General features: G+C 40.3%; 2 protein-coding genes and 1 pseudogene across 4 annotated transcripts; 1 reads left to right on the plus strand and 2 right to left on the minus strand.

Moving 5' to 3' along the window:
• Positions 1–2,638: 2,638 nt before the first annotated feature.
• MLH1 (MUTL-homolog 1) lies at positions 2,639–12,544 on the minus strand. Of its 2 annotated transcripts, none has more exons than XM_087322583.1 (16): positions 12,266–12,544; positions 9,697–9,869; positions 9,487–9,559; positions 7,867–8,001; positions 7,577–7,787; positions 7,243–7,391; positions 7,036–7,134; positions 6,899–6,965; positions 6,385–6,529; positions 4,715–4,809; positions 4,528–4,636; positions 4,285–4,450; positions 3,954–4,115; positions 3,707–3,869; positions 2,943–3,097; positions 2,639–2,853 (listed from the first exon to the last, which is right to left on the minus strand). In XM_087322583.1, the coding sequence occupies exons 1-16, from the start codon at positions 12,506–12,508 to the stop codon at positions 2,809–2,811; spliced, it is 2,190 nt and encodes a 729-aa protein (XP_087178709.1). In that variant the 5' UTR covers positions 12,509–12,544; the 3' UTR covers positions 2,639–2,808. The 2 variants fall into 2 exon arrangements, with proteins under 2 accessions (XP_087178709.1, XP_087178708.1); XM_087322582.1 differs by having other exon boundaries at positions 2,943–3,100.
• A 7,101-nt stretch (positions 12,545–19,645) lies between these two features.
• LOC147862127 (protein WALLS ARE THIN 1-like) lies at positions 19,646–23,299 on the minus strand. The gene is made up of 7 exons (XM_087323135.1): positions 22,438–23,299; positions 21,690–21,752; positions 21,465–21,581; positions 20,775–21,012; positions 20,505–20,663; positions 20,233–20,384; positions 19,646–20,145 (listed from the first exon to the last, which is right to left on the minus strand). Exons 1-7 carry the CDS (start codon positions 22,785–22,787, stop codon positions 19,980–19,982), a joined length of 1,245 nt encoding a protein of 414 aa, XP_087179261.1. The 5' UTR covers positions 22,788–23,299; the 3' UTR covers positions 19,646–19,979.
• Positions 23,300–26,038: 2,739 nt separating this feature from the next.
• On the plus strand, positions 26,039–40,095 carry LOC147862128 (uncharacterized; annotated as a pseudogene). Its single transcript, XR_015529998.1, has 7 exons — positions 26,039–26,259; positions 36,738–36,839; positions 36,955–37,066; positions 37,905–38,020; positions 38,529–38,719; positions 39,289–39,446; positions 39,808–40,095. The product of XR_015529998.1 is annotated as an uncharacterized LOC147862128 (transcript).
• The last annotated feature ends 31,994 nt before the right edge of the window (positions 40,096–72,089 follow it).

Consider the following 72,089-nt stretch of genomic DNA (forward strand, 5'->3'; position numbering starts at 1 on the left):
ATGTTCATGTACATGTCCAGTTCTTGTTCATGCCCCTCAATCTCTTGTTTCTCGCAAGGGGGAAATGTGGTGTGCATGTGTTCCTTTGTGCCACCCTTTTAGCTCACCCTTTTTAGGATGCGTGTGCTCTAAGTTGACCCACCCTTTTAGCACACCCTGTTTAGCCAAGCCAACCCAAATGGGTTCCGTTGTATCAACTATAAATTGATTAAGAAGTAAGAAGCTAAGTAGACTGGTTTTGATCTCTTATGTGCATTTCACATTATAAAGCTTGAGAAATTTCATTTAATACATATGGACCTTGAAAGATGTGGCCAACATCTTTATGTGATTTCCAACTTGGATATCAGATGTGCTAATAAAGATTATCAAATATGCATATTAAATATTAATCTAGCATATTGTATACCAAAATTCATAAAGGAATTATCAAAGTTGTTTGCCAAGAGAACAAATACTAAGACATGCACTCTAAACAATGAAAAGGGCAAGTTGCAACCTTGAATTGAGTTGATTATCCCACCAATTTGAACTAGAAAACACATTGAATGATGCATAATTAAGATTAAAAAAGATCATCTAGGGAGATGATTTTGGTAGAATAGTTTTGTCCATAAAAATTGATAGCCATCCCTTGGAGAGACATGCAATCCTAGATAAATAGGATATGTTAGTTCAAGAATGTAATCCTTAGAACTAACTATAAAAGCTAAAGTAGGGATGTAGGATCTAGTAAGAAAGATATTTTTAGGAATTAGAACTTAGCCTCAATATAACCTTCAATCACTTTTGAAGTAAGACGTCAATTAGTGTAAGGTCATTCATGGGCCACTTTGCAAGAGTAATGTAAATTTGAGAAAAGCTATTTTCTTTATGTGGCGTAACCATTGATGTAAACTTTCCTACATCATAATTTACCATTATTTTAGTTGTGTTAGAGACAACCCTAAGCACTAGCTTAGTTCTTATTTCTACTTTCACATACATATGTATCACTCCTTTCCATTAACCCAAACTTGAGCTACTTGTGTTCGTCTCAAAATACTTTTAATCTCTACTTGATGACGTGTTAGTTAAGTATTAGTCCTTATTATCGTTATCATGAGCACGGCATGGGTGTTTGAGAGTTTCTCAACATTGGCGCTACATGCAAAACCTTAATATATTATTTAAAGGTACAATTTTGCATGGTTTTAAGGTTATATAAAAAATTTATGCAAACCACATAAAGTCATTAAACATGGCAATATATGAATGTGCGTGATGTTTTGACCAACATCATCATTAGGTTTCTTGTATTTTCCATTGAAAAATTATGGGTTTAGTCCTATTGACTCAATTTTATCATAATCATTCTTTGAAAAATGTTCATATAGCGAAGTATAATCTCTAACATCTTGAAAGCTTTTCGGATCCTTATCATGCACTATTCAATGGTATTTCAAATTTTGAATGTCATTAAGGACAAGTGAAAACTATTTTTTTCCATCAAGTATCGATTTTTGAGTTTGCATTCATGTATGAATAATGTAATCCTCAAGTGGTTGTAAATACTATAGTTTAAATATGTCAATAAAGTTAGCCAATGTATTGGAATACCATGCCACCAAATGATAGCTTTCCCACCTAACTAATGTAGCATGGGCTACTTCCGTGAAGCTTAGGTTCTACCATTGAAATAGCTTTACAAGTTACAACAAAGGAAGGTTCACTGTGTTTGCTATTCTTTGTCTTGACATCCACTTGCAATGCAACATGGGATTTGAGAATATCATGAGTTTTTTGAAAGTTTAAGCCTAATTTTAAAATTTTAAGAAACATCTTTGAACCGTTTTAAGCTCATGTATGATGATCATCCTTTTTCAAATATTATTATTATTATTATTTTGTCCTTTTTAAGCCTAATTTTGATATTTTAATAAACATCTTTAAATACTAAAAAACTTAAAATTTTTAAAATTTAAATGTGAAATTTTGAATTTTGAACTAACTTGAAAATCAAAACCAAACCATAAAACATGTGCATTTGTGTTGAAGAAAGCATATGACCAAGTGTGCTCATATGCCATTTGTCCTCATGGGTTTGTCTCCCTTGATAGATACCAAGTTCCCCAACTATCCTACTATTAACCCACTAAAATTATTGTGTTTTGTTGTCATGAATTGAGTGTTGCTACTTCAGCAAGTCCAATTGCACCCCTCATTATTCTCTTGCAAAGGAGGCATAAACTACAATGGTGTGAGTTTGATGCGTTTTGTCTATCAATTGAGCATATCTAGAATCAAATAATATAAAGAGACCATATCAATCAACGCACCGATAGCCAGCCTTGGGCCAAGCCAAAAATAGTGCACTCTATTCAAGAGAACTAATAATTGGGTACATACAACTAAACAAATTTCCAAAACCATGTCATACAAGAAGCAAGAAAAACAGCACTCTTATGTGTGACTCACAAGCGGCTAATTATGAAAGTCAAAACATCATGTACAATCTCCAAACTTCTGCACTCTAGGTTGTCAACCTCCTGCATCGTCATCACCTTAATTCAATGCACAACATTTCATGTACATACATTTGTGATTCCTAAAGCCTTACCTAAGCCATTTTATTTTCTTAAACATGAAAATGCAAGTGTAATGGAACTTTCTCTAATTAAAAACCCTTATCAAAAAAATAGAGGCAGCAATTTCGAACCTTTCAACTTAATTCTCATCTCTGTCATCATATCAAAATTACTCGGTGTGTCAATGGTCAAAGAAGCATGGAGAAGTACATCTTTTTACCTTAAACTAGGCTAAAGAACTTCAACATCTTTCAAATATCTTATACAGATTCTCAAGACAAGACACCTGCCAATGAAGAGAGTGATTATTAGCCTACCAAAACATAGAACAAATACACACTACATATATGTGTAATCTTCCAACTCTGCTTTTACCTGGATAACAGTTCCATCTGTGGCCATCTGCCTTGAAGGCTTCAAAAACAGCTTCAATGCAGGAAATAGGACATGTTCTATGGTCCATGAACGTTGTTCCCATGCCTTCTGTGCTTCAGCAATCAGATCCTCATCAATCTCCACATCCTCGATGGCTTCTTGTGAATCATTTAAACAAAAAAGAAAACGTATTGAGTATTACGACTTGTGTGGTTCACATAAGAAAAATGCTCAGAACTGACAAATATATTTAAAAAAGCTCTAAAACAGTTTTCTTGGATCCGAGCATTTTACGAATGGAAATACGGTAGCACATTTTACACAAGGAAAAATTTTCAATCAGATTACATGTACAGTGACACAATTGAGCAATTAGTGCCATTTATTATCTATAATGTCCTATGAACCTTGACATATTATGTACTGCCCGAATACAGATTTACACAGAAAGAATGACATACAAAATAGAGCTATTACGGCCATTTATCATCTGTAATGTCCTAAAAACTCTGACATACTCTAATGCTGCTCGAATATAGATGTGTCATCAATTACCACTTGGCTTCACAAAGGGGCTATATCGACTTTCTGACTACATCTTCCACTGCCAAATGCCACATTATGTCTAGCTCTTATTGAAGGGGATGTTAAAAGCTGTCGATACATGCATACAACCACAGTATCTAACTAATCATCTGCGTATATATGAGATACATGTACACTCTTATATCAAAATAGAAGTTCAATGGAATTTTTTTAATAACCTTTATCATGTGCTTCTGGATTTGCGGATTTATTTTTTCCAACATGATAAAACTCTAGCCCATTTTCAGATGGGTTTGGCAGCATTGGGGGATGCATGGCATAGAAGTCTGCCAGGGCAGCAGAAAATGTTTCAAAGCATTCTTTTTCTGTATCCCAATCAACCTGTAACCCAAAGTATCAAATTCACAAATTTAAAACAGCACAACGAAGAAAAGGGGAAAAAATCCATCACTCATCATCACTTACACAATTCCCCAAACTCAGCAGAAATTTAGGAAGACGATCCATGTCAGGGGTATATTGGTCCAGAATTATAGGAATAGTGCATACATTTCCATCTACATCAATGTCGAAAGAGAAGTACTCTCTCAGCATCTCAGCCTTTGCCAGTAATATTCTAGTATTCAACTGTAACATGTTCATATATTCAGTGTATTTAACCGCAAAGCTTCCATCCTTAAAAAACAATATGAATCACATGACACAACTTTCAAATTTCAATGCAATTGCCATGATAAGATAATTAGGTGCAATGTTTCTCATCAATTAGATTAATCAATACATGCTATGAGGATACCTTAGCTATCTCATCTTTCGGTCCATCATTCTCAGTCCAGTTTCCTAAGCACTCCTCTTCATCAAGAGCTAATAGCATCAACTCTTGTATTGGTGCAGGATTTGTCAAACGCATGGCATTAAAATGGGAAAATCTTCGGATGGCTTGTTGGTAGAGAAGTTCCTTACTGTACGGCACACAATAGAGCTTTGAAAAAAAAGGCAAGGAGAGTACTCTATTTGGATAGAATTTCTAGACTCGCACCTCAATTTGACCACATCAAATAAGTATAAGCCAGTCTTGTATTGAGATAATGCCAAGGAATTATCGGCCATCCCAATGTATGAACAATTTTTCATCATATCCAGAAGACCTATAATTCCATATGTTCCAAATGATTGTCGGTATATGCATATTAATAAACCATTGACTCGAATAAAACATAACAGACCTGCATGTGTATCCTGATCAATTGCAGCCAACAGTTCTTGTACACTTGTTAGATCTGCACCTTCTTTCAGAATTCGTCTTTGTCGTACAGCACGCCTGATGGGGAGAAACATAAAAACTTAACACAATCAAATTTGTTGGAATCAATTGAAAGGATATTGTCAGTTTCCCATATTGAATCTGGACAAAAAACTACAACAAATGGATAAACAGGAATATGAACAAAGACAACAGAATTAGCTTGAATAATATTATTTAATTACAAGCAAGCGAAAAGGACATAATTAAAAGAAAACAAATGAGATGACAACAAAATACACAAATCTATTGTAAGAACTATATAAAAACACAATGTAACTACCTACATTTTTTAAAACCAAACCAGATCTACCCTACATATAAAGTCCATCCTAGAATGAGTTCATTATAACCAACAATTTGACCACATGGAATAGATTCTATAGCATCCTCGTCTCAATTGGATTGTGTTTAGAGGCATCTCCCTCATTAAGATGTAGGAAGAATTTCTTACAAAAGCCTATATGAAATTGGACGATAGATTGCGACTTGTAAAGTTGGAGGGCTATTTTAGCTTTCATTCATGTGAAACAGAGATAGTGAGAATATAGCTTCTCCCTACCATAGTTCATCCAGTCCCATTATGTTTGTGTACTGAATATGTATATCTTGATCCCTAACCTAGATGACAGATCCCAAACTTCCCTATACATATTTTATAGCATATCCTAATCAACAATGTCTATGGACTGCATTGCAATAGGCCCAATGAGCTTGTATAATTCAGTAAAAATCAAAATGGAGGGTGGAGTAATGCACTCTTTTTCAGAACAGATTTTGTCTTCAGGTGAATAAGTAAATGCTGCTCATTATTACCCTCTGTGTTTTTCAACTACTACGTTTAGGCAACTGTTGAAGGTTGTAAGTTGTCGGTGAATTGGATCAAATTAAGGGTTTATTCACAACCACAGTAAATTGATAGATAGGATCAAATTAACGGTCTATAAAGCAATTCTCAACCACAGGTTGACAGACATTGTATTCCAGAGGGAAATTCTCAAGTGACCTCAAGTACCTGCAAGTAAATTTTGTCGCCCATAGGGAAATTCTCATAATGTCTCAAGTCCACAAACATTGTATTCCAATAAACTTTTTAAACTTAATTAGAGGCATTGGATTTATGCATCTGATATTTTACCTTCCAAGAACACTTAAGCGGGGTCAGACTCCATGAATAAAGGACAGGCTTGTCCATCATTTGACATGATCACGTGTCATGTAGACGGGGAAAGCATGCTTTGATGGTACCAAGTATTTAAGCCCTAGGCTTAGTTGTCTCGTAGAATCAACTCAGTAAATGATGACAAGTCCAGTAAATGAGGTTGGAAGAGCTTTCCATCATAGTTCGTAACATGATATTACTTTTCCGTGAAACATTTTCAGAGATTTTTCACATTATCTATGTCTAAATCAAATGCTTTAAAAATACTTGATTTTCAAGAAACAATAGTCTGATGAGGTATTGCCATATCATTCAACTTAAATACTTTTCAAAGAGTAGAATTGGTTATAAACTAGTGCTAAGAGTGATAATTTGATATCAGCTCATTAATTCTCAATAGGTAGAGTACTGAAACTAACATCAATGTTTACCTTATAGCAGTCAGTTCTTTGTCATCGTCCACAGGATTTGCATCCTTTTTCTGCAGAAAAGCATGTAATCTTCCAGCTGGATTTGATGAATCTACACGAATTAACTTATTCACAGGAGTCTTCTGAATTTGCAGAGTTGCATTTCCTGCATATTGTTTATTTCTGCACTCATCAGAATTTACAAGGCCATTTGTGATGCTTCCTAGAACTGCACAGTCGCATAGTTAAAAAATCCACATGCATCACAGAAACAAGATTTTTAAATCTGGCAGCATTCCATCAATATGTTCTTATTATCTTAGCATGTAAGAAGGTGATGTATTGGTGATGATATTGAAACTAGATTTTCTATGTGTTTTGCCTTCAGAGTATAGATAAGCCTCACGTAAAGATACCAAGGGTTCATAACTCCAGCAAATCATAACAGGCTGTGAGGGTATGATATTTGATATGCTGGCATTAATGTGAAAAAAAAAGTAGAATCTAATCCCACATCCCTTTATTAATGTATTACCTGAATTCAGTGTGGGGCTTGCCTCGCATTCACCATGAGAAACTTGTGACGCTCCAGGGAGAGTAGTCTTCATAAATATGAAAATATTTTAATATCAAACCTAGGATCATTCCATGTTTGCAAGGTCAGTGATGCACCTGTGTGTAAAATGTCCGTGTAGCATTCGAGTTCATAAGTTTTGCCTCAACTGCCTTTTGGATACTATCTATCAAGATTTCTTGATTCAAGAAGCTCACCTGAATGATGTTAGTAACAGATAATGATGAATGTACATGTAAGCAATAAACACTGGCTGGCAAATACCAGATGTTCATACAAACAAATGATGGAAATTAATAAGCTACCTCTTTCTTGGTCGGATGAACATTTACATCAACATGCTCAGTCGGCAAGCAAATAGACATGTACACAAATGGCTTTGATGCTTTTGGAAGAATTGCTGCATAAACAACCTCAATAGCTTTTCTCAACGCTGAGCATTCCACTAGCCTGTCTGCCTCAAGGTTCACCATGCCAGAGAATGTTCAATGTCTGACTAAGATTTTAGAGACCATGAATTTTTAAGGTTTTCAAAAACCATAGTTCAATAACAAATAATAAGAAAAATGTGATTTCAAGAATTAGCAACCCAAAGAGACAAAACATGATATGATTGTTTAAGTTATAGAACATTGTTACCATTTATGAAAAGCACGAACGAGGTCTTTTTGGCACTATAATTGGCACTTGAAATAAACCCCTCCATCTCAAATTGAGCTCGCAATGGATCATCATCAGAAACTGAGACTTCAATCAATTCACGTGCAACACCTGGTCCATACACAGCCCGGATAGCATCTACCCTTGTCAACAATGCTGTTGTATGAATATCCGCACGATTTTCACCATGCTGGTAAAGAGGAGTTTAATTCAATATTTCGTATTGAATGTACATCAATTCAAAAAGCAAATGGCCCCATGCTATCCACCTTTTTGCACAGGAAACTGACTCCAATCTTGTGAATGGCAAACTTGCTGACTACATCTAGAATTCGACCATATTCCTCGGCTGGGTTTTTAAAAGCCTTTCTCCGAGCAGCTACATTGTAGAACAAATTCTCTACCTGTAATATGTTAACAGTTTGCTTCAAGAAATAAGTTAATTCGCCCTGTTCAAGAGCATAGTAAATCAAACATTCACATGCACAATTGTACCCTTCAATGAGAGAAACTACATTTTAGCTTAATCATAATACTTTTTTCTAAGAAGACTTAATCATAAAACATAATGTTTGTTTATAAATGAAGTAAACAAAATATTCCCAACAAAAATAAACATTTGCATATTGTCAACCATCAAGAGAGGGACTTGAAGTTTGAAGACATAGGATCCAGACTCCATAATGAGTACTTTAGGTGAATTATATAGTGGCCTAGCTGCCAAGTATTGGCTTTAAATGAAGATCCTTTGAAACACCACAGTATAGCAATCACTGAGTGTCCAGAAATATGAGTCACATTGTTGAGAAATAATGCGCCTGCATGTGAATCGTAGGCCCACTGGGCTCTTGAACCAGAGAGGACAATGAACTCCAGTTGTTGACTTTGGTACTCCGAGGTTCTTTTACTAATGTAAAGGTTAAAGTTTTCCATTGTACATGTTCAAGCTCAGAAAAAGCTACATTGAAAGATAGAGTTAAAAATATCTTAATATCTTTTAGGAGGCCAAAATGGACAGAGATAAAGTGCCACCTACCAATCCATCATGATCTTGAGCTTTTCCAAATTGTGACTAATCAACATCAATTATCATATTTGGAGTAAAACAGGTGGATTTACATGGGCATGAACTATATGAATGGGGTAGGGAGGCTGCTTGGGAATGTCAAAGAGTGCCTTTGCATATCCATGCCAAGTCTAAGGTGAATTTAGTCAGTGTTCTAGGTTGCCTCTCATTAAACATTTTCCCAGCATGCTTGTCATAGGAACAACCTATGCATGTCTACTTCAAATTTAGCCAATGATCTCTTCTTCTTCCGCACAAGGCGTTGGAAGGTTGATCTTGCTTGTCTCTGTGTACAAATCCCCTGAGTCACTTCTTGTTACAAGTGTCTCCTTATATCACAATATATTTCATCATAATAACTATTTTGAGTGGCTCTACTATACAACGGTGTGTTTCCAACTACTGTGTGGGGAAAGGTATTTGTAATTGTTTTCAAAGGTAGGCCAAAATACAGATGTAACTTATACAGTAGGATGCATAGAGGTCTTCTTCGTCTTAGTGCTTTTCTGTGTAGAAGTATTATTTTATTCTATTTGTGGCGAAGGATGAAGGGGTATTTGTGGTCCAGCTATTTGTGATTGGAGCCCAGTTTCACATGGTATGAGGATTGAAAATCAAAGCAGATAATGCACATAGCATTAAGAATGCTTCAGTTATCAATCATTGAGGCGTATTCTTATATAAAGGTCTATCATTTCATATGACCATGAACAAATAATATAACATGAATAGACATTTGCATCAAACAGTAAATGTATTTGAAATGAATAGCACAAAGGCAAGCAATACAGGGAAGTTGCAAATGATGCATGTTTACACTTACCGTTATTTGGGTTCCCTTGACTGCTGCACATGGACGCATCTCTCCTTCCACAGCACCTTCCTTGTATGAAACTCTGTAAAATACAGAAAGTTTATACATAGAAACATTACATTATGCATTCAAATCACATATATTAAGCAATGGGAGTTGTGTGCATAACACATTTTTCCATAAAAATTGGAACTAACTAACCAAAATCTTCGTACTTACTTATATCCATGTGTTTGATTAGTTGTCATTGTTGTCACTGTGAGATGAGCAACAAAACTGATGCTTGCAAGCGCTTCCCCCCTGAAGCCCAAAGTATTTATTTTCTGTAGATCTTCGAATGTACTCAGTTTTGAAGTAGTATGTCGTTCACATAATATTGGAAGATCCTCATACTGTATGCATGCACAATCACATAAAGTTTATAATGAAGATGAGAATGTACAAACATCCAAGGAGAAACAAACATTTTTCTCCTTGTACAGTAAAAGTGGAAAGAAAGAAACTACCAGCAATAATATGGGTGTGAGCAATGTGTATAGAACTTTTATCTATAATATATATGAATACGCACAAGCCACCAAACAAGTAATAAAGCATTTCATTGCAGATCCAAGTCTTTGGAAATCTTGCTGCATGCATTCGTATGGAAAAGACACAATGAGACTGAACCATAAAAAAAGAAGGGGATTTCCTATTTCATCAAACCAACGGACCAGATCTGTTATGGAAATATTTAATTGCCCAAAGGCCACAATAACCATGAGACCCAAATTATCAATAATAATGTTTGTGATATTTCATTGATACAAAACAATTCGTTGATCTTACTATAACCTAAACCTAAAATGTGTAAAACAATTGCCAGCAATGTGCCTGTAACTGCTCTATAGCGTACACAACTCAACAAGCCATTCAACTAGCCATGTTGATATCACATAGTAGGACATAGCAGGCTATGTTTGCCATCTACTCAGAATGTTGATATGGGTTTTTTCTTATTGCAGACAACTGCATTATTGACTTTCCAAACTGTCTGAAGATACCATATCATAATTCCTCATGATATCACACCTACTTCGTCCTGACAATACCATCACAATCTCTGACAGGTTTAGTTATCTCTTGTTTCAATATAATCTCTGTTCTAAATGGCAAGTCCAATGAACAACTTATGTTTACATGGAATAATCTCCTCTGAGATGATTCATAATAGCATATGTTCAGAAACGTTCAGTAAAGGTCATCTTCTAGAGACCTTGCTGCTTTCAAATAAATGATCAAATCTTTTTAAAGTTTGCGGCGAATCCTACCATGATAAGCATACAACCAACATAAACATTATACAATCTTAAAATGTACCATCATAAGAACTGGTAAGAGTCTTGACTTACCATATACAATGGGAATAAACAAAACCCCAAAGAGACCACAGCATCCCTACCATATCATAATATCCAAAAAGAATCAATATACAACTTTTCATCATATTTCAACAAGTAAACAAAAAGCAAAAACAGAAAGAGAAGAAGTGAAGGTATAAACAAATGAAAAGATGTATAGAAACTCTGGAGATGGAGAGATTGACAATGAGTCCAAGAATTTCAGGTACTGATAAGCTTAAAATATTTTTCTTGTGTGAGTCACATTAAGTATTTCAGATAATACAGCCTTCACATAAATTGTCAAAAACTTACACATGTCCACACAATGCTTAAGAAAGATCTAACTAATAATACAGCCTTCACATAAATTGACAATGAGTCCAAGAATTTCAGGTACTGATAAGCTTTAAATATTTTTCTTGTGTGAGTCACGTTAAGTATTTCAGATAATACAGCCTTCGCATAAATTGTCAAAAACTTACACATGTCAACACAATGCTTAAGAAAGAACTAACTGACAAGAGATCATTGACCTTCATCAGAATTTTGTTGAAAGACATTTATCAACAAATATGCCATCTGTTTGAAGGTTATTTATCAACAAACATTTCATATTTTGACAGGCATATTATATCTTTATGGTTTTATATGCCAAACTAAGGTTCAGCCTTCTCATAAATTGTCAAAAGCTTAGGCATGTCAATGCAATGCCTGAGAAAGCGCTAATAACCATGAGTTCATTGACCTTCATCTGAATTTTGTTGAAAGCCATTTATCAACAAATACACCAAATATTTGAAGGTTTTTTTTAATTCTAAAACATTTCGTATTTTGATAGTTATATTCAGGATTTAGGTTTTATAGACTAAACTAAGGTTTTTTTTTCCAAACACTGCAAGTTTAAAGGTACAGGGACATATTGATAATCAATTTTAACATTATGCATTATGCATTTCGAATATTTAGGCCTTCTCATTAGCTGGCCATGTTTAATGTTCAAAGTTGCAATGAAATGTAATAAATGTGGTTCATGAAGACCAAATTAGTGTATATATATAGACAGATGTAAGCATAGACATACATGCATGCCTGAGTGGACCGATGACCGATAATAGTATTCACAAATCACTTTCAAAAGCAAAATCAAAACATCAGAAAGAGGAAGAAAGAAATAAAGCATACAATTACATACATCCTGACTGAGGGACAAAGCCCCCTACATACCTATTTACAGACATACATAAAATCCTTCATGCATAGCATTCATAAATAGCATCGCATAACATACGTTAGTTTTCTTCATACATAGCTGAACGTTGTGGAGGCCAATCAATAATAACTCGAAACTGGACACTTCCAAAGAAACAAAAGAGATAATATCCGAGAGAGAGAGAGAGAGAGCGTACTCTGATACCATGTCCGTTGTCGGCGATCTGAATGAGCTTGAGACCCCCGTCCTTGATAAGGATGGAGATGGAAGAGGATCCAGCATCAAGGCTGTTCTCCAGGAGCTCCTTGAGGGCGGAGGCCGGGCGCTGGATGACCTCGCCAGCTGCAATGCGGTTCACAACAGACGGATCCAGGCGGCGGATGGGAGGAGGAAGGAGAGGAGAGGCAGCGCCATCTGCGTCCTCTTCTGGAGCAGCCATTCTCTCTGTGTGTGGTCTCTGTGTGGTCTGCGTGTGCGTAGAAGGAACTAGGTATGGCTATGGCGAGAGACAGACAGACAGACAGACAGACAGACAGACAGAGGCTTCAAAACTAAAACTAAATTATTAGATCGGCAACGGTTCGGTTTCGCCTTAACCGGTTTGACCTTGTCCAAACCAAACCGGTTACGCCTAACCCGGTTTGGGGAGGTTTCCAAACCTGAACCAAACCGGTTTATTCAAGCCGATTAAGTCTTAAAAGGAGCCCAGCCGATTCCTACTAATAATGTAATGTAATGGCCATCTCTTCTCGTCTCTTTCTCTTCTCTTTACATAAAAGACTGTGTGTCATCAAACCAGAACCAAACCGGTACCTAAACCGGTTTAGCCAAACCTTAACGGAGCTGAGCCGATTCCTACTAATAATGAATGTAATGCAATGCAATCTCTTCTCTTCTCTTTACATAAAAGACTGTGTGTCATCCCTCTCCCTTGAAAAATGTGCTTATATGTTTGGGATTCCAACATCAATGATGACCAACACTACACGAGAAACCAATGTCTTTTAGAGTACGGTAGGATGACTAACGATTGCGAAAATCAAGGGCATCGGTTTCAACCTGAAAGGATGGGCCTGGCTGGGTTTGGACGCAGAGGTATGGGGGTAGTGATGAATGCTTGCTTTAGCAACTTGAATGCATTTCGAGCATCCATAGTATTGTGAAAACGAGCATCTTTGTGCATAAGAGCTATCAAGGGTTGCACAATTGTCGAGAATCCCTTGATAAATCATTGATAGAATTTCACAAACTCGAGAGTCGAGTCGGAATGGCCCGCTCTTGAATAGTCTTGACCTTTCATGTATCCATCGTAATTCTCTAGTTATAGTAAATAGTTCTCTTATATTATACAACGGTTCAGTTTGGGGGTGAACGGTTCGGTTCGGGTAAAACTGTTTGATGGTTTACAATTGCCAATCGATTGTTTTTAGTTTTTTTTTTAAACAATCTTTCCATTTTTAAGCCTAATTCTCACATTTTGGGAAAATCTTTAAAATTTTAAAAGTTTAAATAATGAAAAAATTTTAAATTGAAAATTTGAATTTTGACCTAACTTGAAAACTGAAACCACAGTTTTAACGGTTCCGATTTTTTGTAACAGGTTTGAACGGTTCTCGTTTAACGGTTTCGATTTTTCATGGTTCGGTTTGGTTTGTTTCAAGTTTTAATTTTTTTAATTGTTCGGTTTTGACACGCTCAAATTGAACTGAACCGTTGTTGATTGTTAGGTGGAAGGGGCGGGATCCAAAGCATCTAGCTTGTGTTTGTTGGTTGTAGAGTGTAGAGTGTAGAGTGTAGCTATGAAGGTAGGAGAGGAGGGATAGTAGGATGGGCATGGGTTCAACACAGATTTTGTGGGAATGAAGGAGCAAAAAGTTTCGAATATGTATGTGCATGCATACTATATTAGCCATGAAAGAAAAAATGCATATCCTATCCTTTATAGATTCGAATGTTTGATGATGATTTGCTCGGAGGCACCAATATTTGTAGGGTGGGGTAGGGTAAGGTTCAAAGAGGGAGTGGGTATATACATACATACATACATACATCATTACATGTATATTCATTCCAGTTTAGAACCGAGCAGTTCCATCCCCCCCCCCCCTTTTCTTTTAGAGTTTGAAAACAAGTATAAAACCATGATTTCTCTCTCTCTCTCTCTCTCTCTCTCTCTCTCTCTCTCTCTCTCTCTCTCTCTCTCTCTCTCTCTCTCTCTCTCTCTCTCTCTCACGCGCACATCTCCTTGTCTTTATCATATACTGAGTTTCTATGGGAGATTAATGACTAATAACCGCAATGTGGACACTTACCTAAGCCGCCATTTTGCTCTCTAATCGGTATCTTCAAGGATAAATTTATCGGTACATCCATATGATACTTGACATTATGAACAAAGAGATCCACTATGATATTCTATCTAATTTAACCATAGTAACATTCGTACATAATTGAGCTTCACCATTGTTGTCTACTGTCTAATTTACCCATGCCTTTCGAGGGACATGGAGCCCCATTTAATGTCGAGTTTTAGATGATTTGTTAAATAAATTGTGTAGGTTTGTACATATGATAAACCCTAAACCCTAAGCATTCACTTTTTCCACTTGGCAAGATGCTTACCTATGACTCCGAAAATTGTCATACGATCATGGCCAATGGATGGCCATCATGCTACATAGTCAAAAATACAATCTTGCTTGTGGGATGATGGTTATGGAGAGAAACAACTCTCTTATGAAACAATTTTGGTCTATGAAGCTTCCATACAAAAAACAATGTCATCAAAATACTCATTGGTTCTAACATGTTTCCCTTACTAACATACATCCTATTCATAATTTATCGAGCACTTAAAGATAGAAAAAAAAATCATCGACGTGCACTTCCATTCAAGCAATCGCTTCACATGTCATTTTTTTATTATATGCTATAGGTTCCCAATAGCTTTTGTATGTTTTGTCAAGGAAGAAAATAGAATTAATCAACAATAATCTTCAAGAACTTGTTAATCATACATAGTTATGTCTTAAAGGCACATGATTGATGTCTATATGATAGTTCTACTAACATAAGTCACGCATGTCTTACATACGATTAGACTTTCTTGCACTTTCACTATTGCAAAGCCAATCTTGGTCATGAAGACAATTAGACACGACTTTGGTGGAGAAGACGGTTTCAATATTTGTGGGTGGTGGCATGCAATGAACCTCATCTTCTAACCATAAAAGTGCTAACTCAAACACATGAGAGATGACACTTCATCCACTTCTCATAATTGTGGCCTTTTGAATTTTGGAATATTATTTCTTTTAATACACATTCCTATTGAATGCAAAATCTTAATATTTGTAAGGTCATTGAAACATTGTATAAAGGTATTGCTTCTAATCCCCATTGTAAAAGTATAATATAATTCATCCTCCACGATGCCTCACCCCCCATGTTGGTTCACCTAGATTTGATGCAAGAACTCATCCTCAAGGATGCCCAATTCCCATGTTTCTTGCCAACCTAGATCTAAATACAAGTGCAACACAAGAAAATTCAAATGTTTTGCACCTATGAAATGTATACCGATAAATAGTTCTATGCATAACAACACAACCTTTTGCGCTACTTCTCTTCTATTACACTTAAAAGGCAATGACTCACTAGAGTTCATATCTAACCTAATTGATTGAGGCATGTGACAAGTATAATAAAAAAAAATCAACACTATAAGGCATAAAAGTAATACATTTGAGATAAGTACATATAATATTCGAAAGCGAACAATCATAAAAGACTATTTCATGTTAAGAAGTTTATATTTCACAAGTCTAATAATAGATTGTAATCATCTAAAAGTTCACATAGGGAAACATTGACCCATGGTCGAGAAATCTATGCATTGAAGTGTGAGATGTTTATCATGCTTGATCTTGTGATTCAAGCATTGTGAGCCTCTTAGCAAGCAAAGCCGAGCTGAGCCATGCAATTCAAGTGGGGTATTAAAATGTCCTTGCCATTGCAATAAAAAAGATAGCAAGACAACTCTTCATGTACAATCAAATTGCATGCATTGTCCTCCGACCTTCCAATACAATGGAGTAAATTTTGTTGCGACACATCATTTGGCCTATGTTGCATCCAAATACATGCCAAGTCTATGTCTAACATAAAATTGCAATATGTACATTGAGAGGGAAAGGCATCACAATCAATTCAATGCTAGGCAGAAACTGCCATACTTTTTGCCCACAAAGATTCTAAGTTAATGTCTGGCATCAAAAGCGGCAAAAACTTGCTAGGTAATGCTTAACATCAACATCCAGTCACTTCCTTTCCACCTATTTTGTAGGTTGTAGCTGATATGCCTTTTTTGTAAACTAATGGAAGGATATTTTGTTCAAAAAAAAAAACTTCAACATCCAGTCAGTGCCTCACTCCAAATTTTGGTTTCCAAATGAAAACAAAGTTTTGGCTACAAATGCACAACTCTAACCTACTGTTGATTCTTTATATTTGAATCCTTAGGTATTTTCCTATATGCACAGTTGTTTCCATACAATAATTTTGAATAACTGGATCAAATATTTTCACGAGAGTTTTGCTTTTAAGGCTTCTAAATGAGGATTTGATTTATAATTATTTGTATATTAAATCTTTTACAAAATATTTGTATAGGAGCAATATAGTTCTCCAACATTGTTGGTAAAACATCAAATCATGAAATTCACACATTATGAAAAAGTAGCTACAATTTTTATAATATGAATATTTGACAAATTTGATATTCTTCAATCTATATGTTACTTGTAAGGGCTCTCAAATTTGATATTTCTCAAAGTATAGAGATTGCAATGGAACTTTGTTATGGGGATGATAATTGTGATGGGGTGTATCATATCATTTCTTGTAGGTGTCCCTATGATAATTGAGAATGAAAGAGTGATGCATTGTTACCATTCCAAGTCAAGTTGAGTCATGTGATTTGATCGGATCTTAAAATGTGTTTACCATCATCCTACATACAAGATGGGAAGATGGCAACACCTCCAAGCAGAAAAAATTATGGTCTTGTCCTTTTTCAAATGAGTGTGATTGACAAGTCTTAGGATCCTTAGCCACAAGAATACCAAATGTTGTGATGTGGTGATATGATCAAATTAGGTCGAATGTGGTCTAATAAATCATGGTTCTAATGTTTTCCTATTTTGTGTCATTGCTATTGTAGATAATCCAAATTCTTCCCCATCTCAAGAATCCCAACCTATTGGACTTGGGTTCCCATAAATCACAACCCCTTTTTCTTGGGGTGGGCTTGAATAATGCAATGTAACAAGATTGATCAAAGGCATTCGTAGGTCAAAATTCTCTTGAATATCACTGATTACCACATCTTGCTTGAAATGTTGGATGCAAGCTACAAAATAATCATAAGAGTAAAATTCTCTCATCCGGTTGGGTTGTGACATAAGAAAATGGTTCAAAAGATGGGGTGTGGATGATCTTTTAGAGCTTTCAAGTGATGCTATGATTACGGAAAGGTTGGTGGAATCATTAAGGATGAAGTGGAAAGATGCTAATAGGACAAAGCTACAATACTACATGGCAAATGTCAACCCTGAATGTTGGTCTCATATAAGGCAAAAAGCCCATTGATCGTATCCAACCTTATCGCATCACCAAAATGAGTAATAATGCTCATAGAGCCCTCACACTACGCACTCGATCTCACAAGTTAGGTATTGAAGTTGCATCATGGTATCAAAATGTAACGAATTTGAAGGCATGTGAAGTATGCAATGAAGGCATGGCAGAGGATGAATGCCACTTGCTCTTCACATGCTCGGCATATAGTGAAATTTGCTCAAGATATGACGACATATTAAGAGGGAGTGATAACTTAAGTGACATACTTAAGACACCACCTAGAAGGTTGAGCTCATATGTGTATGCCTTATTCACACACAGAGACTTTGTGCTTCAATGTATGAATACCCCTTTTTAGGAAGGAGACACATATTGAGAACACAAAACTGGCCTCTCTATGGACAATAAAAAAATCTAAAATCTAAAAAATTAAAGAAATTTGACCAATGGGATAAAAAAAAAGAAAAAAGACTTTAATTAATTAAATAAACGTGACCAAGATTTATTGGGCAAGCTCCCCATATTGGATGGGACGTTTGCATTTACTATCAAAGGGCAAGGTGGCCAAGGAGTCCTTTAGGCTTGTTGTGAAGTGGTTAATATTAATCCTTTAGGAGAGAAAGAGAGGGAAATGGTTAAGAAAGGGATGAAAGTCTAGAGAATTAGCAATCGACTTAGAAGAAACGTTGAGAGAAGTTGATTCATTTGCTTTTACACCTCTTTTTGCTTTAACTTAAAAAAACAATTTTCTTTATACTAGTGGGGACACATGACCCTTCTCTTAGGTCTGCCAAAGTCTCTTCCTCTTAATACATGTTAATGCCAATGCAACATATGACTGCCAAGTACTCAGGGAAACTTAGGGAAAACTAATAAAGAAGTGAGGTTCACAACAAATATGACCTATCTTGACAGATTTCTAGTCCTACAATGAGGAATTCTAGTTACCAAGGATTCAACCGGCATGCATACATACAAGGAGAGGTCTTGGGATGTCAAAAACATGCTAGTGACATGTGATTTCGGCACCTAGATACATACGTGTAACACGTAAAAAACACTGAGGAGTGGATGATTAACAATTTGTAATGTAAGAGCACACTATAGTCCAAACTCTTTTCCCTTGGATGGAATGGGGCCGTCATGAAGCTTCCTAGCAACCGAAGGTATAACTAGTTTTATCTCGACCTCTAAACATGTTTTGATTCTATGCTATATATTGAATGCTAAAAGATTTAAAGATTGATTGACCATTAGGAGATGCTTAAATCTGCATTGCAATGCTCCTACAATTGTGATTGTAACAGGGGGTGGGGAATTGACATGTTTAGTAATGCATGGGCAGGAGGTGGATCAAAGGAGCTCCAACCCAAGTGGTCTAGTTTCCACATATGTTGAAAAGCAAGGCATTCCAAGAGAGATCTGTATTTCAATCTGCAAGGCAATGGCAATCCGAAACATACTGGGCCCTTTATTAGACACCACATCTAGCATACATACATATCTATCAAGTGTTTCAATCTAGCATACATTTATCTTGTCTCTTGTCTCTAGTTGGTTCATGACGTCGTAATGCTAATGTTTCTAGTGTCATTTCATGCTCAAGAATAGACATGCCAATGTTTCTAATCTCTAGTTATTCTCAAGAATGGGCACAAACTTCACAACATGCAACCAAACCACATAAACGGTACAATATATTTGTCAAGAGTGACTCAAGAAAGTGTTGGGAGAGAAAACATTGTTGTGCCATCATAAACATATGATATCAACAAATGATAGATAATTGTGTATGTATGTAAGTAAGAGTTTCACATAAATAGAATTTTTATTTGAAAAAAATCAAGTCATTTGCCAATCCATTTTTATTTTACATGATGAAGCTACATAATTGTTTTCTTATAGGTTTTCCATACTATTGAGGTGATTTAATAAACTCTTCCGTGTGAGGTAGTCGTTTTTTCATGGTCAACACATGCAAGGGTAATGCATTATGTACGTAGCCTCTTCCACTATTATCGAGATCATGTTGTGCAATGTTACGAATATATATTTGTTGATCTCCATGTCTTCCAATGCATGAGTGAATAGGAAGGTGTGGTATTTAGGGTTTAACCAACTCTTAGAAGGCTTTGGAAATCCATGAATGGGGTAGTTTTACTTCTTCACGCAACAAACATACTCTACTTGTACGCATGTTCTTGTAATTGAATGCATGGGATTGCATACTAAGGATTGCTACATTTCATCGAGAAGGTAAAAGTGGGTGTTCAATGGAGTAATGGTTGTCTAAGCTCCTCTCGTGGCTCTGTGTTGATGATCAACGTAGATTTATCATCCAGCTTATCCTCCACCACTATATACCCCCTTGTCTCTCTTGATTTCCCCCATAAAACAAGATAAAGGCCGACGACAATAAACAATCCACCGGTCAAACTGTAGATACATAACAAATTGTTATATGTACATGTCTCACCAAAATAACATCCAAAGGAAAAAGAAGAAAAGGCCCATTTCGCTAACCTTCCCACGGAAAGAGTTTCTTCTAGGAATACATAAGATAGTATTGCTACCAATATTGTTTGGAGAGGTTGATATGCCGCAACGAGTATTGGTCCCCCTTCATAAGCACACCATGCTTGGAGAGTCATAGCCACGCTAGATGCGAATAGCCCCTACATGCACAACATCATCAATTCATCATCATCGCTACTCCAACATTAATGTTTGTTTATGTTAACGAAATATGGAAAAGCCATATGAAAACTCCAAAGCAAAAGAAAAAAAAAACAAACCCCGTATAAAATGGCCGAGAAGTCCAAAAAAAACGTTGAAGCCCATACGCTAGGTGTTCTTTCCACACATATTGCTATCGATGCAAGCTGGATACTTCCAAATACATACGTAAATGCTGTCACCGATAGTTGTGCGGGATAATCTTTCAGAACTGGCTTCTATCGAGGGTGGAAGTCACAAGGAAAAAGAAAAAACATTAGATCTTTTTGATGAATTTGGCCATAGTTCCATGACATTACACAAACCGAGCTTTTCTTCGAGTACTATACCTGTATGATGAACCATATGGCCCATGTTAAACAATTTCCAAGAAGACAGAGAACCCCCCATTTCGATGATGCATTCGAAGAAGACCCCAACATTACTAACCTTTGAACAAACGATCCTCCAACTGTGAGTAGTGACGGATCTTTGTATAATCCGATCACCATAGCTCCACTAACAGCTATGATCATCCCCAATACCTTTGCTTTCCCTTCTCTTGTTTTAAGCCTTATTTTCTCTATCCTAAAGACACAAAGGTAAAAAGGTCAAGAAAACAATGCTTTTTACTGACAATATGAAGGCCTCTTTCCAAGAAACAGTTCAAACCCATGTAAAGATAAAAACAAGCTTGAAGAATGAATCTACATGCAAGCATTTTGTCTCTATCCTAAACACACAAATTTTTACCCAAAAAACAGCAAACACAGGGTTCATGGTGGTATTAAGTTGCTTTAGCGATCAAAAGGTCAACTTTCGACAGCGATTGCTTAAAATCTTCACTATTTTAAGAGGTTATATTGAAATAGTACGGCAACTCTATTGTTCGCTTCTATCTTCATTCATGATTATCTTAGTCAAAGTTCGAGGAAGCCATATCACATCGATTTTGCACTCCCATCAAGTTTTGTGTAGACTTTTTAACACATATTTTCTTGTATCAATTACAGAGCATTTTTGACATTATCAATATGCACCTGAGTAATGAAGCTAATGCAAATGTCAATGCAGGCGTCAGGTTTTGCATGGTAGCCGTGAATGTTGCCGAGGTATAGGTTAGTCCTGTAACAAAAAGCATCTGGTTGCTGCAGATTCTGAAAAGAAGAAATTCCACACAGCAACGAATACAATCAAATCTTCATACAAGGTCCAATTGTGTACAAAATGTTCACAAAAGAAGCTAGTTAGGCTGGAGGAGTTACCCAATTAAGCCGGTAACAAAAAACTGCGAGAGTTTAGTAAAGGTCAACGTAGGACGGGCGTTCCTGGCGAGGAAAAATGATAAAGAAGAATCTTAGATCATTTTTTATTCAGAATTCAGTGTTCTGTACTTAGATCTTACAACATCAGTAAAACATTGAATAGATGAAGCTGAAACATACTCTGATCTCATAGATCCTGCCATTATAGTTTTACATTAGTAGGAGAAACTTACGTACATCAAGCAAATACATATCCCCAATTCCATGAATTCTGTAATTTTTTGTTAAAACCACCACTAAAAACTCTTATAAGACCTTAACCACCAAAACCCTTATATACGATCCTAAACCTGAAGCCGTTCTATGTTTATGCAGTTAATCATACATTCCCAGCACATTATGTGGAATTAACACAAGGTCTTCTGATGAGGACCTTACACCTTCGAGAATGATGGTGACACAATAAAGAAAACATTACTGAAACCCTAGAAACCTAGAATTTTAAATCCTAAACCTCTAAAACCATTACCCCTCAAAACTCAAAAAATCCAACCACTTAAACTATTAAAGGACTTACATAGAAGTTGCTTTTCAAGAAAGAAAGAATGAATGAATGAATGAAAGAGGCATGACCAAGGCAGCCCCATAAAAGCCCTAAATTACTAATGTCTGGCTCTTTTAGCCAAGCAAACCATACATTACTAACTGACATCATGCATAATCATCAGAAATCAGGTAGAACCCTCACCTTTCTAGGATGAAGGCCAAAGGTGCGACAAAGACAGCCGCGATGACATTCCGGTACACGAGGAAGATAGCTCGACTACTTGCAGAGCCATTCGAGAGGGCAGCACGTGCCAAGATCCCAAAAACTGCATAGAGAATCTGAACCAAAGCGGACGCCGCATGAACCCTACCATACAAGAAAAGAACCCGGGATTCCGTCGAGATATAACTGAGAAGGGGTTTCAGCATTGGGGAAGTCACTCTTCTCATGCTCATTTCAGAGCGACTATGGATGGAGTTAAGGTCTTTTGTCATATGTTGGCCATGGAAATCAAAGGTTTTTTCATTGGTAGAGTTGTTTTTGGCGTCCATCAAAATATAAGAGTTTCTTAAGATTGCAATTTGAAGATCAATGAGTTCGGAGCAAAGTAGGCTTTCAATGGAATGAATCAATCAATCGAGTCCAAAATCTCAAAGCTATGAAGAACTGATTTAAGACCCACTTACAAAACTTTGGTTCGATGTTAAATTTAGGGTTTAGAAAAATTAAATAATTAGAGTTTAGTTTAGAATCCCTACCCTTTGATAAATTTCGGATTTCAATCAAATCTAAAACCTTTGATGAATTACGGATTCCCTAAAATTTGGTAGAGTTAGGACTCATAAAAAATGCACACTTACTAAAATATAATTCTCTGAGATGAACCTAGGGTTTCTGCATTCTCTCACTAGGGTTTTGTACCCACTATAAATTTGGATATCTGAAATAACTTTAGAGCATTGGGATTGAGGTCTTACTAGAATATTTACTTTGATTAGGGTTTTGACAAGAAAATAATATCCTCGATAGGGGTTTACCAGAATATAATACGCTTAATCAGGGTCCCCCCAGAATATGATACTCTTGCTTAGAATTATACAAGAAAATAATACTGTTGATCAGGGTTTTAGTAGAATACAATACTGTTGGTTAAGGTTTTACAATAGTATAACAGCTTTGATTAGGGTTCTACCAGAATGTAATGTACTTTATTGGAATTTTAGAGCCCTTTACCTTATTTGGGTCTATCTTTGATATCCTTCTTTTAGGGTTTCTTCTTCTTCTTCTTCTTCTAGTCTACGTCTTGATTAGGGTTTTAGGGTCACTTACCGAAATTGGGTCTCTCTCTGATATCCTTTTATACGGTTCCTTCTTATTCTTCTTCTTCTTCACTCTCTCTGTCTCTGCCATTGCTATAGAGCGTAAGCTCAAAGCTATGGGCAGTCGTCATCTTCAGACTATTATTAGTTCCTGAGAGTATGTATGTATGTATGTATGTAATGTATGCATGTAAGGCCTCTCTCTAAAGAGGAATAATTCAGAAAACAAAATGACTTACAAGTCAATGTGATGTGATAGCATGTGATGGATGTGCTTGGTCTTTGGTCTTGGTCTCTGCCTCCTGCGCCAGGTCGGATTAGAGCTCATGACCACCATCAGACTCGAGCTCGTGACCATCATTAGACAATGGCATGTGATGCCTTTTTGTGATGTGCTTGGTCCGCGCCAGGCCGGATTCGAGCCTGTGACCCCATCATCGGATTCAAGCTCATGACCATCAAGACAGTGGCATGTGATTGCTTTCGTGATGTGATTGGTCCGCACCAGGCCGGATTTGAGCTCGTGACCATCACTAGAATTCGAAGCTCATGACCATCAAGACAATGGCATGTCATGTGCTTGGTCCGCCGCACTAGGCCGGATTCGAGCTCTTGACCATCATCAGATTCGAGCTCATGACCATCAATCATTGGGTATCAATTATCATCATCACATGAACTGTTGTTGTTGTTGGTGGTGGTGCGGTGGTGTGAGTGTGTTTGATTCAATGTGGGTTTATTGTTTAGGGTTTAGGGTTTGACCATTGTGTATCAAAGCTTCCAATCCGAACCAACGATGAGGCTAAGCCGAGTGTTTCTGTTTTTGCAAAAGTCCAGCAAACTAAGGTTCTAACCACGACCGGTCAATCAGTCAACTCAATCAATAGATAGCCCCCCCATAGCTTAACCTTTCACATGCGGGCATCACCTGGTTTCCTTGAGTTTAATCCCGAGAGTGCTTATCCTTTGCAGCCTCGCTCAATTTGATAGGATTCGAATCTTGTTGCGCTCGGCCCCCAATCTTGTTTAACTTTTACTAAACCTTTTGAATGAAAATAAATAAATGAAGCAAGCATTTGTGTGCATTGAAAGCATTTGTGTGCATTGAAATTTGTCTTTCGTTCGACAATATTTCGATACCATTTCCATTTATTTTTTATAGTTATCACCTCTTGTGTGTATGCCATCTAGTACGCAAATGATCTTGTGCATATGCCATGTTTGACAAGGCATGGCTTGGCCTTTGACTTTTTGAGCCAAAGAAGTGGAAACAGTCTTGTCCCTAGGGATACAATCCGATGCTTGACATCGCGTAACAACCTTAGTTCTAGTTTTGTACTTGGTGTTGGATTGCTCAAAGCAAATCACGTTTTTTCTTGATGAATTGCAACTTTTGTAACTTTAGGTTGTCACAATTATTATTTGCTCTTGGCTTTTGGCAGGAATAAAAACAACATGCAAATTGTTATACTAGCAAAATGACGGATCTGCAGAAATATACTCTAAGTTCTTGAAAATTTCGCGAGGATGAGGTTGTGTTTAACTTGGAACCATTCCTCCGAATGATCACTTAAACTAACTAGTGGACTATAATCAATCAAATACATGTTCATTTCCTAAAATATATATATTTGAAGATTTTTCAAAGAGTGTCAATTGTCAAGTAGGTCTTTGTCCCATGAACATGCATCAAACAAAAACACAACAATGAGTGAAAATGGATTCACATGTGCGTGCTCGCACACATGGGTACATCTTGAACGAGGTGGTGAATTGTTTAGGTTTTCTTTTTGAATATGATTTGACGATACTAAAGGACTCAATAAAACCACAAAGCACTTGAAAAACTGTCCAATGCCTAGATCATGACTCAGGAGGAGGATCATATTGAAGCACTCTGATCGATGTCAACCCGATCGAAGCACTCAGATCGACCTGAGTCTCCCTAATCCTCATGCAACAAGTCATCAATCATCAATCATCAACCATCAATAATCAATCAGCAACCATCATCATCATCATCAATGCACAAAGTTACAAGCAAGTCACACCAAGCATGATGATTGAGTTCATAGGACACATTCGGGATTGAATCTCTCTTGTTCTCTTCCTTGCTCTGATCGGATTGACGATCGAAGGACCTGGATTGGGGGAAGGCAGGATGCGCATGCGCATGCGTGCGTGTGCGTGTGTACGTAACGGAACACAACCTCTACCAAAGGCAAGGAAAAACACATTCTCTTCTCTTATGTGTTTCTCTGGTCTCCTCCTCCTCTGTTTCAAGTGTGAAAGGAATCTTGAATATGCCCAAATCAAAATGTATGAAAAAACAGAGGAACAAGAGAGAGAGAGAGAGAGAGAGAGAGAGAGGTTTACAAGAAAAAAGAAAGAGAGACAGAAGGACATATCTGTAGGGCTCTCTCTCTCTTTCTCTGTGAGTCCATATACATATATGATATATATATGTGCAGCTTTCTGAAAATCTGTTTTGATCTATGGGGGAATCAACAAGAGTGTGGAATCATAGCTATATGGCTTCTCTGCTTGGTCTTGCTGCTGCCTCTTCTGCTTACGCTCTTCTTAGATGTGATTTCTTCTCCAACTGTTTCATCAATCCCTCATCTGAAGTAGGAATATCACGCCATGATGATGATGATCCACGACATTATGAAGATCTCATGGCCAAAATTCACATGTTGGATAAGTAAGTTAATTCTTATTTCTTTCAATTTGTTCCTCTTTTTAGTGCTTTTTTTTTTACTCTGTTTCCTAATTCAAGAGATTCACGTCAAATAACAAAATTAGCTTATGAGAAAAGTCTGTGACGATTAAGTAAGGACATATCTGAGACTGGTTAGGATCATAAGAAAGATCAAGGTTAATCATTGTGTATTTAAGAAGATTAAAGCCAGAATTGAGTCTGATTGATTACAAAAGTAAGCAAGATCAAGGCTAATTAATGGGGAATAATTATAGAGTTCTCCTTTTGGGTTCTTCTCTCAAAATTTACATGCATCACTTCCTATTTATCTATCTTCTTCCATCCAAGGTGCATTTCTGGCTTGTCTATCTGTGGCAAATTTTACATGTATTTATCTAGGTTTTCTCTTGCAGTGGAGGCACACTTTTCCTCTGCTACTTGACCCTTCTTGAGATCTATTTTCATATCTTGGCTCATAGAGACAAGTTCAGCATGAGACGTGGTTGTATATCTCCAAAAGGAAAAAGGCAAGGGAAAATGGGGACCTGATTCGAGATCTATAGGGTATGCCATGGAGTTAACTACTTCCAACAACTGAAGGGGCAACCCTGGAGGAGCAGAGGATGAACTAGCGAAATACTAGACCAGATTCCTGAAATGTAAAGATATAGGGTGTGATTATGTTGACTGACTTTCTTGGAAAAGAGCACAATGCACTCAAGCTCACTTGCATTGCCATTGCAAGCACTTTACAGAGGAATTCAAGCCATGAATAAGTAGGTGAAACAACTGGGGGAGGAGACAAAGTATATCACATGCTACAACCGTTTAAATTGGAAAGCCGAAGTCTGCATTTACATGTTTTTTAATGAAGAACAATCCTCTCATGGCAGACTGGGAATATGAACTCTCCCCCATCTGTTCGACTGACTAAGGAAGATGGGAAGCATGGTTCCTTGGTCAGGGAAATAAATACCACAAGAACTTCCCTTCTCCAACATGATCAACCAACTCCCATACAATGAATTCATCAAGCACATCTTGCAAACAACTATGGATTAGAACTGATCAATATGGGAGAAAAACCTGACCTGACCATCCTTATGCTTAGGATCTAATAGCCCTCCACAATGACTGCAAGAATATGGGGATATGGGGTCAGAATGATTCATCGTAGAAAAAATTCTTCTTTCACGAACTTCTGGGAAATGTAATGGCTGGCTCAGTAGGATAGAATGGTAATAATTACAGCTTATATACGACCTGCCAAGAGTAAGCAGGGCACATAATGAAAGAATGGGTATTGTAACCACCAAAAGGACTGAATCTCATAAGCCCACAGGCAATCTGGATCCCATTCTCTGGCATCCTCTCTAGATTCCCTCATAATTAATGGTCAGAAGGTTGACTTCTCTGCCCACACTGTACACATTAAAGGGCCATTTCCTAGCCTAGGGTAGGAGTGAACAAGTATATATACTGTCTGGGTAGGCGGGTATGCCCATGAGAAGCTAAGTATGTTTTGGCTGTTAATGAATAGACAAATGAAATGTTAACACCAAACTGACCTATGAGACCAGAGGTTAGAGTCATGTAAATCTTATAGAATGTTTGGTGAATAAAGCAAAATTAAAATGTACCTAAACTAGGTACCTGCACTATGTGACTATCGAAGAACAATTATACAGGGACTATCGGGGCAAGAAATGCAGAGGATAAAACGTGCAAGATGAATCTATTTTACCGAGAGAAGAACATGAGCTTGCAAGCCCATGAATGGTCTCATACAATGATGCCATGAATGGATGGTAGTGAATTGCATGGGAGATTGTGCTTGATCTTGGACAATTTTACTGTATATCCTCTGACACATGGCAACATCTTCTATATAATGTTTTGCATATGCTGGGCATCTGGATCAAACCAAATGAATTGCTCAGTCAAGCAAAGTCACCCTATGAGGTTATGCTTGTGCTTGCATTCCTAGTCTATTGACCCAGCTGTTTGAAGAAATCTTGACATCTACCTTGGTACATACCCCACTAATCATGTACACCTTGGAACAAACTCTCTAAATTTGTGGATCTCTTGTAACAAATAGCCCCAACATCTCTGATCATAGAAGTTCATGGCATGGGAGAATTGGTTCCATTAAAAATAATATATTAGTAACAACATTCATAGAATAATATAATATTAAGTAGCTAGTGGGGAAGAGAGACTATTATTTATAAACAAGTGGTCTATTAAATTCATGAATATATATGCGATATTATTTAGGAGGATTGTAGTAGTACTACTAATTATGATGCCTATGCAGTCACAAAAAGGATGTAGGATACTAGTATAGGTAGAATATAGATATACAGCCTATTGCGAGGTAATTTTCATAATGACGATGACGATGACGATTGGTCTCATCCCTGTCGTCCTCATTGTTGATGTATGCGACCACACATCGTTGTCTACCTTGATGAGGGAGTTTTTATTGGCACTGGATGGAACCTGTAAATTTTAGATCTGATTGTTGTGATTATGGATGAGATTGTCATCATATGTCCTTACTCGAAAATCACCAGAGGTCAGAGTAGAGACAACGTGGATGCTGGTTGGTATTACTATTGCTGTCGTTGTTGACAATTAGTAGGTTGTTATTGATACCATCATTGATGTTATGAAGTGAGTGATTATGAATGACAATCTCAATGTCGGGGTGGGGTAGGGATCATGCAGTTGAAGCAGCAGCTAGTATTACTATGCAAGAAGTGCTGTGGAAACTTCTTAAACTCTAATAGTTGACTCCAGTAGCATATGCAGTGTTCTTCGAGTTTCTGCTTTGTATGACATAGATAATTTATCCACAAATCAGGAGATACACTTCTATCCCTATCTCTCCAACTGATTTGATGAGATATGGATCTGTCTAATGATGCATCTCAATCTTTTAGGCAAATGGATATCTAGGGGCATAGCCGCATAGTATAAATCCATCACATCTGATGTGAAGAAGATGGTCTCAATAGAATTCCATCATTGTATCTAGATCATGCGATGGTTGATATTATAGATCATAGTACTAATGTAAGCTCAAAATAAGGATAATGAAAGATAGATAGAAAGGAGAAAGAGAAAGAAGGGTGCCGATCCACCCGACCACCCCCGAGCGAAGGGATCGAGACGGACTCGAGCCTCGATCGGCGTCCCATACCACCGCCGTGGCGTCGAGTCGTACCTGGTGCTGGCGCGCTCGCTACAAGAGTTGACCCACCACACGAGCAGAGTCTCGATGTAGTCAAAAGATGATCAAATGAGGGTAGCTAGGCCTCTTATTTATAGCGATACCCAAGGCCCCCAGGCAAGTTCACACTTGACCTAATGGGTTGTCTCAATCCCGAGGATTAAAAGTAATCCTCCCCTTCTTTACACTCTCATTTAACCCTCACACTTATCCACGTGTATAGAATACTACGGTAAATTCTTACCACGGGATATTATATGGTCATGCTCGTAACATACTCCCCCTCTTTAAAACATTGCACTCTTGCAATGGAAAGTTAGGGAAGTTAGTTCTAAGAGTATTTTCGCGTTCCCATGTGGCATCTTTTATTGATTTATCCATCCATTTTATTTTGAATTCTCGGATTTCTTTAGTACGTAATTTTTTTGTTTTAACATCGAGAATTCTTTCTGGTACATGTGGTTTAGAAGATAATTCTTCAGAAGTAACCAGAGTTTCAGTCGTAACTGTATTGTCGCCAGAACCTAGAAGTTCTTTTAGACGACTCACATGAAAGACTGGATGAATTCCGACACCATCGGGAAGAGCGAGACGATAGGCTGATGACCCAATGCGTTTGAGGACTGTAAAAGGTCCACAAAACCGTGGGGCTAACTTAGCGCACTTACCCGTAGACAATGTCTTAGAATTGTGAGGTACACGTAAAAATACCTTCTGTCCAGGGTTGAATACACGAGGTTGCCTATGATGATCGGCATAAAAACGCGCTCTATCTTGAGCTGTTTTTATATTATCTCGTGCAATATGCAACATATCTTGCATATCCCGAAGAAAGTTTTGCGTACTTCGCAACTCATCATGATGTATAGTAACATCAATCGGGGCTCGTGGCTGAAAACCATACATCAACATAAAAGGACTATATCCCGTCGACGTATGCTTGGAGCTGTTATAAGCAAACTCCAAAATTGGGAGATAACGTTCCCATTTTGTTGGTTTTGCACCAACGTATGCTCGAAGCATGTCCTCAATAATTTGATTTACTCGTTCTGTCTGTCCATCGGATTGAGGATGATCCGTGGAGCTTATGCTCAACGTAGTTTCTAACTTCTTAAAGACTTGTGTCCAGAAGTCACTAGTAAACTTTGGATCTCGATCACTCACGATATCCATCGGTAACCCATAAAAACGAAACAATTCGTCAACGAATTGGTAAGCCAATTCAGGAGCTGTTACCGTGGTTTTAGTAGCAATAAATCTGGCCATTTTAGTTAGTCGATCAACGACAACCCAGATGGCATCATGACCTTTTTGGGTGCGAGGAAGGCTAACAATAAAATCCATGGATATACTTTCCCACTTATTATTGGGAATGTCCAAGGGATGTAAAAGTCCTGCGGCTTTAAGTCGCTCGGCTTTGTTAACCTGACACTGGTGACATTTAGTCACATAGCTATGTATGTCAGGACGCATCTTAGGCCAATAAAATTGAGTGGAGATGAGAACGAGTGTACGATGTATTCCAGGGTGCCCTGCTGAGGGTGCATCATGGCATTAAAAAAGAATCCTCTTTTTGACCTCGGGTAAATCTGGAACACAAACCTTCCCATTACGGTAGAGCAAACCGTTAGCAATGTGGAAGTATTCCTTCGAGGATGTGGTGGTGTCTGTTCCAGACTCAACTCTAGCCCAGTATTTTGCGAAATAACTGTCATCAGGATACTTTCCTCGAAGGTGATCATAAAGATCTGATGATATTTCAGTGAAGCTAAGCGTGTTAACTTCACGGATGCGACTTAGTGCATCAGCGACAATGTTCATGGAACCTTTACGATATCGTATGGAAAAATCAAAGTCCTGGATGAGATCAGCCCATCGTGCCTTACGACCTTTCAAGTCTTGTTGGTCACAAAAATATTTCAAGGACTCGTGGTCCGTAGTTACCACAAAGTGATTTCCATAAAGATAATGGCGCCATGTTTTGAGCGCATGTATAACTGCAAATAATTCCTTTTCTTGAACGGTATACCGACATTGAGCAGAATCAAGTTTCTTACTCTCGAATGCTATTGGTTTACCATCTTGATACAAGACAGCACCTATAGGATAATCACTTGCATCGGTTTCAACCTCAAAAGGTTTTGAAGGATCAGGTAAAAGAAGTGAAGGAGCCTTGCAAACTAGGTCCTTGAGTTCCTTAAATGCAAGGTCTAGTGTAGCATTCCACACAATAGGTTTTGTAGACTTACGCGTTTGACCTTTTAAAAGATCAGTAAACGGCGTCGTCAATTGGGAGTAATTACGAAGAGACTTTCGCAAAAACCCCACAAAACCAAGGAATGATCGAACTTCTCGAATATTCCGAAGAGTGGGCCAAAGCTTGATTTTCTCAATGCGAGAAGGATCAATTTCAACTCCTCGTTCGGTTATGAGATGTCCTAGATAAGTAATTGATTTCTTGAAGAACTCACATTTTGAGATCTTCGCATAAAACTGTTTGTCACGCAATGTTTGTAAAACAAAGCGGACATGTCTAGCATGTTCTTGTAATGTACGGCTATAAACTAAAATATCATCCAAGAAAATAACGACAAATTTTCCAAGTTGTTCTCGGAAAATGTCATTCATTTCTTGTTGAAAAGTAGCCGGAGCATTGGTCAAACCAAAAGGCATAACCAAAAACTCGTAATGGCCATAGCGCGTACGAAATGCCGTTTTAGGAACATCGTCCTCACTTATTCGTATTTGATGGTAGCCAGTACGGAGATCAAGTTTCGTAAAATACCGAGCTCCCTGGAGACGGTCAATTAGATCGTCAGCCCGGGGCAATGGATACGAATTCTTGATCGTCACTTTATTCAAGCGTCGGTAATTAATACACATACGCCATGTGCCCTCTTTCTTTTTAACCAAGAGAACTGGTGCACCCCATGGAGATTTACTATAACGTATATAACCCATTCGTAAATAGTCCGTGAGTTGCTTAGATACCTCATCTTCTTCGGATCGACTTAAGCGATACGGAGGTATACTTATTGGTGCAACACCAGGTACAATATCTATACGATGGTCTATATTACGTTTAGGAGGTAACCCATCAGGTAGTTCACTTGGAAAAACATCATGAAAATCATTTAAGATTTCATCAAGTTGTTGTTGTTCAAAATATGTTAATTGAATCGGGACATTATCGATATTGTAAACGTGAATGTCCGGATCAAGTACACAATAAAATAACGTAGAACAAGACAACTCGGATATTGATGTACACGAGGAAACAATCGAGAGGGATTGTTTTTTTACACATTGAATAAAATGCGTACAATCGTTCAGTACAAAAGAAATGGAATGTCGAACCCAATCAATAAATAAAGAAGAGTTTTTATTATAAAACCAGGGATAACCCAGTATTACATCGGTGGTACAAAGATTCATTACATGGAAGTCTACTTCCTCTATATAAGTATCAATAGAAATTCCTAATGAATGAATCGCCCCGTTGATGTATTGTACTCTTCCATCAGCCAAGTGCACCGTGTAGGTGTGATCACTTACGGTGGGTTGGATTCCCCATATCTGAACCAAACGATCATTCACAAAATTGTGTGAGCTTCCCGAATCAAATAAAAATTGTACGGGAGATCCATTGATATACCCGTTTGCACGTAGTAAATCATTGGGACCCAATACATAGTGAGGGAAAGAACATTGACAATTACTTAAATGATGTGTATAGACCTGAAGGACATTAGGAATCTGACCTTTATGGTCTGCAGCTTTAGCTTTGTTGTCGTGCTCTTTCCGTTGGAGCTTTCGACATTGATCTTTTGTATGACCCTTCTTTTTGCAGAATACACAAAAAGGATGTTGTCGCTTACAATCGCGATCCAGGAATTCGTTGGGTGTCTTGCGTTTCCCAACAAATTGCAACTGCTTAGTCCCGGGCGCTTCGTTGGGTTTGTTATGGTCCTTCTTCGAAGTGCGTTGATAGCGAAGAACTATTTCAACGGCCTCTTCGAAGGATTTTGGATCCTTATCGTGCACTATCCAGTGATAGTCCGAATTGGGGATGCCATTGACAAAACAAGCTATCAACCAATTGTCCCCTTCTAGACCCGATTTTTGGATTTGGGTTCTAGCATGGTGAACATAGTCTTCTAGCGAGGAAAATTTCCTGCTAGAGAGGTTCATTAAAGCTTGTGCTGCCTCGGTTCGAGAGGGAGGTTGCAGAAATTGGCCCTTAAAAACCGTGACAAAATCTGTCCAGGCATCGGGCAATTTCCCCATAGTACGGAGGCCACGCCACCAGGCGGCGGCCTTACCCCCGAGTTCTCGGCCGACATATGCAATCTTCGTACTATCTGGCGTGGGATAGAGCTCAAAATGAGACTCCCATCGTCCCAGCCATGTGCAGATTGCTTCTTCGGTTCTTTCCTTTTTGTCTCCCGTAAATGGCTTAACGACAAATGATGGTTCACCTTGTCGCTCATCAGGTCTATTAGTCTCACGTTGTAGACTAATGACACGTGCCTCAAGAGCACTCTGAGATTGCCGAAGTTCGGTCATCTGTTGAGCGGTGAAACTAAGGTATTGGGTTATTTGTGCCAAATACATCTCAGTGGACATTTGTCCAGGAGGATTCCCTTGAGTTCCTTCCGCTTGAGCGGATGACATCGGGTCGTTAATTTGAGCCATTAAAGATTATTTCTGGAAAAGAAATAGGATAAGGTCAGAGATATAGTCATAACATCTTGTCGTGATGTAAACATATCATGGGCGAGCATTAATCGATATCATTATCTCACGTCAATACCCCTCTAGACGTATGAGATGAGGTTCAAGATCAGGTTACTATGGTAACACAAAGGTGTTTTAAAAACCATGGGGGTGACAAATAAATGTCTTTCCCTGATCTCTATATCGATTTTTTCATGGTGGCTCCCCGAGGCTCAACCATGTATGTTCGCGTCATGAATAGTTTATACACGAAAAAAAATGTTAACAATAAACTATGTTTCGGTGCCCACATAAGTGGTTTCGGCTCTTTAAGTCCTATTACGAGGACCCCGAGGTGCACTTAGACCTTAAGTCTAAACATGTGTTATAGTCATATGTATCAAGGATGTTGTATGGTCTTGGTCATATTTGAACTCGAGACCTCGAGAACAAATACATTAAACACTTGAGCCAACCAAGTAAGTTGCTCTTCTCGAATGCTTAATGTTTGATGCGTATAAGAGATATGCGAGGCAATTGATCATATATGTTTTTTAAAAGAACATATATGTCAAGGTCCTTATTTTGCCCTCATTTAACAAAACTATGTTGATACGTTACCTAACCTCAAGTCTCGTAATTACGATGGCATACGGCAAAGTGCAACCTAATGGTGAAGCCAGATGAGCCCTCGTTTCGTAGTAGGCTCACGTGGGCCATCACATGGTCACGTCATTACGAATGCCTCTCGTAAGAACGAGCTCATGGTGGCATCGTATCCATGTAACGAGGGAAGGATGTTGGATACGTGCGTCATTGGAGCGACCTCACTTGAAGTGGGTCAAGCCCTACGTACTCAACATCATTATGGCTATTGCGTTTCTTTACGTAACGAAATCGAGGTCATCAACGGGGTTGTCAACAATAAAAAATTGTTGAAAAAGGAATGGTGACAACGCCATTCTCACAAAAATGTGAGGACGGCCACCAACATCCTTTTCCCGAGCATGACAACTTTCGACATAATCACGTAATAACGAATATACACATATGTTTACTTTTCACATATATACGATCAAATACGTATATATGTGACCACATATGCCTATATTAAACATATCGTTATATTAAATAGCCACAAATGATGTGATCGAGATACGTAATCGAGGTATATACCTCTACGCACACGAAACATCCACAAATAAAAGATCATCGTAATACGCAATGGAGGTATTGACCTCTTACGCATACGAGACCAAACGCATATCGTTTACAACAAATTAAGGTATTAAACTCATACGCAAACGTAACATATGTTCGTGAACGTAATACGTAATTGAGGTATTAACCTCGTACGCATACGACACTCATCACATATTATTAATATGTCAAACGAGGTATTGACCTCGTGCACATATGTAAACGTTTTAGATAATCAATTAAAGACCACTACAACATCATTGATTTAATGAAAAAAAAAATTACATATAAACTAAACACATGATTAGATGGGAGAAGAGAGAATAGAAAAAAAAATATGGAAAGAGTTACCGAAGTTCTTTGTTGATCGTTGTCTGGATCAAGGCCAACCGCACAATGATCGATCAGCATCAATCAAAAGACAAATGAAAAACAAAGAAACATTAGTAAAAAAATCTGATACCAAATATTATAGATCATAGTACTAATGTAAGCTCAAAATAAGGATAATGAAAGATAGATAGAAAGGAGAAAGAGAAAGAAGGGTGCCGATCCACCCGACCACCCCCGAGCGAAGGGATCGAGACGGACTCGAGCCTCGATCGGCGTCCCATACCACCGCCGTGGCGTCGAGTCGTACCTGGTGCTGGCGCGCTCGCTACAAGAGTTGACCCACCACACGAGCAGAGTCTCGATGTAGTCAAAAGATGATCAAATGAGGGTAGCTAGGCCTCTTATTTATAGCGATACCCAAGGCCCCCAGGCAAGTTCACACTTGACCTAATGGGTTGTCTCAATCCCGAGGATTAAAAGTAATCCTCCCCTTCTTTACACTCTCATTTAACCCTCACACTTATCCACGTGTATAGAATACTACGGTAAATTCTTACCACGGGATATTATATGGTCATGCTCGTAACAGTTGAATCCATGTTCTCCTAGGTATTAGGTGAATGAGATATTTGCCAATGTCTTGGCCAATATCTGTGTGAATGATAGATGGTGCATCCAGGGAGTATCAGAAGATAGGTAGTATATGTCCATACTGAAACCAGGGAATGCAAAACTATGATGCCATTTGCGCATACTAACTTGAAATCGGTACGTCACTTGCCAAATGTGTAGAGACACCAGAGCTAATCTGATGTATTTATGTTGATGAAGCTCCCATGTCTGCTGATGCATACTACTACTGCTCAAATCTCTGTAAAAGTGATGTTCAAGAAAAGTTGTATTTTCCATCAGAATGATTTTATGTAAAGGATGCATCCACATGTATTCAGAACTTTTTCATGAAACATGTGTGATGATAGGACTGTGTCCACAGATTGCAACATTATCCTGGACTTGATGTTTTTGGTGCTTTGCAAATTCCTAGTAGTGAAGGCAAAGAGCAGAAAGATTTCGATATCGTAATCCTTACCAAAAGGTCAGTTGTATATGTAAAAATATATTTCAAATTGCATCTGAATACTGTAATTTTTTCATGCAAAAGAGAACTGAAATGCTTCTTTATCCATGTTGCACAAATGGTTTCTGAATAGGAAGCTCTGCATACTTGATGTAAAGAACTGGAGAGGCACAATAAAGAGTGATATTAATGGAAGCTGGTGTCAAACATTTGAAAATGGTTTATTTGTTAGGCATGGAAACATCGTAAGCCTCTTGCTTCATACTCTTGTACTTGCATTTGCAAAAATGTCGCAACGATCTATGTTTTTTGCAGAGGTTTAATGTTTTAAAGAGGCTTTTAAACAACTTTTTGGGCGGTAAAAGTTCGACACTATGTTATATGCAATCTAACCAAAAAGAAATTAATTGTATAATAAATTAGCTGGACAATAAAGTTATGGTCCACATTCTTCTTGAGATCTGGTCTAGTATCTTTATGTAGATAGTGTGAGTCTTTAATCTCATCTTCCATTTTTAAATAAATATACAAGATTGAACATATATTTTAGTTCAATCTCTTCCAGTATTTTAAGAGAAAATCTTATGCTCAATATGCATAAGCGAGTTGATGGTAGAAACCTTCTTTCTCGGAAAATGGATATGATTCATATTGGGCTCTGTGAATCGCGTGAAAACAATATTGGATTGCTTTTAATGCAGAGGTTTGATGGAATAGATGAATGATACATTGCTTGAAAGTTCTTAGAATCATATACAAGATATGATTTTGAACAATTTGTAAATGGAAAACCTCATTTTTTTGGTATGACATGTGGTACATGATGCGTGGTATTGTAGAGTATGGATTTTAGGCAATCATGAATAATTTTTTATGAATATTTTAGAGTACCATGTCATATATGACGTATATAATTTTAGTGTATGGTTTTTTAGGTATTTATAAAACATAAAATCATGTAATCTTTTTTAGAGGGCACATGGTGTAGTATATATGGGATTCTGATGGTTTTGAATCATCTCATGCCTATATATATGTAGTTTGTAATTTGGGTGATTTATGGAAATGTTATGTATTTGACAGGTTGAGGAAGTTAAAAATCGGTCTATGTTGCTAGAGGCATATCTCTCTGGAAGAGGGTTGGAATTGCCACCAACTTTTATTGATATCATTGTAGTTCTTGCAAATGTGGATAGCAGGTATTTTTTTGTTCGTTTTTATGCAGACTGTACTCCTGGAGCCAGTTCTTGTTTGTAACCCAAGCTCATTTACATAAAGAGAAGATATAATTTTGGCTACCAATTCACAAAATTCTATGCAATGGTAACAGAAACGGCTGAGTTTCTTTTGGTCAAAATTTTCACACTGCAACTATGTATGTATGGATACATACATGCATGCATGCACACACGGACAAACATCCATGCATATGCATGCATCCATCCATACATGCATATTGCTCAATGGCAAATGATCGGGTTCAACCCAATGAATCAACAAATATACTGTTATATGGAGAGAAGCAACTGCCAGGGGAAGAAGAATCACAAAGCTATTCCGTCTATGTAGCTGAAGGACCAGATTAACAATCATGACAAATTTTTCATATACTTGATCATTGAACATGTTTTCTGTGAGAACTTTATGAAAAAGATTTTTTGTTGTTGTTAATGGTTCTCACCTTGAGGATCATTTCTTCATCATCAGGCTCAATGAAACCATTCTTGGGCAGTCACAAGTATTCTCTTACAACAGTTGGAGGTGTTTTTGAGGAAGGAGTCGAGCAAGAGCAAGACTTGTTGTGCAAAACTGAAGATTTCGAGAAAGAGAATGATGATATCAAAAGATTTGTATGGTCAGCTACATAGCATCCTTTGCACTGTGCCGTTGTGGGACAGGTGAACCTCTACACCTCTCAAGTTGCAAATTGGTTTGGAAGAGATGGGAAGGATTACCATTTCTTATTGATTGGCCTAGTGGTTCGGGTTCCCGTATAAGCTACAACCTTGGAGTTCAATTGCCCCTTCCCACTCTCCAATTGATTTTAATCGTTTGGCTTCTTGCATTGTAAGTTGCAGCTTTGGTGATCAATTCTCCTCTCCTAGCACAAAATTAATGCCACATTTGATGTATCCATAGAGGAAGGAACTAACATTTTTTCATTGTAGAATGTGCAAAACCAATCCTATATTTAAGTTGTACAGATAGGTGGTACTAATGTACTCGCAGTTTTGATCGTCGAATGTACTTACCATTTTTTCCAAGCAACAAAGCTCATGCTGCATTTGAGTTGTACCGATAGAGAATGGTACTAATGGACTCTCAACTTTCGTAGTAGAATGTAGGTCTCATTTTTCCAACCACAATATCCATGCCTCAGTTGAGTTTGACCCATAGCAGCAGACGAGAAATGTAATTTGTCAATTATTCTCATAACTGCAATGGGTTATGTATCTCTATCTTCTAGAATCACATCGGAGGGAGGAGCGATGATGCTTGGAGACTTTATACGGTGTGATGGATGTGATGAGGACATGGAGGCTTTGAAATTGGTAAAAAGATCATGTGTTCGCGAGATGAGGATAAGCATCAATCATAAGCAAAAATCTCGTCTTTTGCGCAAAGGTTTGTCTCTTGTTTTTAACTAAATGGTTTATTTATCTATTTCGATAATTGAATAGTCCAGTCGAAACAAGAGCCTTTTGTGTGGAAGTCTGTCTTGACATTGGTATAACTACCAATAAATAGTTTTATATTTAAAAGTGCATGAGTGACTTTTAACTCGTCACTTTCAATACCCAAATCCTTTTCCAGTCTATATGCTCTTGGAGGAATGAAAGAGAGGGTCTGATACCATGTGTAATGCGCAGTATACTTCCAAGTATCAATCCATGCAATAGAGTAGTGCATTTTGAAGAACAATCTATATGCTTCTAAGGGATGAGCGATCTATAGATTTTTTTAACAATCAATGTCAATTTTTCAGGGTTAATTTTGAAGCTCGTGTCGTTGATCGATATCAGGTGCATCATCTGTGATTACCGTGCAAATGCATCGAGAAGAAATTCGGACGAAAATGGAACAGTATGGAATGCAACTGTATCTGGAGACATAGATGTCTTCCGATGTCTCGGAACTCGTACACCTCAAGTATTCAAATTGAGCACATTGATTGCACTTGGGTTGAGTGCTTGAAGGAGGAAAAGTATATAGTTCAACTTTAGATATTTGCACATAATACACAATCAAGACATTGATATGTGGCCTTAATGGAGATCATGAAAACACAATGAAGGTTCGGAAAGATGAAGTTCTATGTACACATGAAAAAGCATTTCTCTCATTTAAGGAAGAAGTACAAAATGGTTCATGTTAAACCTACACAAATATCTACATGATGATATGGATGGACAATCCACCACCTCTAATTTTTGTATGTGCTATGCATTTTGTAAAGTAAATTTCATGCATTTCTTCATAATTTGGTGTTTCTCAGTATTTTTATATAACTAAATACGGTGATTCTTTGTATCCCTTTTATCATCGTAATTTGATGATTCTCAGTATTTTGTTTTTGTTACATCTATGTTGATGGTTCTCGGATTTCTTTTTGTGAAGGTCTTTCCTTGATGATCTTCAGGTCTGTTCTTATGCCATCATCATTATATCATTTGTGAAGTTGTCATTGTGACCAAATATCCATATTGGGTTCCATACTCAAAATATGATTCGTCATATTAGGTTATCTTTGAGCTTGCGTATACTTTTCCTTGATTAATATAGTAAACATTGGCATACTCTATATTATTTTCCCTTTATCTAACATCAATTTTGTGAAGGTGTTCTAAATATTCTGAAATTTGGATGTGAAATTGATTTTCCATTTTTTTTAGAAGCAATTATATTGTATCTTTGTAAAGCTGTTCTCAAAACAAAAAAGGATGCAATTGGTATAGATTGCAATAGAAATCTCTCTTTAATGTCTGGATGAGATCGATTACAATGTATGAGATGTAGCTTGTGGATATAGATAGATAGATAGGTCTTTAATGTCCGCATGAGACCAATTGCAATAATTGAGGTGGGGCCTATCCCATCATGGGGATTGAACTTGGTTCTCTTAGTTTTATGGCTTTGATGCTATGTTGTAGACCACCAAGCTAATAGCAAAGAAAGAGAAATAGAGATTTATTTTAGTAGTTATCACTTTACATAGATGTATAATTGAGTAATGACACAATGTTCAAGAATTTTGGTGATGAACCTTATAATCAAGTGTGCACATTGTGATGATGAGGAATGTGAAGGGAGTGGCCTAGATGACAATGTGTGGAAAGCAAACTCGAATGTGGTCAAAACTAGCACATTGTTTTGAAGTGTGATACTTCGACGACTGCTTTGGTTCAAGACAAAATATGCCCCAACATTTCGTCTCACATTGAAGAGAATGTGAGGTTAGCTATATTGAAGATTTTACCCTGGCTCAATATAATATCAAGACTAGAAGACATGAACATGACTTCCTCACAAACTGTGGGACACATTGATATGGACACAAATTCAATTCCTCCAACAAAGAGCAATATTATATTAGAATGTAATTGTGCAAGTGAAGAATTAGGGAGCTCTATGAGACTTTAAAGTTATTGAGAATATCAATGTGAAGAGATTGACATATATTAAGGTCATATATGTTGATGACGTCACAAGGATAATCATAATTGTGATAATTTATGAGGGATTATCAAAATATTGTTTGTTTGATCTTGTGGAGGAAAATGAAAATGAAGCAAACGAATGCATTGATGATGATGTGCATGAGGGACTACCAAAACCTTGTTTATTTGATCTTGTGGAGGAAAATGAAAATGAAGCCAAAGAATGCATTGATGAGGATGTGCATGAGGGACGATCAAAACCTTGTTTGTTTGATCTTGTGGAGGAAAATGAAAATGAAGCAAAAGAATGCATTGATGAGGATGTGCATGAGGGACTATGAAAACCTTGTTTGTTTGATCTTGTGGAGGAAAATAACAATCGACAATGGTTCGGTTCGGTTCGGTTTGAGAGGGTCAAAACCGAATTGTTTAAATTGTTTGAAACCTGTGCCGAACCGAACCACAAAACCGTTATTATTTTTCAAACCATTAAACCATTAAACTGTTAAAACCGCGGTTTCGTGGTTCGGTTTCGGTTTTCAACTTAGGTCAAAATTTAAAATATTTTATTATTTTAAATTTTTTAAATTTAAAGATGTTCCTAAAATGTGAGAATAAGGCTTGCAAATGAAAAGATTGTTTAAAAACAAATTTTAATTTAAAAATAAATAAATAAATAACCGTTAAACCGTTTAAAACGCGGTTCTAAATGTTAATACCGAAATGAACCGTTAAAAAAACCCTGAACCTGAAACAAACCATTTAAACCGTTTATCCGTGGTTTCGCGGTTTGGTTTGGTTCAAACCGAACCGTTGCCGATTGTTAGAGGAAAATGAAAATGAAGCAAAAGAATACATTGATGAGGATGTGCATGATGTGGAAGTCGACGTAAAAGTAGGTTTGTAGTCTTTTGATGTATTTTATGATCATGAGATTATATTATTTTCTATTGACAAGATCACATTTATAAATTGGATTAAACAATGGTTGAACACAATTTAACATTGAATTGTGTTCAAAATATATATGCAGGCTCACGAGAGTTTTATGATGTCCTATTTCACTCCCCTAAGCATCGAAGTGCATTGTTGGATAAAGTTACCATGTTTTTTAATAAATGGTTGGTTCATGTAATGCAATGGTTCCTCGTAGTGCACGCTTTGTTAAAACAAGAATGCCCCATTTGGATGACAATAGATTAAGAATGCATTTTTATGGTCCCTTTACTAGAGTCGATGAGTCAAATGGGTAAAAGTGATATATTAAGAGCGGGTGATGACGTGAGTGTCACACTAAAGAGAACACCTAGAAGGTTGAGCTCATATGTGTATGCCTTATTCACACATGAGACTTGGTGCCTCAAAGTATGAATATCCCTTCTTAGGAAGGAAACATGCATCAAGATAGCTTTTGTACTTAGGGTCACTATTGGCCTCTATGGACGTTGGATATGAGATACCAATAATGAGATGCCCTGGATGAGTGTGTATGAACACACATGTTGTGAACGACTTTGTTTTAAATTAACATGGGAGACATTTGCAAATCATTTTTTTGGATGAGGTGAATGGAACCACATTATGGTGAAACGCCAACGTGATTGTCCTTTGACTATAAGATTCATATTGAAGGGATTAATGGTAAGGAAGACATTGGGAGAGATGTTGGTACATCAGATATTGTGGTTGTTATGGATGATGGAACAACGTATGGAACATGTGATAATGATGCCCAAGTTCAAAGGTTTTGGCCTAAGAATAAGGGAAATCAATTGATGGATATACTAAACTGAAACCAAACCATGTTTGTTTGATGCATCTCAATCTTTGTTACAACATTTAATTGTGGGTGTTCCTGAGCAAATTGTGTGGGTTTCATTGGTTGTTGAGGTTTGTAAGTTGGGTGTATGGACATGGTTGCATGTGAATGATCAAGTTTCACCTTACAATTTGCAAAACATGATGATGATGATTCCTTTTCACCAATGTCACTTCGTATGACAATTCTATAAGGTCATGTGGGATCTTGAGATCACTTCCCTATTTGTATGGAGGTTTATAATAATACAATTGACATGTATAAATCCTTACTTCAACCTCACTTTGATTATCCCATGGAGCAAATTTTTTATGAACTTTTCACAACTTCTAAAATGGATAATAAGGGAATAAAGGCATGGGATACAACTTTATGATATAGTAAGATCATTCCTTGTATGCATGAGTCAACTAATGCCCAAGGTCAATTGCAAGTGATTATTTCTCAATCACAATGTCAAAGTTACCGTTATGCTAAGATGTGACAACTCAAGGATAGGTTCATAAATAATCAATGTAAATCTCATTGTTTTCCAAGCTTATATTCTGCCTATGCTTGATCTAATGTCTTACATGTGAAGCAAGGGGATTCATTTATTGTGGATCCTACTATAATAATTGCAATATGTGTTCATCACTTTAGGGAGTTGATTGGTCCACAATTATTTATAAAGAATGCATTAATTAGAGCATGTCGTGAATTTTATGATGTGGTTTGAATATATTGTGCAAGACCTCCTTAATCATGAATTGGACGTGAATTTCATTGAGGATGAGAGGGACATGGTTTTAAGGCATCTTCCTAGTAGTAAGAGCCATCTTGGGATGACTTAAAAATGAAGTATTTAAATAATATTCTAACATTTTGGGCCTAACCTAACTTTGGTGTTCCAACATTGTTAGGATTTTGGTTGTATGCCTCAAGTATGGAAGGTTGAACTTATTATATTAGTTCTGAATGTGGCACCACTAAAGACCTATTTCTTTGATGGAGGTGTTGTGTTGTATAAGATAGTTATAAAGGTCGTAGCAAATAGATTAGAAAAATATTTGCCAAGTTGATACACTTCCCCCAATACTGTTTCATTATAGGTAGAAATATATTGCATAATGTACTAAATGTTCAAATGACCATGGATAATGCATGACACACTCATCAAGAACTGATTATGGTGCATAAGATTTGCAGAGAGCTTATGATAATGTAAATTAGTCCTTAATGCTCAGTGGTAGAGTATTACATAAGATATTGTCTTCATGAGATCTATTCATCAAGTGAGGAAAGAATCACTAGGATTTTGGACATAAGAGACGAAAGGAGTAGAGATGTAGTATTATAGATTAGAATGTGGTTGTGAGCATTGCATTAAAGTAGTTTCGAACTTACCACTTTTGTTGCAAGGTAAGTAGGTCCACAAGCTATTGATAAACTCTTCTTTTTCTAAAACAAAGGACAATATGATATTCCATTCTATCTTCCAATGAGGATACAAATGAGCATTGAACTAAAGTAAAACTAGAACCTTTGCCTTTTGCTTGCAAGGTGAGCATCACAGCCTTCAAGCAATCTCTTCTTGTGTTAAAGATTGTCTATTGTCCTTGTCCTTGTCCTTCAGCCTTTTTCCTTTTCCTTTTCCTTCTCTCCTTCTTCTCCTCCTCCACCTCCACCTCCACCTCCATCATCATCATCATCATCATCATCATCTTATTCTTCTTCCTCTCTCTCTCTCTCTCACACACACACACATATTTTGATATATCTCATGATATTCCCAACTTATCCCTCTTTCTCCACAACAAATATCGAAAGGGTTGCAAAACGGAATGCAAAACCTTCACATGAAATGACCAAGATTGTGACTTCTAACACATGAACTTGTCCCTTAACGTGCTAGGCATCTATTCAATCATTGGTCATTCATAACGATCATTCCTAATAGATACCCCAAATGTTGAAAAATAGTGCTATGTTTTGATTTTGTTTAGACCTTCTCAAATTTCCTTCAATTGTCCTTTTGATTGAAATCAACACATTTTATGAATCTTGACATTTCAATGTTTTTATACCTTAGCACATGCCACATCACCACTCCCACCAAACCAACAGATCCTCCGATGATAAGTGCCAAATAATGCCATGGGTGAAGCTTATTACCATGACTAGGGCCTTTGTCCTCTTTATTATCTCCTTTCCCGTGATGTATATACCACTTAATTGTATGACAAACCCATAAAGTGCGCCCAATCATAAGGATTGTTTATCTTTTCCCTCCAACTCTACCACAACCATTTTGTCCACCAAATCCATGCCGACCACCTAATCCACTAGATTAGCTTCATCCATCTTCCACTGCCGGGCGTGGTTGTTGTAGTCCCTAAGACTTGATGCTTTAGTGATGGCCTTAATGCCATTGAATAAACCGTTCTATCTCATTAGTGTCCAAATCTTGGGATTTTTTTGTTCTTCCTCTTCCTCTTTCTTACCTTTGGCTATTTCTTTCTCAAATCCATAGGCCTAATTTCATTGACATTCTTTTTTGGTAAGTCCTTGAGAATGATCGCTTCAAGAAAACTTGAGACTAAGTCTTCCTTTTGCATTTCTTTAATCTCTTCACATGCCTTCACTAGTTTATCAAAGTTCATGAATATAGTGAAGATTGGGGATGAAGCTTCAAACATGACATCCATGTCATCGTCTCAATTGCCTCCAACCTTTTGAATTCCCTTCCTGCCCATAATAATGCCTCTTGAATGTGAAGCTTTTGAGACATTCATCATCATTATGTCATCTATATCACCCTCAAATATTTCTTGTGATATCTTGTGATTAGGGTCTCATCTTGGTTAGAAGCTTCAGAGATGCAGTTTTTTGCAACACTCCAACTATCACTAGTTTATCCTTTTAAGGCTCAAGCTTGGAGCCTTGAGCTTCGAAGTCTAGAAATTTGGAGCATTGAGCTTGGATCCTTGAGCCTCAAATTGTTTACGAAGTTAAGTTAAAATTGTGAATTATGAAGGTTAAACAAATGATATTGTTTTTTTGCAACAATTAGCGTGATACAAAAATAAAGTTAAATAAACACTAAATACTAATCAAATCGTCAAGTGCCATTAAATGGAGATTGATGCAACAAATCGTCAAGTGCCATTAAATGAAGATCCAAAGTAGAGGCAACGAGCAAACCATCTATGTTTATACAGTGGTGGTCGAGGACACACCATTAAATTGTCCTCATAAACCAATACATCAAGTTAACCAAGTAACTTCTAGTAGTAAATTTGATCTTGTTCCTCCAACTACATCTAGTAATCCTAGTAGCTTTGCAACATCTATTATGTTTGAAGTCATAAGTCAACTAGATGAAGTGTCAAACAAGTAAGTCTACCCAAAGTAGGAGCCATTTGGTAGGACAACCTTGAATTCATAGAGTTAATCCAAAGTCATGGTTGTATTGCATCCAATCAAGGAACTTATAATCTAGTTTGGATTTGTCCAGGTAATGAGTGGAAGTCTGCATTTTGCACTCGATTTGGACATGTTGAGTATACAATTATGCCTTTTGGTCTCACAAATGTGCTTGTGGTATTCCAACATATGATAATTTTTTCGAGACTTCTTGGATATAATCATTATCATTTATATCTAAATGGCATGCTAATCTTTTCAAAGCCTCAAGAGGAGCATTATGAACATATTCACCAGGTTCTATGAGGATTACGAGAATATCAACTCTATGTTATGGTCTTGCAGAAATGAATATCTATGGATACAAGAAAGGCACAAACATTTCTAGATTGGAAGATACCACAATCTATGCGTGATGCCCTATGTTTTTGGGCTTTGCAAATTTTTATAGTAAATTAATCAATAATTATTTGAAGATTGTTGTTCCGCGTATAGAATTGATGTAGAGGAACAAACTGTTTATATTAAATTGAAGGCTAGCATAGTTGAGGCATTTGAAGCTTAAAATGTGTAGTTACATTTATCCTTATTTAGATCCATGTTGACACAACCAAGCCCTTTAGTTGAGAAGTTAATGCATCCGGTTTTGTATTCGAAAGTATCCTCTCACAAACTAAAGAGAGAAAATAGTTCCATCTAGTTGCTTTCCATTCACAAAAGATTGAACGAGGAATTAGAATTAGAATTAGAATTTTTATCGTCCATAAAGAGGCCGGTTTTGACCTATGGGACCAGAGTATACATGTGTTCTTGATATGTGTCTCCTTCCTACGAAGGGGTATTCATACATTGAAGCACAAAGTCTCTATGCGTGAATAAAGCATACACATGAGCTCAACCTTCTAGGTGGTGTCTTAAGCATGACACTTAAGTTATCACTCCCTCTTAGTATGCTAGCATATCTTGAACGAATTGCACTATATGTCGAGCATGTGAAGAGCAAGTGACATTCATCCTCTACCATGCCTTCATTGCATAACATGTCTTCAAATTCGTTACATTTTGATACCATGATGCAACTTCAATACCTAACTTGTGAGATCGAGTGCGAAGTAGTGTAAGGGCTCTACAAGCATTACTACTCATATTGGTAATGAGATAAGGTTGGATACGATCAATAGGTATTAGGCATTCATGCTTTATATTGAGACCAACATTCAGGGTTGACATTTGCATTATATTATTCTAGCTTTGTCCTCTTAGCATCTTCCCACTTCATCCTTAATGATTCCACCAACCTTTCCTCAATAATTACATAATGCATAACATTGCCCAAAAGCTCTAAAAGATCATCCACACCCCATGTTCTAAACCATTTCCTTATGTCAACAACCCAATTGGATGAGGGAATCTTACTCTTTTGATTCTTTTGTGCATTAAGAGAGATGGTGCCACCCCATACTTCTACTCCATAAAGCAATACTTGAGTTACCATGGCATTGAACAACATTAGTTTTACTTCCCATACACAAGTATCACTTTGGTTGAAGTATCACTTTGGTTGCATTGGTTCTCCAAAAGGTAATACGATTTCCAACCGGCTTGGAACCTAGAATCAAAGCATGCACTCCATTTATTTGTGGCGGGTACATCAATACCAAGATATTTAAAGCTTCGAACAAATTGTATATGTTCACCTCTATAGGAGAAATTAATTGTGAGATTCACAAGAAGGAAGTTTTGGCTACCGTGGATTCTTTTGGACATTATTGCCATTTTCTTGAAGTTTCTCCAAATCAGGTAATTGTCTATGTGGCTCACACAAAAGTTAGATCGTACATTCATGTGAAATACTAGAAACATCCTCAAAGGTTGTCATTCATGTACGTCCTACACTCCCAAGAAGGGGAAACTACAAATGCTCTCACATATTTAGTTGAAACTATTCAACAACAATTTTTCACCAAGTAAGCCGTCCTTTCTAGTTTAGATCCCTAATGCTTAGCAATGGGCACAATTCGGTTTCAAGGCAAAGAAACCAAAACGAACCGTTTATATAAAACAAAAACTAAACCAAACCGTTTATGAACTCTTAAGTATTTAAACCAAATCATTTAAAACCAAACCGTTTAGGGAAAAGTTGAAACCAAATCGAACCGTTTAATAAAAAATTTAAACTTAACTATTTAAGTCAAACTATTAGATATTTAAAAATAAACAAAAATAAATTAAATTAAATAAGCATTTAACCGAAATTTATTAAATCAATAAAAGGAACTTTAATTGAACCATTAAATTAAATAAACATTTACGTTAAATTAATTAAATCAATAAAAAACCATTACATTAATAAACTATTAAAATAAAATAAAAAGTTAACTAAAAACCTATAAACCTTTAAACCAAACCTATAAACCCAAGTTTTAGAACTGAACTGAAGTGTTTATCGAAAATCCAAACCAAACCATTAAATTTTTTGGAACCAATAAACTGTTAAACAATGGCTTAACGGTTCGGTTCGGTTGGAGCCGAAACCGTGCCAATTGCTACTAGCGCTCCTACTCAACTCCATATGCACGCTTGTCATTCGTTGGACTTTGCCTCTTTGTAAATGTTTCTCTTGTGCACAGTTTTTGAAGCTAATAAATTTTGTAATTCTCCTAAATATGGCTTGGCGTTGGTAAGTTTTGTTTTCATACTTACTACATGTCTCATTCTAGTCTCTTGTAGCTTGTCGATCACCTTTCACCCTATGATCCTTTTAGTAGGCATTAAACCCTTTTGTTTAACTAGGTAGTTCTTGTTGTTTAGGCTACGTTTGATGATTGTTTCTTGACCTTTTATGTGATTCATAACTTGGACCAAAGTCTTGATCCATCGAAGAACTTCATATTTAATCGCTGCTCTCCTTTTGCACATACCACATCACTACAACATATTCTACATTTTTCAGCTTAATAATACATACATATTCTACTAGATTAAGTAGTTAGTTCATGCTATCTAGGCTATGTTTGACTATTCTCTTCCACTTTTTCTTCGAGTCATCACTTTGACCAAGTGTTGACCTATCACAAAACTTCATGTTTAATTGTTTCTCTCCTTTTGCACACGCCTCAAGAAAGGGAGAGGACGATCATTGTTGGATAAAGGCTCTAGTCGTTGTCTTTCAACTCTATCGGAGTCACCCTTGAGGCCATCATATTGGCTCTTTAGAGTGGCTACAACTTCACTCCATATCTCTTGCATTAACATTATTGGTTGTGCGCTTTGGTTGGAGAAGACCCGTCTACACCGTTGTTTCCATAAAATCCAAAGAGTTATTGGGCTGCCCAAGTCCAACACAACTTGAGATTTGGCACTAATAGGAGTTGAGTGGATATTGTCGATGGTGGAGAGAAAAACCTCTTGTGCTTTTATAACCAAAGTCATCCCCTCTTCCTGATGCTCATATCTGTCATCTGGGGCCTGCCATGATAGCCAACATACATTCCCCCACTTAATTGAGCCTTGCACTTGGCATAATTGCAATAAGCGGCCAACCCCCCACCATATTCGATGGGACTCTAGGTAGTCCCATAATGCATGTCGTATTGATTCTACTACAGTTGGACACACTACACAATTAGAGAGCTGAGGTTCCCACGCTACCATGCACCAACTGGTAGTGACCTATGTATTAATAGCCATTGGAAAGTGGCGATTCGCCTCACGTGTTGTTGTTTCCAAAGTTTCTGCCAAAACTTGGTGATAATTGTGTAAGGAACATGATATGTTTTCAAGACCTTTGTAGCAGCCGGATCTCGGGCAGATTGAGTGGCTATAATATGACGATCCGATCTAGTTGTGAATTGAAAGAAAGGGATAGGTTTGCTTCCTTGACCCGTGTAAGGATCACACCATGTCCATTGCAAAGGGTTCCAACTGACCTTACATAGCCATGTGTTTTCATGAGTACATATGTGCCAATTTGGTTGTACTTTGACTGGATGAGGATCTACAATCCATTTATGCCCAATATATGCTAGTTATTAGTCGAATTGCCTTATGTTGTGTTGATGTCTCGTTGTCTTGCAGTTCAGAGCCTTCGATCCTATCCGGTGTGTCCCTACCTTTTGGGAGCAAAGAGCCCTCCTCCTTGTAACCTATCCATTTCTCTGTTGTCGTCCTTTGATGAGAATCTTCCCTAATCAGTAGAGCGTTAATGATTTCAAATCTCATAGCCCATCCGTCCCTGATTCCATGGAGGATGTTGGCTTGGTCTTGTATTGGCAATGACATAAACCGTCTCCAACATTCTATACTTTTTCCTGGACCTTCCAACATGTATCCCCATGACAACCCCTTGCTTGATCCAATTAGTTGATTAGATTCATCCCTAATACATGGGTTCCAAAGGATACGTTGATTGAGCCAGGCAGGTTCGGAATTGGGTTGATCGCACTTGAGTCCTCGTTTAATGTCACACCACGCCTTCCACATGGATGCACTAAATCTATCCTCTAGTTGGCGGGAGAAACTAGGTTTGAGATCCATGTTTAGAATCCATCCAGTTTGGGGGGCCCAATTGGTCCCTTTTCATGGCCTAAAGTAAGCGAAGCGTAACCGTAGTAGCATTTTCTAGCAGTCATTCCCTGGTTGGAGTCCTCACACCACAAATTTGGCGAGTAGGGTTTTTGATTGTGAGAGGGGATCAATAAGACCCAATCCTCCTCTTGACTTAGGTGATGTGAGTATAGGCCACACCACCTTGGCCCGAGTTGCAGGATCTTCCTTACCACACCAAATGTAATTGTGTACCAATCCTTGAATTTGGTGTATACTTTCCTTGGAGATTGTCCAGCATGATAGGCTGTACCATGCTGCCGCGAGTAATACTTGGTTTGCCACTATGATGCGCCCCGCTAGTGCGAGTTTTTTTGAACTCCAATGTATTAACTTTTGTCGTATGGAGTGAATAACTGGTGTAACCATAGTTTCTGGAGGTATGTTGAACCCAATTTGGAAACCCAAATATTTGGTGCTCTCTCCTTGATTGATCCACTTGAAAACGGGATCTGGGTGCCACACAGGATGTGCATCATGAGAGAGCCATATTGCACAGGATTTGTGCCAATTGATCACGACATTGGATCTTGTTAATGTTAACGTGTAGAAGCGTTAGACAGAACCGGCTTAGCCAAGTAGCAACAGAGAATAAGATGAAGGTTTAATGGAGAAGCTTAATACACAGAGAGTATACGCGAGAGAGACAGAGAGAGCAGAACATAAATGTAGATTCAAAAAATGAAAACACTCTGTAACTCTGTACATACATCATGTTAAACAACACTATTTATATATTTATACAAGTCCTCAAAAGGATTGACAGAAGTACTATGTACTTCAATGCTCATACGAGCGACTAACACTAACTACGAGACAATGATTACCTAGTAGTATAGGCTACCACTAGGCTTCCGGTTCGCACTCGAATCCGGCTCTCCGATCCGTCTCCCCTATCTGGTCAGTTGTTTCCGGATACTGATCCGGCTCATCCTTCCGGATGCTAATCCGGCTCTAGCTTATTCAGCCAATCTGGATCTGGTTGAGCTTGCTCGCTCAACAGATCTCTTGCAAAATACATCTAGACCACTTTCTAGCTTTTGTAAATTTTCCAAGTTGCCTTGCAAGTAGACTGCGGTGTCATCTGCAAATTCTATATCTAGGCTCTGAACCAGACCTTCTCAATGAAGGACTTGGGGCCGACAAGACAGATATTGGGAATGCACATCATTTGAAACTGGTCGAAGAAGTTGTTGTGGTTGTCACAGGAGAAGTATGCGACGAAGGTGCTTTAACGGTTCAACATGTCAGAGGTGAAACCGGTCAGATTGACACTTCCGGCAAACTGCAAACTATCCGGAAAACAAAGCTCGAGGACAAAGGCGGAGAAGACAGATATGATGAAGATACCATATGCCTCTACCGTCGGGAGCTTGATGTACGCGATGGTATGTACGCGGCCAGATATCGGATATGCAGTCGGAGTAGTGAGCCGGTTCATGAGCAATCCTTAAAGAGAGCACCAGAACGCGGTCAAGTGGATACTCTGAGATCTGAAAGGCAACTCAAGTATGTGCCTCCGGTTTGGCTCCGGAAAACCCCAACTCGATGTTTTCACGGATTTGGATATGTTGGTTGATGCGGATACCAACCAGTCGACATCCAGAGTTGTTTCATAGCAGTCGAGGCTGCAGAAGATGGTTGCGTTATCAACCACGGAGGCGGAGTATATGGCAACTGTAGAAGCTGGCAAGGAGATAATCTGGATGAAGGACTTCATCAGAGAGCTAGGGATCCAACAGGAGGAATGTCGGCTCTACTGCGACGATCAAAGTGCCATCCACCTTGCAAAGAACGCAGCCTACCATTCCCGAACGAAACATATCCAGCGGAGGTACCATTGATTCCGGGAGAGAGTAGAAGATCAAGACTTCGCATTGACGAAGATCCACACGGAGGAGAACATGTCGGATATGCTGACCAAGGTGTTGACAATCGACAAGTTGGACGTGTGCTGAAAGCGGATCGGGCTTGCAAGACATCCCATGCTGGAGTGAAGGGGGAGACTGTTGGGAAATCGGTCCCTCCGAATGGGATCCGGTTATGAATGAAGAGGAACCGGTGAGAACCCGAAGAGAAGACATACTTGTAGATATGTTTTGAGTAAGCCTATTGAGGCTATATTTGTAAATAGCCCTAAGTTCATATAAGTATAAATATGACTTAGGGCAATCACTCTATATGTTGGTAGTTGTCATATTTTGTAGGTGTATAACTGCTCTATAGAGAGAGAGAGAGAAAGAGACACAGAGCGATACTTTGTTGTAACCGCCGCTCGACGAAGAAACAGAGCTCGAGGTCGTTGCCTCCGAGTCTTTGAGTGTACCTTTCTCATATAGTGATAGTTTGGAGTCTGTGGGCTCTTGTGGTTTTTTACCCTATTAGGGTTTTCCACGTAAATATTCTGTGTACTCTCTACTTCCCATTTCTGTGATTCAAGGCTCGGTTGTGGCCGAGCAATATTCCGTGCTATTCTTCACAATCTAGTATCAGAGCGAACAACATAGGAAATGGAAGAATTGTTCGGCGGCATGTTCAAGCTCATCGGCTCCAACTACTCAGTGTGGAAGTCAAAGATGAGGGATATGCTAGTGGTTAAAGATCTTTGGTTGCCGGTTCAGTTTGGGGACAAGAGATCACATAAGATCGACGCCATAGTGTGAGAGGTGATGCACATGAAGACGACGGCATACATCCGGTGCTTCATCGACATGAGCTTGTACAACAACTTCAATGAAGAGAGCAAGGCTCATGAACTCCGGGAAAGAATGCCGTTAATCGGGTTTCGGTATTCTAGAAGCTAGCGAGGCTCTGGTACCAGGACGGCTCCAGTATGGCGGAGCACATGAATGCCTTCCAGGGACTGATCCACCAGGCAACCTCGTTGGAAGTACCTCTTGCCGATGAGGTACTCGCATTACTCCTACTCGGTTCCCTCCTGGATAGTTGGGAGACGCTAGTTGTCATGTTGGGTAACGCCGGGCCGGAAGGAAAACAATTGTCCCTAGCAAGAGTCAAGTCAAGCTTGCTAGATGAAGAAGCCCGCCGGAAGGACTGGGAGTCCGGAACCAATCCGAAGGCCTTGGTCACGAAAGATGACCACAACCGGGGAAGAGGCCGGTATCGGAGTCCCCAAAACCGAGACAAATTGGGGACGAGGTCAAAGTCAAGGATGAGGCCTACTTGCTTCTACTGTGGGAAGCCGGGGCACTTCTAGAAGAACTGTTGGCATTTCCGGAAAGAGAAAGAAACCGGCAGTACCGATTCGAAGAAGAGTTCGGACCGAAATGGTTAAGACCGGAGAGGCCCGGATCGGAAGGGAACGTCGGCAATCGTGACAAGTGAAGAAGAACCGATGCTCATTACTGAAGAGAATGAGTTAAACCTTGTCGGCGACGAGACAATGTGGGTTGTCGATTCCGGAGCGTCGTTCCACCTGACACCGGATCGGAAATGCTTCTCATCCTACACAACCGGTGATCATGGTTGTGTCCGCATGGGGAATGAAGGTACATGCCGAATTATCGGCATAGGAGATGCGTTGTTGATGACATCAACCGGATGCAAGTTGCCGCTGAAGGATGTCCAACACGTTCCGGAGGTTCGATTGAACCTGATATCAGCCGGTCGGCTAGATGATGAAGGCTACACGGGTAGCATCTGGAACGGAGTCATGAAGTTCTGCAAAGGGAGCCTAATAGTGGTTTGTGCTAGGAAGGTCAACACCATGTACATGATGAATGCCCGGATATGATGGGAAGACGTGAACGTAGCATCCGACACTGCCAGTGAGCTGTGGCACAAGGTGTCACATGAGCCAGAAGGGGATGAGAAGACTTGCCAAAGACAATCTCATTCCGGTGAAGGACGTGCAACTTGAGAAGTGCACCGATTGTCATGCTGGCAAGCAAAACCGAACCTCCTTCCGGTCAAGACCACCGATGAGACGGAATGCACCACTAGACCTAGTGCATACCGATGTGTGTCAAGTGGACACGAAGTCACATGCCGGAGCGTAGTACTTCGTGACGTTCATAGATGACCACAACTGGAAACTTTGGGTCTCACCATTGAAGACAAAGGATCAAGTGTTATCCGTCTTCAAGGAACTCCACGCGAGAGTGGAAAGAGAAACCGGTCGGAAGCTGAAGGCGGTTCGAACAGATAACGGAGGAGAATACCGAGGGCAGTTCAAGGAGTACTGCCGGTTGAAGGGAATCCGGCTCGAATTTACCATGCCGAAGACATCAGAACTGAACGAGCTGGCTGAACGGATGAACCAGACCATAATGGAGAGAGTCTACAACATGCTAGCACATGCCAAGTTACCCAAGACGTTTTGGGCTGAGGCGTTCACGACGGTGACTTACGTGATAAACAGATCACCCTTAGAACCCTTGGACGGAGACACACCGCAAAGAGTGTGGAGCGGTAAGGACGTATCCTATCGGCATCTAAAGGTGTTCGGATGTCTCGCTTACGTGCATGCCGGAGTGAAGGGGGAGATTGTTGGGAAATTGGTCCCTCCGGATGGGATCCGATTATGAATGAAGAGGACCCGGTGAGAACTGGAAGAGAAGACATACTTGTAAATATGTTTTGAGTAAGCCTATTGAGGCTATATTTGTAAATAGCCCTAAGTTCATATAAGTATAAATATGACTTAGGGCAATCACTCTATGTGTTGGTAGTTGTTGTCATATTTTGTATGTGTATAACTGTTCTATAGAGAGAGAGAGAAAGAGACACAGATCGATACTTTGTTGTAACCGCCGCTCGGCGAAGAAACAGAGCTTGAGGTCGTCGCCTCCGAGTCTCTGAGTGTACCTTTCTCATATAGTGATAGTTTGGAGTCTGTGGGCTCCCGTGGTTTTTTACCCTATTAGGGTTTTCCACGTAAATATTCGGTGTACTCTCTACTTCCCATTTCTGTGATTCAAGGCTCGGTTGTGGCCGCGCAATATTCCGCGCTATTCTTCACATATTCTAGCGTGTCTTGGTCCCTTGGATCGGAAGAATTCCATCGTGGTTTTGTCCCCTACTCGAATCCATCGAGCCATGCTTCCATGAAACTCCATGTAATAGATTGGCTTTTCTGCCATGATCAGTTCATGTTTGGCCATGGTAACTTGTCCCGCGATCCAACTACATGTTAGATATCGTTGTTGGAGTCGTTGTAAGGCTATTAGTCCCCGTTTTGTCCTCTATCGCTTTTCCCGAGCATCCTTACTTCTGGTCTTGACAATCTCGTGTAGTAGAGTTGAAGCTCTTGATAATTTAGCTAGAAGTTTGTTAGATGCTAATGAGGCATTGACGAGTAGTGACCATTGGCTGGCGAGTTGTTCCTTCACCTCTATAACTGTGTACATAGTGTGTGGGATTCGAGGTTGGAATGAGCCCCACTTTCGGTGCAAGTGAAAGTGACCGATTACCGGGTAATGGTCGGAGAAAGTCGTGCCTGGAGTTATGCGACACCACCCTCCCTTCGCTTCTAGGGCCTCACTTACATAAAGACGATCTATGTGAGATAGAGTGGGTCTATTATTTCGCCCATCTAATCAGGAGAATATGAGAGAGTCCCTTTTTCGTTGGAAGTTGTCGGAATACCATATATCTCGCAAGTTAAGGTGTCCACATAACTTTTCCCATTGTTTACGTTCCCTTCCTTGTAGGACTCTGGGATTGTTGTTAGCGCTATCATGGATGGATTCAATCATATTAAAATCCCCTCCAATGCACCACTCCTCCACACCCGCTATTTGTTGGTGAATGCGTTCCCAGAATGTTGCCTGTTCTGTGCTGCTATTTGGAGCATAAACATTCATGAAATTCCAACGTTGCCCTTGGATGGCCAATGTGCAAAAATGTGCCCTTCTAGGTATTAGTGATTCATGGTGTATTAAACCTTGGGCTAGATGTTCCCGAATCAAAGTGCCAATACCACCATGATTTCCATCCTACCCTATTGCTGGCTCCCAAATTGTTTGCCATGATCTTGGTAAAAGATATCCGACTTCCTTTAAACAAGTACTATCAAGGTGGTGTTCCTGCAACATGATGATGTCAACAACACCCCCTAATATTATTCCTCAAGATCTCTTCTCAGTTTGCATCTGTTTTGTTGGTCTAGTCAACTCTTGAGCCCTTGCACGTTCCATGTCACAATCTTCATAATCATGGAATGGAGTGAGAGATTTTTGTCTGATGCTTTGCACAACATGCCGTGAGTGGGGAGCACTCACCATTTTGACAGCCAGTCATTTCCATTGATGGAATGATGGTCCACATCCATGAATGGAGTTTGTGGGCTATCTTGTGAGCTTCAATCGCCCCTTCATGCTTCTCATAGAAATAGAAATAGCTTGGAGTTAGTTGGGTGTCTATGATAGTCCGTAGGTGGATGTGGCAGAGATGAGGTTCCTCTTCATCCATGGTGCACCAGAATTCAGTGTTATGCCAATGCTGCTTTAGTTTGTTCATGAGGTCTTCATCACTTATTTTTGCTACAAAGCATGTTGCTTGGCTACATAGCGTATCTTTAATCTTGGATTTCGACCAATATTCCCGTGTCAGAAGCAAGAGTGGAAAGAAGATTGAGGTCGTCAGAACTCCGTTATTGTGTACTGTTGATACATGTACCCTTATTTTTTCCATTTTCTTGTGCCCAATACCTAGCCATTTCAAGGCGTTTTGCGGGTGTGGTTCAAAGTCTTGGCTAGAGGAATCACACTCATTTGTGTTCGGGAAGAATATGATATGAGGCGTGACATTCAAACTTCTGCCTTGGTTTGTTGCTTCTGCATTGGGTGTCGTTCCACTCAAGCTCCGTATTAAGGTCTTAACATGACTTATCCTTCTTCGCTTCCCTGTTTTGTAAGCTTTAACGAGAACTTTCTCTTGTGTGCTTGGTGTCACCTTAGGCCGTTCCTTGGGGCTTAAGAAAGAACTAGGGGAATGCTCATCCATGGGGGGGAGCTCTTGTAGTAGATTAAATCGATTGGGGCTCATTGGCGATGGAGGATTTTGTGCTTGTGGAGTTTTCCGAAGGACATGGGTTTTTCCTACCACACGCCATTCCATCACAACCTTATCGGGTCGTAGTGGGGGAGGCTTCTGATGTCCTATGGTGTCCCAACCTTCCAGAGTCTCCTTCATAGGATCTCTAATACGTCTTGTGGGGCAGTTCTTTTTTAAATGACCAAGTTTTTTGCATGCAAAACATTGCCCTGGTGCGCCAATCACTTCTATGCGTTGTTCAATCCACATTCCGTTTTTCCCGGGAATGAGGATCTTGGAGGGAAGTTTGTTGATGTCCTACACCAATAGGCGGATAGAGGGAGGGCCTAGGTGCTTCTTTAGCCTGTCCACTAGCGTTAGTTCCTCGTCCAACATACCAAAGGAGTTGCCAATAATAGGAAGTAACATATTGTATTCTAAGGATAATCCAGGATACAACATTGTTACCTTTTTCATGGAATCCTCATGTTGCGTTGCCTTCTCTGGGTTAAAACCATGTGTCCATTTACGCATGAATAACCAAGTGTTTCGGACCTGACAAGGAGACATGGTTATGAGGTTCGTTGCGGAATCCTTGTCCTCTAGAACGATTTGATAAAAACCTTTACCAAGCAGTTGGACTTCTTTTATTCCACCTACTTGTGAATCAAATTTGCCTTGCAATATATCTCGAAATAGTCCTCTATTTGGTCGTGATCCCACCACGCGAAATATGACCACTGTCATGATATAGCAAGACTCGAACCCATGACCTTAGGTTATATGGGTCGAGCTCTTGACCATTAGATCATCTATTGTAATATGTAGGATATTATTTTCATTTACATTTTATTATAGGAAATTAGCGTATATTCCAGATTTCTCAGGAACATTCTAGAAGCTTCAGGATTACTCCTGAAAACACTATAAAAGAGGGCACTAGGCATTATATTGAACCAAATTGGTTCAACGTCAGTCTTAAGCCTTTTAGCCACCATTGTATATTCTCTTCATATAATACATATCTTTCTTATCATCACTCTCACTCTCTCTCTCTCTCTCTCTCTCTCTTTCTCTCCGTCTCGCTCACTTCTTCCTTCTCTTGAAGAAGTTCCACACCTCTCATAGTACAAATCCTTCGTTTAGTACTAATTCCTTCTTTGTCTCAGTACTGTTCCTGACAGTTTGAACCAATTTTTCCTACCTTCTGTCTCTCTCATTTCCTACTAATCTTTTATTCCTCTTTTCTTTCATCCCATGGCCACTGTTAGCGCTGAAGAATATTAATCTGTTTTCTCGGAATTTCAATGCTTGAAGGAGAAGTTCCATGCTTTGGAACAAGAAAACCAACGGTTGCTGGGGGGATCTTCAACAAATCTCCTTAGAAAAGCAGCAAATGCAACAATAGCATTGGGAACTTGCGTTACGCGTGCAACAACTCGAAGCAACCATCGTAGCGATGCAACAACAAGGGCCCGGAACACAAGGGATTCATAAAGAACCCAAGATTGGCCTTCCCACGAAGTTCGATGGAACGCGATCGCAGTTTAGAGGGTTCCTTAACTAGGTACGATTAGTTATTCAAATGCATCCTTCCCGATATCCCACCGATGCATCATGAGTGGGTTTAGTAGGCACTTTGTTAAGTGGCTAAGCGTTGTCATGGTTCGCTCCACTATTAGAAAAGGAATCTCCGTTACTCAACAATTTTGAAGAGTTTCTAGGTGAGTTTAAAGCATGTTTCGGAGATACTGACAACATCAGGACCGCAATCAACAAAATCCGGCGATTACGCCAAGGTGACCGTCCAGCCTCCGCATACGCTGCAGATTTTCGCCTACTCGCCGCCGATATCCCTTGGGATGATCAAGCGTTGATGGAGCAATTCCGTTATGGTTTACGCAACGACGTCAAGGATTTACTCTTGACCTTCCCCGAAGAGCCAAAGTCCTTAACATAAGCAATCAGATGCGCGGTGAGATGTGACAACCGCCTCTTTGAGCGACGTTCGGAACGACAACTACAGATGCCGAGGGCAAGATCAAAGCCCACCTACGCCTCAGTGGTAGCAAGACCTTTTCCGAGGGAGTCATATAATGCGCCTCCAGCGAATACTCCGATTCCGATGGAGATTGACACTACACGTCGTCGAGGGCCATTATCCGAAGAAGAAAAGCAGCGACGCCGTACAAATCGACTATGTCTTTACTGCGGTGGAACAGGACATATCGCAATAAATTGCCCCCATAGGCCAAGAAGACAGGTAAACCAAATAGTCGCTAGTTCTAATTGTACTAAACCCGAGCCTATTTCAGTAGGGATATCTGATAGTCCTAACAGTACTAATATCCCAGATCTAGCAAACAAATTTGATGTCCTTAGTTAGTTAGAAGAAGAGTTAAATGACTAAGTCCAGCCAAAATAGGAGCCGTTTGGTTGGACAGCCCTAGATCTGTGCAACCCATTAGTGGTTCCATTCCCTCTAAGCAAGTTAGTGATGTGTTCATAGCCCAAGTAATAGTTAGTACTAAAAGTACCCCTCGAGTACATGTCCTAGCACTCCTAGATTCCGGAGCTAACTCTTGCTTTATGGATAAGAAATTTGCTCAAGCTCATAAGATATCCCTAAGAAAACTCCAGTGTCCAGCCTCTGTAGTAGTCATTGATGGACGTCCCATTGCTTCCGGAAATATCATAGAAGAGTCAGAGCCCATTAATATTGTCCTAGATAACTTAGCATGTGTAGTATCATTTAATATTATTAGTATCCCAGAACATCCTATAGTTTTAGGATTACCATGGTTCGAGTTACATAACCCAGACATAGATTGGAGAACAAGAGAAATCCAGTGTTGACAAACCCAAGGGTCAACTCAGAAGATGGCAACCATTTCGCTACGTCAGTTGCGTAAAGAAGGGCGCAAAGAGGAAATGTTCCTCTTTGCAATATCAGTAAACCCCTCCAGCACCACTAAAGAAGAATCCACTGTTCAACTTCCCGAGAAGTATCTTGACATTATCCCCCCTCCAACTTGGAACTCGAACACGAACGGGCGTGAGCGACCATGCGGCCCTCACCGGGAACTCAAACACAAACACCAACGGGAGTGAGCAGTCTTGTGCGGACCTCACCGAGAACTGGAACACGAACACCAACGGGAGTGAGCGGCCTTGTGCGGCCCTCATCGGGAACTGGAACACGAACACCAACGGGAGTGAGCGGCCTTGTGCGGCCCTCACTGGGAACTAGAACATGAACACGAACGGGAAAGAAACTAAAAAATAGAGACAATGATGAGGAGAAACTAAAAAATAGAGACAATGATGCGATGTTGATGATGGTACAATGACGATGGTAACTCTAGAAGCCAGGACGATGACGGAGACGGGTGATGCTTCTAGTTGGAAGGTGAACAAACTGTCACGGACACACCAAGCACGGACTAAGACAAAGCACGGATGATGAGGCATGCATACCTTTGCACGCATGTGATACAATAGAGCATGTAGGCAGTAGGTACGCATGCATGTGCCAAGTGTTAATAATGTCATGATATGGCAAGACTCGAACCCATGACCTTATGCTACATGGGTCGAGCTCTTGACCATTAGACTATACATTGTAATACGTAGAATATTATTTTCATTTATGTTTTATTATAGAAAATTGATGTATATTCCAGATTTCTCTGGAACATTCTAGAAACTTCAGGAGTATTCCTTAGAACACTATAAAAGGAGGCACGAGGCATTATTTCGAACCAAATCGGTTCAACACCAGTCTTAAGCCTCCTAGCTACTACTGTACATTCTCTTCACATAATATATATCTTTTCTTATTATCTCTCTCTCTCTCTCTCTCTCTCTCTCTCTCTCTCTCTCTCCCTCCCTCTCACTCACTATTTCCTTCTCTCGAGAGTTCTTCACCTCTCTTAGTACTAATACTTCTTTTAGTACTAATTCCTTCTCTATCTTAGTACTGTTCCTGACAAATAATACAAGGGAGAAATTATGCACATGATGCTAGCTAAAACCTACAATGAGGAAGTATATACATGATTATATGCTAGATGTGTGGTTAACACAAAACACTCGATTATAACATGGTCATGTCAAGAGTTAGAATCTTGACAGATAATGCTAGTGGAACCATTATCAACACACTACGCAATCTAAGCAGCAATGGAAGAGAAACATAACAATTTTAACAATAGAAGACAAAGATCCATAATAACAACATGGACAGTCATGGCAACAATTCTACGACCATGTTATGTTAAGGTAAACTTTGACCAAAATTAGCCTCAATTTAAACTAATTCATGTTTCTCCATAAATTTAGTAGTCAACAATGCACACGGTGAAACCAATGTCATAAGTCTACTAACCAAGTATATAAAAATAAAATTGAAACATATAGAAGATTATAAAGAATAGAATCCACCAAGTAAAACCCAAAATTTGTATTAATAATGTGAAATCCAAACATTACATTTCGCGTTTTTAAATGAGTCTATTACATAGCAATCAAATCGTCAAAGTCATTTTCTTCATCATCTTGTATAGAAGTCTCTTCGGCTATACGTGCATTGGCTTCCCCTGTTAGCCGAGCCAACGAAATCTCTTCTATAAGCTCATCATCAAGCTCTATTAGCTCCCCCGGTTCCCCGACTACTGGAGGAATAGGCTCTCGCAAAGCACGTTGAAACTTTTCAATATAAGCGAGGTTCTTTGCACCGACCTCCTCGTCCTGGTTTGGGCATTCCCACAAAGCCTTAATCCTCATGTTTATAAATATAACCTGCTCCTCGTCCTTCTCCAATGCAACTGTGTTTATAAAGAGTTTCAATGCACATGCCGACGTCGTTCTTGTGAAGAAAGTAACAAGAAGAATTAGTTCCCAAACAAAAAAGATTCAGTATTGGTTATCTCAAGATCGTTACCGTAGTTCGAGGAATACCTGTGCCAGAAAAGAGGTCTAATATCCAGTCTCCTTTGACAGAAAACATCTCGATCAAGCGCATCATAAGTCGTTGAGGTTTTTGGTATGGGTTGACAAGTCCCCATTCTGTCGTGGTGACATGTCGCAATTTCTGTGTCACTGCTGGATATACCAGCAGATTTGAACCTCCCACTTTATTAGAATGCTCCTTGATTCTTTGTTTCTTAATTTCATCGAAGTAGCCAACCGTGATGTATTCAATGGCATTAATGAACCGAAAGGTTGGTCCTCTATTTACATTGGTTTTTATCCTATAACAAATATTACATCGAGTTAAGAATAGATTGAACAATCTTAAGAAAGGCAATATAGCGAATGAGACCTATAAATAATCCTTACCAGGCAAGGTTCTCGATGCCATGGCAACAAGATCTCAAAGCTTGAGCTACCGAGTACCCTTGGTCCATACTATGAAAGACAACTATTCTCCACAAGGATGCAGTCGTTAGCTCAGCAAAATCCTTGACCATCTTCTCCAACTGTTTTAACCTAAACGGTTCATCGTCGTATGATGACCCTGCCATTTGAAATCCGTAAGGAATATCTGCAATCATTAGCGTATATTCCTTCTTTGGCACTTTTTGGATCATGTCAATGACATCACTGCAAACCACATTGTAGTAAAGATCTCTCGTAATATCTTTTTTGTGGCTAATTTTTTTGAAGGAGCCATCTTCCTCCATTTTGTATGCCTTGACTAAGCGACGATCCTTTTCTTTTCTGGCTCTCTTGAGATGTGCAAGGAAGGATGTCGGGAAATTGTGTATATCCTTAACTTCTCCTTGTTTCTTGCCACGACACGGTTTCTAATAGAAGCAATAGGACATCAAGTATTATTATACAAGCTCTACCTATGATGAAAGCTTAATGAAAAACCACCAATACTAACCCAATCCTTGATTGCAATAAAATACTCCGATAACGCCTTATATGAAGACGTTAGAGGATAATCCTCGATCACTTGTTCCCAAGTTATACATTCAAGTTGTTTCATCATAACTTCTTGGATCTTCATGTACACCTTATGATTGTGAAATTAGAAAACGAGATTAGAACTTTCAATTGCACCATATTGACTTCAATATCACTATTTGAAAAGACTTACGTATTGAACTCAGTGACAATTTCTTCAAGGCTTAAATATTTGGCCACAACCCTTGACAAAACAGACACAAGAAGCTGCTCGTCCTTAATACCTTGCATCACTCTCCATAGAGACAACTTCATGTCATCAACCGCTTCTTCAATTGTCAAATCAATTTTCTTGGCCGCTTGTGACTTTAATTCTAGTTGAGGGTCTACCTTACATTTCTTTTGTCGTTGACCCTTGACCTCCTTATTCTCCCACATTGAGAAGATTTGATCTTGTAGGTCCCATACTTCTCCATCTCTAAAGGCCAGTTGAAACCAAGACTCATATTTTTGAAGACCATCGGACTTAACATTATCATCTACCACAATGCGGACTTCATGCAAGCATTGGCGTCGTAGACAAGGATGTAGCTTGACACCAAACTTTTGTTTGACGTCCAAATACTCGTTGTAGAAGAACTGTTGAGAGACAAGCTCAACATCGGCCGGTTCGGCTGAAGAAGCCGAGGACCGGATCGGTTGGGACCGATCGGTTAGGCCGAGTGCGTAAACCGGGAGGCCATTAGGGAAGATATTCTGTGAGGAATATGTTTGGGAGTTAATGTAGGAGCTCTTAATGAGCATTGAAGTACCGTCAGTACTTCGGTCAGTCCTTCGAGGACTTGTATAAAAGTGTTCATGGAACACACATGTGTGTAGAGTGGTGAATACAGACTGAGTATTATTGTTGAATATAGTTTTTGTCTTCTCTCTCACTCTCTCTGTCTCTCTCGTGTATACCGTGTAAGCTCAAGCTCTCCATTGAACCTGTGTTTCCTTCCTTCTGTTCGGTCTTCATACCTGCTTCCGCACGTTACTTTTTACATGGTATCAGAGCGCGAGGGTTGAGAATCTCTCTGCAGCCAACACAGCTTGACGAAGAAGAACAAGAAGAACGATGGATAGAGGCATGGCGAGCTCGCTTCCAACAGAGAAGCTCGACAGAACCAACTACGCGTCTTGGTCCTACAAGATGCACCAGTACCTGCTCGGGCACGGCTACTGGAGTTATGTCGAAGGAGCTAATGACGCGGCACTCGAATCAACACAGAGACTTCCCGTCGTGGGAGCAATCGGCGAGCAGGGTATTGTACTACTTCGCGTCGTGTGTGGGCGAACAACTATTGAGCTATGTTCGGGATGCAAAGACGCCGAAGGGTGCGTGGGAAAATCTGAAGAAGATTTTCGCCGCGAGCACCACAGCTAGGAAGCTTCAGCTCCGACAGGAGTTGAGTAACCTACGACAACGCGACTTGTCGGTGGCGGACTATACCTCGAAGATCAAGGATATCTGCGACTCCCTCGCCTCCATAGAGGTGAACATCAAGGAGAGCGAGATGGTCCAGATCTGTCTAGGAGGTTTGGCGTCGAAGTTCGGAGCGTTCCGAACAGTTGTGTGTACCTGGGAGAATACGTCGTCCTTTTTCGACTTACAGTCGATGCTCCTGGTAGAGGAGAACCACGCGGGTGCGTCGACGAGCATGCACACCGACAACAAGATGTTGTACACGGAGGGAGAAAGGCCCCGTGGTCGTGGCGGACGAGGCGAGTCGGTACGCAATGGAAGCGGCCGACGAGATCAAGGACGATGGCACCGAAGTGATGCCGACAGCAACTCCGGACCCTCCGGAAACAGGGGGAGTCGAAGCAATGAGAATCGGCAAGGGAAGGCCATCTCCGAGTGCTGGTACTGTGGCAAGAAAGGCCACAGGGAAAGTGAGTGCTGGAAGAAGCGCGCCGATTCGGAGAGAACCGGTTCCGGAAACGGCTCCGGACATACCGACAAGGGAAATCGGCAGCGATCGCACTACGCCAAAGACTCCGGGACAATCGAAGAAGGGTCTGTCTTCGTGACGAGACACGAAGCAAACTCGATGAAACAGAGCACCCCGAGATCAGACGAGGTGTGGTACATAGACTCCGGCGCATCAAACCACATGACGAGCCATAAGGAGTGGTTCTCGTACCTTGAAAAACCGATACAACCTAGAGTAGTCGCAACTGGAGACGACACTCCGCATCCGATCGCGAATGTCGGAGAAGTTCCCCTTAGCCATGTCGGGCAGAAAGGGGAACTCATGAACGTGCTGCACGTTCCGACAATCACGAAAACTTGGTCTCGGTCGGACAGATCGTCGACCAAGGGATGGAGGTTCGGTTTACACACCTCGGGTGCTTCATTGAGGAAGAAGGCCGTGTGATTGCGCAAGGGCGCAGAGACGGGAGGATGTTCATCCTCAATTCCACTGACGGCGGCACCGCAATGTTCGTGAAGGGACAAAAAGCCGAGTCGGACATCGACTTGTGGCACAAGCGGATAGGCCACGTCAACTACCAGCGGCTTCAAGATCTGCAATCGAATCAGGTAGTGTTTGGATTGCCCAAATTTAGTGGCCAAAAGGCACAAATTTGTGAAGCCTGCCAGCTCGGGAAGCAACATCGGCTTCCCTTCCCCAACGAGCGAAACCGGAGCCGGAACAAGCTCGACCTTATACACTCCGATTTATGGGGGCCGGCACAAAACGTTAGTCTTGGCGGGAGCCGATATTTCGTCTCCTTCATCGACGACCACACGCGGCACATGTGGATCTACCTCATTGAGAGAAAGAGCGAAGTCTTCGACTGTTTCCGTGACCTCAAAGGGTTCGTGGAAACGGAAACAGGATGAAAGATCAAGTGCCTGCGGTCGGATGGCGGAAAAGAGTACTTTTCTGGTCAATTCAACGGTTATCTACAACAAATGGGAATTCGCCGCGAATTCAGTTGTAGATACACGCCGGAGAAGAACGGCGTGGCCGAGCGGAAGAATCGGTCAGTTGTGGAAGCGGCACGGGCAATGCTAGAGGAAAAGAGCTTGTCCAAGTTCTACTGGGCCGAGGCGGTAAGGACTGCGGTATACATCCATAACTGGATCGGAGACAAAGTGTCAGCACACGAGATATATTTCGGAACGAAGCCGAACTTACGACACTTGAGGGTGTTCGGTAGCATTGCGTATGTGCATGTACCGAAGGACGACCAGAAGGGTTATAAGTGCTATAACCCTCGCACCAAACAAGCGCGTGTCAGCCGTGACGTTGTGTTTGACGAGTCCGCGTTTTGGTACCTGCCCCCGACTCCGAACCCTACCCCCAATCCGAGCTCTGACGATGAGGTCAGCGAGGCCGAGATGCCTCCGAATGAGCCCGAAATCGAGACCCGCGAAGAGAGTCCGATTGCACTCTGGTTAAGTGGACCGATTGGACGACTGAGTCGGTATGACCAGTCCGATGAAGAGCCGGCGAGTAGTGGAGAGTCGGCCGTGCATTCCCCGCGCAGGAAGCCGAGGAGACGGCTTACGCGCAAAGAGAAAGGGAAGAAGAAGGTGTCGGATTCCGGCACGGATAGGAACGAGTCAGACCGACGCGAGTCCGACTCCGAGGGAACCGGTGACGGGTCTTTGAAGGTGAAGTCTGCGTCGACCGAGAAGGCCTCGACATCGGCTAATGTGAGATTACGCCGATCTACCCGCCAGAAGAATCCTGTTTTGCGGTTTGGATACAACGAGTACATGGCGCATCATTATGCGTACATGACCCGTGTAGCGGAAGTGCGTGAGCCGGAGAGCTATGCAGAAGCGGCTAAAGACGCGAATTGGCGTGCCACGATGGAGGAAGAGATGCACGCATTGGCGGAGAACGAGACCTGGGACCTGGTTGACGCACATAAGGGTGTGAAGCCGATCGGGTGTAGATGGGTGTACAAAGTCAAGTACAACACCGATGGCTCGGTCAACCGGTACAAGGCTCGGCTAGTGGCAAAGGGGTACGCGCAGAAACACGACATTGACTACGATGAGACGTTTGCACCGGTCGCGAAAATGACGACCGTCCGTGTTTTGCTCGCAGTAGCCGCGGCCAAGGGGTGGCACTTACATCAGATGGATGTAAAGAATGCGTTCCTGCAAGGTAACCTTGAGGAATAGGTGTACATGGTACAACCCCCCGGATTTCACTCCGGAACGAACTCCTCGGCAGTATGCCGACTGAAGAAGTCCCTTTACGGACTGAAGCAAGCCCCGCGTGCCTGGAACGCGAAGATCACGCAACAACTGCGTCGGATGGGCTTCGTCACGTCAAAATCGGACTCTTCCCTGTTCATCCAGAAAGGTCGACTCGGACCGGTTAGTATTTTACTATATGTTGATGACTTGGTCATCACCGGCGCCGACCTAGGTGAAATCAACCGCATGAAGCTCCAGCTTGCGGCATCGTTCGACATGAAGGATCTGGGGGACCTTCATTACTTTCTCGGGATCGAAGTGATCCGTACCCTCGAAGACATATTGATCAGCCAACGTCATTACGTGCTGGGTATGCTCTTCAATCTCGGGATGGTCGATTGTAAGTCCGCCTCGACTCCTCTGGACAGAACCGTCAAGCTTCGTCCCTATACGGGAAAGGTATGCGACCCGACGAGGTTCCGACAAATTGTCGGAAGCCTCATATACTTGACCATCACCCGACCCGACCTCAGTTATCCGGTCGGGGTGATCAGTCAGTTCATGGCGCGACCTACCGAGGAGCACCTTCAGTGTGCGCAACGCGTACTGCGGTACGTAAGTGGCACTAAGGACCGAGGACTGCTATATCGGACCGGTGCAACCGCGCAGTTAGTGTGGTACACCGATGCTGATTGGGCTGGCAACGCCGCCGATCGCCGATCCACGTCCGGGTACGTGTTCTCCCTCGGGAGTGCTGCAATCGCGTGGAGCAATAAGAAGCAGCCGACAGTTGCACTGTCGAGCACCGAAGCTGAGTACCGAGGAGCGGCTGTCGCGACATGCGAAGCCATATGGTATAAGCAGCTACTTAAGGACCTGCAAGTGGAGGTGTCAGATCCGACGACGATTTACTGCGACAACCTCAGCAACATCCAGCTCACGAAGAACCCTGTTTTCCATGCACGGACCAAGCACATTGAGGTGCACTACCATTTCGTCCGTGAGCGTGTCCTTTCCGGTGAAGTCGAACTTCAGTACGTTTCGACGGATCGGCAGACTGCCGACATCTTCACCAAGCCTCTTGGTCTGGACAAGTTGTGGCAATTCTCAGGTGCGCTCGGGTTGCGTCACCTCGATGTGCCGACCTTGAGGCGGAGAACAGTCTCGAACGACCAAGCAAGGCAGTAGGAAAGGAGCGGAGACCGCGACACCACCGAGTCGGTTGACTCGGTTGTAGACCGCGACACCACCGAGTCGGTTGACTCGGTTGTCGAGTTCGTCTTCGGATCGATGGAAGAAGCCGAGGGCGGACCCACGGTGTCGAGGTTTTCCTCGCGGATGCGTGGAATGAGGTGGGACCTCAGGGGTCCTGTACCGAAGAGCAAGAGAGAAAGGACAAGAGACCCACTACGTGTGAGCGTAGATTCACAGGGACACGGCCCTTCGACACAAAGACGCGAGTGGGACAGCGACACAGAGAGACACGAATGTATGTATGTATTAACAAAGACAACAACAAGATCACGGAAGCAACAAAAACACGAAGTCGGTTACAACCGAACAGGTCGGCGAACAGATGCCGATGCCTGTTCGTAAACGCACAGAAAGACAAGAGCAGGTTGGAGGTGCTGCCGGAAGCACTCGGGCATTCCTCAGAGCAGCGCGAGCCTCCCGAAACCTGCACAGAAGGAAGCTATGGAGTTTGCGAACCAGAGAGAGAGAGAGAAGCCTTCGCACGCAAACCGACAACACTTCGTCCTCGACTCTCCGCGATCCCCCTCTTCGTTCTCGTCTCCCTCCTTTTTATAGGCAAGGAAGGAGCCGTTTCCCCTTTACTTCCTACCCACTAAATCTACCCGCCTAGGATCTTCTATGGACAACATTTGAGAAGAGCCGGTTCCTACGCTCCTGTGCACCGATTCCGCTTGTGGACGGTTTTCTTCACGACATCCGCCCCCACCTAACTGCGCATCCACCGGCATGCGCCAAATTGAGTTGGGACGGAGAAAACCTGTCCAGCCTTCATTCCCCGCCCGTCGGTTCTTCCTCGGTTTCGGATCGTTCATCGTCGCGGTCCAGGTCAACCGGATCCGGCTTGTCGTTGTGACGCTTCTTGAACGCTTTCATCCGCTTCCCCGCTACCGGTATCGCCATTCTCGTACCGTCGAGTTCCGCCAGATGGTACGTCCCGTTGTCGTTGGCGCTTTGTACCACGTAAGGCCCGAACCACCTTCTTGCGAACTTCCGTGTCGCTCGGTGCTGGTTGTCAAGGCTGCTGTCGTAGACTAGCACCCAGTCGCCTTCCTCGACCTTTTTCGGTTGGAGCCGGTGCGTTCGGTCGAAACCGGGCTTTGTTCCTCATCCTTGCTTCCCGAAGCTTTTCGCAGCCTGCTCCACGTCCTCCGGTCTTCGCTCGAGCTGTCGTATACGCGCCGCCAGCAGTTCCTCCCGGGTCATCTCGCCTCTCCAGTCCACGGTTGCCCACGAGGAGATCGTGTGTTCCATCGGCATGACCGGCTTCTGCCCAAACATGAGTTCTGCCGGCATGAATCCGGTTGCCGAACTGTGCGTAGTTCGGTCCGCCCACAACGCGTAAGGCAGCAGCCGCGGCCAGTTCCCGACTTGACCTCCGCATGCCCGAACTAACGCCTTCACGATCGGTCCGTGCCCGCGCTCCACCTTTCCATTCGCCTCCGGATTGTACGCAGTGGTAAGCGAGAGCTTGACTCCTAGCCGGTCGAACAGCTCCTCGGCCTCTTCGGCTTCCAACTCCCCGCAGTCAGCCACGATCTTCCCGACGCACCCGTACCGGCATATCACGTCCTCAATAAGGAACTGACATACGGCCGCGGTCGTTTTGTTCTGAAGGGCCCGGCCTTCTACCTGGTTCGTCAGATCTTTCCGAGCCAGGACCAGATACCGCATCTGTCCTACTCCCATCGGCATCGTCACCAGATCTACCATCCATTTGAAGTGGATGGTCGGAGGGTACGTAGGGTGAAGCTCGTCCCGATGTCGGACTATGGAGTGCATCTGACAGCTCTCGCAAGTTGTCACGAACCGATGCACGTCCCGGTACAGCCCCGGCCACCAGTACTTCCCCTTTATCTTCTCGAACGTGGCCCACGTTCCACGGTGTCCAGCCCAAGGGCTGTCGTGGTAGGCCGTCAGCAGCTCCTCATGTTCTTCCTTCATCGCTACCACCCGGAGCGGGACGCCATTCCTCTTCTTCGGGTGCTTCCATAAGTATCCGTCCCGGAGAAAGAATCGGTATGCTTTCTTCCGGATCCGGTTTGCCTTGTCCCTCGTCCATGACGCATCCGGCGTCATCGTCCTCAAAAACCCACCGATCTGGAGCCACTCGCCGTCGTACTTGCTCTCGTCGAAGTCGTTAAGTGCCGGAGTGCCTATCCCATCGGCCGTTACGTATGCTGCCTCGAAGAAGTTCACGCCGACTTCTTCGTCCTCCGAAACCATGCCGCCCTCGTCATCAAACCTTGCCCTCGAAAGCATGTCGGCCATGGCGTTGTCCTTTCCGGAAATGTGCCGTATTTCCGGGTCCAGGGACTTGATGTACGCTATCCACCGGAGCATCGCCAGGTCCGGTGTCGCGCATCCGGAAACCATGCCGAGAATTGGCAGGCAATCCGTCTCGATAACCACTTATGTCC

The sequence above is a fragment of the Azolla caroliniana genome, unplaced genomic scaffold, assembly GCF_043228905.1.
Source record: "Azolla caroliniana isolate FFs.n. ecotype wild unplaced genomic scaffold, voAzoCaro1.0.p SCAF_7, whole genome shotgun sequence".
NCBI classification, from domain to species: Eukaryota; Viridiplantae; Streptophyta; class Polypodiopsida; order Salviniales; family Salviniaceae; genus Azolla; species Azolla caroliniana.

Excerpts from the sequence above, each read along its gene's own strand:
- MLH1 (XM_087322582.1), bottom strand. The coding sequence starts at position 12,508 with ATGGCTGCTCCAGAAGAGGACGCAGATGGCGCTGCCTCTCCTCTCCTT. Across the intron at positions 6,966-7,035 it reads CACGGACATTTTACACACAG|ACTACTCTCCCTGGAGCGTC; the intron begins GTGCATCACTGA and ends ATATTTATGAAG. Across the intron at positions 3,101-3,706 it reads TCCAGAAGCACATGATAAAG|AAGCCATCGAGGATGTGGAG; the intron begins GTTATTAAAAAA and ends ATGATTCACAAG.
- LOC147862127 (XM_087323135.1), bottom strand. The coding sequence starts at position 22,787 with ATGGACGCCAAAAACAACTCTACCAATGAAAAAACCTTTGATTTCCAT. Across the intron at positions 21,582-21,689 it reads TTTGTTACCGGCTTAATTGG|AATCTGCAGCAACCAGATGC; the intron begins GTAACTCCTCCA and ends TCTTCTTTTCAG. Across the intron at positions 20,385-20,504 it reads TCTCGGCCATTTTATACGGG|GGGCTATTCGCATCTAGCGT; the intron begins GTTTGTTTTTTT and ends TTGTGCATGTAG.